The 72,089-nt window shown below is 39.7% G+C and overlaps 1 protein-coding gene across 3 annotated transcripts; it reads left to right on the forward strand.

Moving 5' to 3' along the window:
- The first annotated feature begins 16,438 nt into the window (after positions 1-16,438).
- Positions 16,439-41,005, forward strand: LOC307126411 (piggyBac transposable element-derived protein 4-like). 3 transcript variants are annotated; one of them, XM_079816909.1, is made up of 5 exons: positions 16,439-16,495; positions 17,016-17,285; positions 33,548-33,730; positions 35,730-36,826; positions 37,082-37,600. In XM_079816909.1, exons 2-5 carry the CDS (start codon positions 17,087-17,089, stop codon positions 37,394-37,396), a joined length of 1,794 nt encoding a protein of 597 aa, XP_079673035.1. In that variant the 5' UTR covers positions 16,439-16,495; positions 17,016-17,086; the 3' UTR covers positions 37,397-37,600. The 3 variants fall into 3 exon arrangements, with proteins under 3 accessions (XP_079673035.1, XP_079673034.1, XP_079673036.1); XM_079816908.1 differs by having other exon boundaries at positions 35,730-37,600; XM_079816910.1 differs by lacking the exons at positions 33,548-33,730; positions 35,730-36,826; positions 37,082-37,600 and adding an exon at positions 39,095-41,005.
- Positions 41,006-72,089: the final 31,084 nt, after the last annotated feature.

The raw sequence follows: 72,089 nt of genomic DNA on the forward strand, positions 1-72,089 counted from the left end.
ACGATCTCTTAAATATTTCCTAATTTCACTAAACCTTTTCATTTAGTGTCGTGATTTTTTTTTTTTTTATTAAGCATGGATCGTTATTTAAAAGGGCTTATTTCTGCTTTTGTAGACTCATTTTGTAAATATAAGCACCTAATTTGTAAGTGCAAACTGGGTGCCGGTGTGATGAGACGTCATGCTCGGCTAGATTCACCTTGAACTCGTTTATCTTCGGATGCGGAGTTGCGCGCGTGGTTACAAAAAAATGCGCTTCACACCGCCAGGCGAAATGGGGTCTTGCACCATATCTTGCGCACCCAACGCGCACAACCGCCCACTCCGCGTTGACGTCATTTTTGCCGCGTGCTCCCTCGCGCTCTTGCGGACACATCGAGTATAAACAAGGCTTTACACAAAACCATTCAGTAGCGCAGAAATGTAACAACACTGTTCTGTGATGTATCACTAAAATAGCTTTGAAACTGAAAGCTTATGACATATATTTCTTAGTAACTAAAACTCACAGCTTATTAGTAGAGAGACGCTGGCAAGTAGAATTAATTCACACGCAATCGCTCTCTCCACTACGCATTCATATAGCCTACATAATCTTTATTGTGCTACTTTATCTGTATCGGATTAAGAATGAGCAGAAATCTGTGAGAAATATAACGACCCAAAGACAAAAGAACTGATGCAAAAGCTGTTGTAGTAGGAGCAATAACCAGCGTTATGGGCAGCGTTGTGTCATATGCCATAGCTGTCCTGTGCACAAGAAAACTCATGTTCGCATCTCAGCTCAAAGTTCAGGGATATTTTTTTATTAATGACGTCATCAGCGACTAGTCGACGTCGACTCGACTTTCATCACATAAATGTTGACTTGAAAAAATGGGAAGTCGTTCAAAATTGTATATGCAACTGAGCAGAGTGAAACTTGTAGACTGGAAATTATTGTAAAGCAGAACGACTCTTGCAATCAAGCAAACCGTATTCAATGAAGCAGTACTGAGTAATGCAGGCAGTCACGCAGACTGAGTGTTATATAGATTCTGAACATTCTAATTCTTTAAAGGAACACGCCACTTTTTTTGAAGAGTTAAACAGTTGAGTTTTACTGTTTTTGAATCCATTCAGCGGATCTCCGGGTCTGGCGGTAGAACTTTTAGCATAGCTTAGCATAGATCATTGAATCTGATTAGACCGTTAGCATCTCGTTCAAAAAAATGACCACAAAAAAAAGTGCTACTGCCAGACCCAGAGATTGGGTGAATGGATTCAAAAACGGTAAAACTCAGCTGTTTAACTCTAGGGGAGCTGGAAAATGAGCCTATTTTCAAAAAAAGTGGCGTGTTCCTTTAAGCTGTGATGTCACAGTGATACCACTCTGGACATTCTATGAAGTTATGCTGCAGCCACTGATCTATATTGAGAACTGGATTGCTCATGACGTCATAAAACATGAAGTCGCCCCACCGCCATATTAGTATTCCCTAGTAAGCTCACGCACTCTATTGAATCAATAGGAAATTATGATTTTACTGAGAAAACATTGCCTAAGGAGACACCGTTTTTATATCTGAAGTCTCCCTGTACATTCTTACAACACAAATGTCCTAAGCATGTAAATGGTTATTCGTTTAAAGTCAGGAATTTCTCCTGCCTATTAAAAAGTTACGTTAATATTCATTATAAGTAGTGAACATCAGTTCGGCTGGCGGACGAGACACTTCAGTATTACATGTCAAAGCGTGCATTTTGAAATCGGAATAAAGATTTATGCCTTGTAAACTGAAATCGCATTGTACTGTTGTGTTTATGTATTTATGCTGTGCTGTAGTATTGTTTTTATTCATACAGTAGGCTAACTGCAAATGTTTCAACTATGATTTCGTTAACAGCATGCATTTTGAAGCAGTTCATGATTTAAACGATGATTAAATACATTTTTAATTCAACAACATGGCATACATAACACTTATTTGGAATACCTATACTCATATAACACTTATACTCATATGGAAACGGTAAACAGCATACATTTCATTGTCTTTAAAAGTCTGAAATAGATGTTGCTCAATCAGGAAATAAAATACACACATCAACTTATTCAGGCTGATAACGCTGACTGCTTTATTCCCGAGATGATGCATGGCAATCTTTGAATTATAATACAATGTAGTGCTATAGAGGCTTGTATTCATATTTATTGTATAAGCTATTTTAATAAATTCCTGCAGCTAAACACAGATATGCGTTAATGTTTAATATTTCCTCCATAATTACTTATATAAAGAAATATATATTTGTATTAGTTCAGTTACGTTACGTGCTGCTTCCTGCTTCGCTACTGTTCGGACGCTCTTGCTTACTGCTCCGCGCTTTGCTCTATCGCTTCTATATTTTACAACTTCAGCAAATCAGCACATTGCTCAAACGACAAAGCTTGACTCCAATGATAAAATTAGAAACTCTGGTGACTGAATTCCTAAACAAAAAGCGGAATATTTCAACCGACCAGCCTCCCACTGCCTTCAGCTTACATTACGGAGAAGGGAAAACACAGCTGCCTACATTCAAAAGGATAAGAAAATGCCTCTTCTAGAATCTACTTGCTGCACAAACTGCCACAGACTTTTACAAAGGATTGCAGTTCTTGAAACAAAGTTATTTGCGGAACCATCCAACCAGACGAATCACACAGCAGAGCTTCATCATGATCGCCCTTTGCACACTGCCGGTGAGTCCCATAAATGTAGTGCTACTCAACATGTAGAGAAACAAGTAACTGATCAACACACTAATCGATGGAACAAACAGGGAGCGAGACCCAAAGGCACTCGAGACATCAGATTGTCACGAGCATCACATATTGCCGCATTAGCATGCTCTACCCCAGACACAAGGATTGCAAACACTAGTTTTCTACCACCAAATATACATCTTGAAAACAGATTTGAAGTGCTAATGAATGTGGGTGAGGAATCCCCAAACGTGATAAATGGGACCGAACACGGATTGAATCAGCCCGCAGCTAACACTAATGCTAACAGGCGCTCAAGGTCGAGCAGACAGCGGCCCTCAGCTCAGAGCGCAGCCGAGCCCAGGACTCTTATAGTGGGCGACTCAACAATCAGAAACATTAGCAGCAGGGATACAACTACATGCTGCCTTCCACAAGCTACAGTTTCTGATGTCAACAGGGAACTTAAGAACATTCTGATGAAACACAAGACTGCAAATCGACTCATCATTCATGTGGGAAAGAACGATATTCAGAGAGAGGAGTCAGAACTCCTTAAGAGGGATTTTAATGAACTTTTTGAAACACTGAGAAATCTGAAAGTTAAGCCGTTCATCAGTGGACCACTTCCAGCAAAAGGAACAAATAGGTTTTCACGGCTACTTGGGCTTAATACATGGCTGCAAAAAACCTGCAACATGAAGGGAGTGAACTTTATCGACAATTTTAATCTCTTCTGGAGTCAGAGACAACTGTTTACATCAAATGGCCTCCACCCAAACAAACTCGGTGCAAGAGTGCTAAAGGACAATATTTATTTTTCCCTTCATCATCCTTCAGCTGTGTGTGCTAACCCACTCAACCTGGATGGCACACACACACCAGTAAAGTACGATCACAGGACTTCATTTCAGCATCTGAATGGACACGCGGTTGATACACCCCACAAGGACAATGATAACACCACGCAGCCACAACAACCACTTCTCATGGACATACTCCCAGCTGAGCCCCGCCCTCAGAGCTCACCACAGATAGACTGTGACGAATTAGAACTGCTCCAAGTGACACAGATCGAGGCACTAAACAGTAACATCTCAGCCCATACTGTGGAGTCTGTGGAGGCACTGCTAAAAATGGGGACCATCAGGAGTGACACTGGTGAAATTTTAAAACTTATATGTAATATAAGCAATAGGCTGGAAGAAATGTCACTCCTTGAACCGGACGATAACATATTGCAGTTTCCGGTAACACCAGAGAAACAGCCCCCCTCACCAGACATGTTATCCCACTCTACAGCATCCCCGCCTCTGAGCTTCACAGAGAAAATGGATTTTGTTTATACTGGAAACAGACAATCATACTCGACCGCTGCGAGCCCCCAGATATCAACCAAAAAGCGTCAAGGCCCACAACCACCAAAGACTGTAGGCCCAGCTCGCTCTGCCCCTCCTCCTGTGAGATTTCTTCGGTCACAACGTCAGGGCACACACCCTCCTCCATCTGCACCAAAAACAACTGATACCAGCTCTCAGTGACGTGTTCTGGGTCCTCGCAAAGTCACCAGCAATCTTATCAAATGTTTACAAAACAAGCGTGAGCCCAGTGTGTCTCTATCTTTCTCTATTTCTGTTCTGTTACGTGATAGAAAGTCCAAGGCTTTCTCAGGCCGTATGGCAAACCCATTTAATCTGCTGCCTGTTAATTGTCAAACTAAGATTACTATGGGGGAAAAAATTAAAATTAATACTGTTAAGTTAGCACTCTTAAACATCCGTTCACTTAAAAACAAATAATTTCTAGTCAACGACTTAATATCCACAAACAACCTAGATTTTTTGCTTCTAAATGAAACGTGGCTAGAAGACAGCTACAGTGCAACAGTCCTCAATGAAACAGCCCCTCCTAACTTTACTTTTATGAGTGTCTGCAGACCAGTCAGAAGGGGGGGGGGGGGGGTCGCAGCTCTATTTAAAGATGTTTATCAATGTAAGCAAGTATCATTTGGTGACTATTTGTCTCTAGAATATCTGGGCATTGTGCTAAAAGGTGCACCACGCATCCTGCTTATCATTATTTATAGGCCTCCGAAATATTCTCCGGCCTTTATTGATGACTTTACAGAGCTGTTATCAGCAATCTCATCTGAGTATGACTGTTTTGCTATTGCTGGGGATTTTAACATTCACATTGACAATGCTGAATCCAGTACAACAAAAGATCTCATGACTGTTCTTAACACTTTTGATTTGACACAACATTGACCCACACATGATCGTGGACACACTCTAGATTTACTTATCAGTAAGGGTCTAAATATTTCATCAATAGTTATTAAGGATGTGGCAATGTCTGATCATTTCTGTATTTTCTTTGATATATCAATCTCTCCTGCCATTGAAACTAGATCTGTCTCTGTCAAAAAGAGATGCTTAAATGAGAACACTAGTGTGCTGTTTATGAAGGCTATATCTCTAACACCAAGCATATCTGCAGACTCTGTTGATTTTCTCCTTGACTCTTTTAACTCAAAAGTTAAGGGTGTAATTGATGATATTGCTCCTGTAAAAGCCAGGAAAAAGAGTGGCAAACAAAAAGCACCCTGGAGAAACTCAACAGCAGTGCAATTAATGAAAAGACAATGCAGGAAATCGGAACGCATGTGGCGAAAGACAAAACTTGTAGTCCATTATAAGATCTATAAAGACAGTCTTCGTGCTTTCAATGTGGAACTAGGCAAAGCTAGACAGACCTTCTTTTCAAATATTATAAACAGAAACATAAACAACACACGCACTCTTTTTGCTACTGTAGAGAGACTAACAAACCCCCCGAGTCACATTCCCAGTGAAATGCTCTCAGACAGCAAATGTAGTGAGTTTGCTTCCTTCTTCTCCGAGAAAATCATTAATATCAGAAATGCGATCAGCACATCCTTGAGTTTCTCTGGGGTGAATCAGATCAGACCACAGCCTCAGAAAGTTACTATGACTGATTTCGAAGCAATTGATGGTAACATTTTAGAAGAAACAGTACAGCACCTTAAAACATCAACCTGCGCCCTTGACACACTCCCCACTTCTTTTTTCAAAAGTGTGTTTAACTGTTTAGAAGCAGATCTCCTAGAAGTTGTAAACTCCTCACTTCTTTCTGGGACTTTTCCAAACTCCCTAAAAACCGCAGTAGTAAAGCCTCTCCTGAAAAAGAGAAATCTGGATAACTCCATACTGAGCAACTACAGACCAATCTCAAATCTCCCCTTCATAGGCAAGATCATTGAAAAAGTTGTTTTCAGTCAGCTGAACAAATTCTTGAACTCAAACGGATACTTTGACAATTTTCAATCTGGTTTCCGACCGCATCACAGCACAGAGACAGCGCTCATAAAGATTATAAATGATATTCGCCTCAATACAGATACAGGCAAAACATCAATTCTGGTACTACTGGACCTCAGTGCTACATTCGACACTGTTGACCACAAAATACTTCTTGACAGGCTAGAAAATTGGGTTGGGCTTTCTGGAATGGTCCTCAAATGGTTCAGGTCATACTTAGAAAGGAGAGGTTATTATGTGAGTATAGGTGACCATAAGTCTGAGTGGACATCCATGACATGCGGAGTCCCACAAGGGTCAATTCTTGCACCACTCCTATTCAACCTGTATATGCTGCCACTCAGCCAAATAATGAAAAATAACTAAATGGCTTACCACAGCTATGCTGACGACACCCAGATCTACTTAGCCCTATCACCTAATGACTACAGCCCCATTGACTCTCTGTGTAAATGCATTGATGAAGTTAACAGTTGGATGTGCCAAAACTTTCTTCAGTTAAACAAAGACAAAACTGAAATTACTACATTTGGAAACAAAGATTAAATTCTCAAGGTGAATGCATATCTTGAGGCTAAAGGCCTGAAATCAAAAAATCAAGTCAGGAATCTTGGTGTGATTTTGGAGTCAGACCTGAGTTTCAATAGTCATGTCAAAGCAATAACTAAATCCGCTTACTATCATCTCAAAAACATATCAAGAATTAGATGCTTTGTTTCCAGGCTAGACTTAGAGAAACTCGTTCATGCTTTTATTACCAGTAGGGTGGATTATTGTAATGGTCTCCTCACCGGGCTTCCCAAAAAGACCATTAGACAGCTGCAGCTCATACAGAACGCTGCTGCCAGGATCCTGAGCAGAACCAGAAAATATGACCATATCACACCAGTCCTCAGATCTTTACACTGGCTTCCAGTTACATTTAGGATCGATTTTAAAGTGCTATTACTTGTATATAAATCACTCAATGACCTAGGACCTAAATACATTGCAGATATGCTGATTAAATACAAACCCAACAGATCACTCAGATCATCAGGATCAAGTCAATTAGAAATACCAAGGGTTCACTCAAAGCAAGGAGAGTCTGCTTTTAGCTATTATGCCAGCCGTAGCTGGAACCAGCTTCCTGACCAGATCAGATGTGCTCCAACAGTAGCCACTTTCAAATCCAGACTCAAAACACATTTGTTCAGCTGTGCATTTACTGAATGAGCACTGTGCCACTGTACGTGCTTTGTCCGAACTGCTTGCATTTTAATTTATATGCTTAAATTTAACCCTGTTTTTATTTTTATTTTTAATTATACTCTTTATTTTTATCTTTCAATGTTTTCTTTATTTTTTATTTCTTTTAATTCCTATTATAACTGTAATATTTTTATTTCATTTCTGTGTAAAGCACTTTGAATTGCCACTGTGTATGAAATGTGCTATACAAATAAACTTGCCTTGCCTTGCCTTGCCTTACCTGTGTCGGCAGTGTGCAGTAGACACCCCCACATTAACGATTTCAATATATGACTCATCCTCTCCGAAAAGACCATAAACATTACAGAAAACATCGGAAGTAACTATTAATTTTACATATAAACATACATATATCGTAAAACTAATCCTGTGAGACTGAGATGCTGCAAAATGCTCAATGTTTTGGCTGTAAGTAAATGAAGCCCTCTGTTGGTAGGGAATAGTAAGATCACTTTCGGTGGCTTCACTGCATGATGGCAGTTTAGAACGTCATGAGCAATCCAGTCATTTATGCAGATCAGTGGCTGCAGCAGACATTCTGTAGATTCAGAGTTAAAGAAAAGGTTTCTAGCCCATCTTGGCCTCTATATCTCTAATAATCACTCTGATCTGATCTCCTTTATAAACTGCCCTCTCTTATTGCCAGGCTGATCTGCTTTTAAAACAGTACAAACTAATACACCAGTCTATATATATATATATATATATAAATTGAGAATGAGGAGATATCGTCACGACACAGAGCCCCGCCCCTAGTAATCACGGCATCCATCTCTTCCGCCATTTTGGGAGGTTGGCCGCCAAAACATTCATTGAATTTGTTCATTCATTATTTGTATTGGTAGCAAGGGTTGTTGTTGCGCTATTTTAGAATGCCTGGGAAACACTGTTGTGTAATAGATTGCTCCAGTGCCTCACACGATTGGCGTGGGAACCATAAGAACAGCGTGTTACAGTTTTATCGTTTTCCTACATGGAAAAGGCGCGAAGGAGAGCATGTCTCCGATGTTACAAGGAGACGTCGGATGTCTTGGGTGGCTGCTATCAAACGAAAGGACATTACTTTCGACTGCATTTCTGATTCGACGAGGGTGTGTTCTCTGCATTTTCATTCGGGTAAGTTCTCTAAAATGCCTTAACATGTGTTTATGTTGTCGGCTCTTAAAGCCACGAAGTGCACCGACGTTGTTGCCTAGCCTACTAGCTAAATACAGTGCTAGGCAAAAGTGAATACACCCATGTTAAAGTTGACTAAAAAGAGGAATAAAAAATCTTTAGCATGGGTGGTAGCCCTGCACTTATTCTTAGCACTGTATCTGTCAATCTGTTGCTTCTTCGAAAATACTTGATGGCCAACCATTAATGTTGTTGTTTTTAACAAAACTAGTTGAAATTCTGTTCATGCCATTACGGTAAAAAATAAGGAAGTATACTTTTAGCCTACTTTTTATGTACTTCTCAAATATACTTAAAATTGCACTTAAGTATACCTGACTTTTATTGGCAGGAAAGTCTATTTAAATAAGTATAGATTATAAGAAAAGTATATTATACACTAGCTTTCCCCACTCTGGAGGACACCACAAAGATGCGTTGCCCCCTTGTGTCCTTAGCCTATGTTTAAATTGATGAGTTTTTATAATAAAATTATTCTGTTCTAGGTAAACCATCATACGAGATGTTGGAGAACCACCCTGACTGGAAACCATCTTTGCGGTTAGGCCACAGGGATGTTAAGAAAACGGATGAGGCAAGATTTCAGCGGCAGGTAAAGCGCAGGGAGCAGCACCAGGAGCAGCCGACGTCCCCGGCGCAGCACCAGGAGCAGCTGACGTCCCTGACACATCACCAGGAGCAGCTGATGTCCCCGGTGCAGGAATGTGCACTCTGCACATCTAGACGCAATGTTATTAACTCTCTTTTGGAGGAAAACTGAAAGCTGAAGGAGGAGCTTGAAGAGTACCGAATGAATGAGAACTTTCTGAGTGGTGATGATAACCGAGTGAAGTATTACACGGGACTTCCGAACTATGTAATGTTTCAGATACTTCTACTCAATGTCATATCTGCCTCAAGGTAGTTTGAAGAAGCTCTCACCCTTCCAGCTTGTCCTGTTGACTCTTATGCGCCTCAGACTAGACCTGCCAATACAGCACCTCGGCCGTCTGTTTTGGGTGCACAGGACAACAGTCAGTGATGCCTTTCTCCATACACTCAGTGTAATGTACTCACGGCTGTCTCCGTTGGTGTACTGGCCAAACAGAGAAAGTTTATTGGCCAGTATGCCACACCAGTTTGTGGAATCGTTTGGGAATTATTGTGATTACACCCCAGGGTGTAATTTCTTTTATATCAGAAGGGTGGGGTGGTTGCGCTAGTGACAAACATATAACAGAGCAGAGTGGTTTCCTCAACAAACTGTTGCCAGGTGACATTGTGCTGGCAGATAGGGGATTTAATATCAGGGAAAGTGTGGGTATGATGTGTGCTGAGGTTAAGGCACCTACTTTCACAAGGGGTCATGCACAGCTGGAGGCGAAAGATGTGGAGGAGACTAGGGACATAGCACATCTCAGGATTCATGTGGAGAGGGTGATTGGTGTTGTGCGGAACAAATTTAAATTCTTACACTCCACTGTACCTGTGAACATGCTTCTCAAATGTGAAGGGGAAAACATAAAGGCGTTGGACAAGATTGTCACTTTTTGCTGTGCCTTGACAAATATGTGCAAAAGTGTTGTCTGAGTGCGGACTTTGTTTTGTTTAAACTAATTTAATCTAATCTACTGTGAAATAAATTCTTGAAACACCTTTATATGACTTAACAGTATTTATTGATAACTCACAATGAACAGTGTATTCATTTAATATGTTCACCATTTGCTCTAAAGAAATCACAATATAAAAGTGCATTAAAGGATTAGTTCACTTCAAAATGAAAATTTCCTGATATTTTCCACTCCTCCATCTCATCCAAAATGTTCATGTCTTGAGGAAAACATTCCAGGATTTTTCCTCCACATCATAGACTTCAATGGCAACTAAAATGTTGAAGGTCCAAATCAATGCAGGTTTGAAGGGCTTCAGAGGCTCTGCATGATCCCAGACGAGGAATAGGGTCTTATCTAGCCAAATCATCGTTCATTTTCAAAAATTAAAAATTTAAATGAATATTTTTTTAACCTAAATTGCTCATCTTGCGCTGTTCTGCGACATGCCAAGGATTGCGCAATCAACGTGGCACGTCACAGAGCAGCACAAGATGATCAATTTAGGTTAAAAAGTATATAATATTTTTTATTTTTTGGGAAATAACCGATCGTTTCGCTAGATAAGACCCTATTCCTCATCTGGAATCATGCAGAGACTCTGAAGCCCTTCAAACCTGCATTGACCTTCAACATTTTAGTTGCCATTGAAGTCTATGATGTGGAGGAAAAATCCTGGAATGTTTTCCTCAAGACATGAACATCTTGGATGAGATGGGGTGAGGAATGTAATGTGCGTGGATGTACAATCATCAAACACTAATCAGCACAAGAAGGGCAAAACCAAGGAGTTTCAGCAGCAGGGGTGTCCACAAGTCTCACACAATGGAAGTGATATCACTGTACTGTACAGTTCTGGTTGTCACATGCCACCATTTGACCTTTATCTGGTCCAGCACAGAGACACCACACTGACTTATTTCTCTTGGGTGCTTTGTCATTTTTGGCAGGCTGCTTTCTTGGCTTCTTTACACGCACTTGCAGTGGCTGTTGTTGCTGTAGCACAATGGGGCCAAACGATGCTTGAGGGGTAGGTGGTATGGTGAAATATTGCACCAAGAGTTCAGGGAGAGCCACCTTCTGGAAGAACTCCTGTGCCTTCTGAAGCCGTGCCTTCCAAAAAAAAGTGTCTGGAGTTATGCGTTTAATCACAGTCCTTCAGTGTCCACACTACAAAGTCACAATACGCACTGTCTGTAACAAGTTGAGTCTGGACCTGGCTGTAGTACTGGTGGTTTTTCTTGAGGTGCACTTGACCATCAACCACATGCAGGCAGAAGTTGCGGTCATCTGATGAACATGCATCAAGGACTGTGCAGTCCTTGTACTTTGCAGGGCATTTAACTTCAATGCAGCCTTTCCCACAACAGGTGCAACTCACAATGGCATCTGGTGATGCTCCTACTTGTGGGAAGGCCGGGTTGACAAAAAACCCACAAGTTTGCACTTGTTGATTTCTGTGCTGTTCTTTTGTTTGGGTGATGTATGTCTGCCTTGCTGTCTCCTCTTGTTTGATACACCAACTGGTGGTTGCTGTTCCTGGCCCGCGCGTAGGGTAACAAATCCTCTTTATGGTGTAGAGAGCTGGTGAGCTGATATCTGTTGCATAGACACTATGCATTGACGAGGCCGTGAATCTGCCTGCCCGTGCTGCAAACCAAAGTGACGAGATGTGCTGTCCCCTCGTCCTTCTCTCAATCTGCACTGCTGACAGGTTACTCCTATCAAGGCTAGTGCCACGGACATTTGCCAGAGACTGTAAGCTTCTGATGGGCAGAACAGGGTCTTGAAATTCCTCACAGTATTCTGGTAGCACACTCAAAATGGCTGATCTTGTGCCTGTGTTATGGAGATCCCTGTAGAATGTTTCAAGCTCCTCCAATGTTGGTGTGGGTGTTTTTTTGTCGTTTTGGCCGCACGTGTTCTCAACGCAGGACTGGTGTGGGTCTCACCATCAATGCGTCTGTTTAGAGACCTGTGTGTGGCAGCAGCAGATGTGAAGTTGATGCTGTGGCCAACCTCTGGATGGACTTTGTTTATGCTGCTTGGCAGCATCCAGTAGGCCGGTTCATCAGCGACTGTGGCCTTTGCCTTCAACCGGACACAGGCATCAACCATAAAGAGCAGGGCTCCAACATGGTTGCATGACTCAGCTACACCAGCCATGCATGTGCAGTGGGCTGAACATACTTGTCCCGATGGTGTAAGGATGACCCATGGTATGAGAGGAGGCTCGCTGAGCCGCTGTGAATGCTTGACCTGTTAAATGAAAGGTAGCATTAATATGTATTTAAGACAAAGGTCACTTTTTTCAAGTTATACACTTCAAATTTCCATTTGTCTGCATCCTTGCCTGATCACATTTACTTTTTTTTTAGTATGCACGTCTAATCGTGCTCTAACAGTATGGGGGCTGGAAGTGGTCAAAATTGATTTAAAGACTCTGTAATAAAGGTGTTTGATCTATATTTTTTGCATTTAACACAAAAAAGGGCAAGACCATAAAGAGACATAAAAAACCATATATTGCTATTTTCCATCTTATTAGGTCACACATAATACAATTTAAGTTTTTTTTTTTTTTAAATAGACGTGACTTTTATTTTTGATTTTAATGTTTGTATATGCTATACATTAATTATTATACATCATTTATTTATTTTAATTGTATTACTTTTTGATTTTAATGTTTTTATTTTATATTAATTATTATACGGTATGTATTGCTATTAATTAATGTTAATATTCAAGTTAATTATCATACATCATTAATGTAACTTTTTTAAAATGTTTGTGTGTGTGTGTGTATATATATATATATATATATATATGTGTGTGTGTGTGTGTGTGTGTGTGTGTGTGTGTGTGTGTGTGTGCCCCCACATTAAAACCCATTAACATACAAAATAATATTCACCTAATTTTCAATAATAATTTTTGATCTGCCTGCATTGACACTATTTTATTCGAACTGAATTGAGCTGGACAGATTTGCTGTACAGCAGAAACATACTTTGTTATTTTCCTGTTAACACTGTTAAGCTGCTTTGAAACAATCTGGATTGTAAAAGGCGCTATATAAATAAAGGTGATTTTACTTGACAAAAAGTGAAGCAACTTACCTTTGCCAGTACAACGTTTTTTTCACACTTTGGGGGCTTGTAGATGACCAAGTCGTGCACCCAGCCGCAACAGAATGTCTCGTAGCTTTCCAGTGATTTCAGGCTTTTGAATTCTTGCATAGTGTAGTAACTGCCAAAAACCAAGTAATTAACAATTTCTATATAGGTGCAAGGTGGTAAAGAGTCTAGGTCTCTATTCCATTCTGCTGCAGGCAGCTCGTATGGGTCAATGTTTTTTTATATCAGCCAGCTTCTCTAAATACCTCTGCTTGGCACTGGTAACAATTTTATCCCTGTTAGGGCCCTTTTCTTTTGCTGCATTCTTCTCCATTTCTTAATTTGTTCTTAATTTAAATTTTCTCGTAATTTCTCGTCTTTCCTCCTCCGTCTCTGTATATCACTCTTACAATGTTGCCCCTGGCAACCATTGGGGCTCAGACTCCGCCCCAATTCGTCACGTGACAGCAAGCGACCATGACGTATCTCCTCATTCTCAATTAAAGCATCATGAAACTCTAAATAAGAGACTGCTTGAGAAGTATGTTTGCTCATGATGGGAGACAATGATGGTATGCATTCGTTTGTTTTATAAGTGACTAAAGGACACCAAGGTTTCACCTTGGACCAAGGAATTTTAGCCAACAATTTTATGTTGGTATTATTTTTTAAAAAACATTACTGATTGTCACAGGATTAGTTTGACATTATTTTCATTGATTCTCCTTATCAAACATATAAAATACTTATACACTATTCTCTTTCTCATCAAACTCCACCTACTATGACTTATACAGCTTAATAAAAAATAATTTAAAACGTTTAGGCTGCTGTCTTTTATAACAAATACCAGAGAATACACAAGGTTAACAATAGTAGTGAGGTGCTATATGTGGCTATGATCTACACATGTATGATACTATTGAAGACCAATGGTTAATTATTCACATATTTAATTAATATACGTGTATAACGTGAAGAATATTGTGCTGATATATGGAGTTCAGGAGAAGAAACTCTCATCCTTGATTAACCTGTGAAGGTAAATTTACAGCAGAGATTGACTGAAGATGCTCACGACAGATGTTTTCTTTAGTGCTCAATCTGTATGATTTGAACTGTTTGTGTCACTAACTAATATTTAAACAGTTTTAAGACATCTATTGTTAGTTTGTTATAAAATTACAAGCTGTTTTATTTGCTGACCAAACCTTGTTAATGAAGAACAAATGTAGACAACATTCAGTAACTCCATCAGCTGTGTCAGTTTAACAATTTAACATTTTAACGGGATGGGACATTTATACCAAATATCAGTGTATTAAAATGCATGACAGATGTGATCACTTGATTAAAGAGTGAGTTCATAAAACAGAATTCATATATTACACATCACTATTGAAAGAAGGCAGTATGTTATTTCCTAAATTCCTAAATGTTCATTTGAATCTAAAAATACCTGGAGATTTGTATAAAATTCGTAAAAAATTTTTTTTAAAGAATCAGTAGAAGATAAATACACACAGACACACACAGGGGCGCTGCTAGCAATTTTGGGCCCTATGAAAGAATATGATGTTGGGCCCTCTACCACACCAACCTAGCTATCCAAAATCTGTCTGCAATTTAATAATACTGACCGTTTAAGCTCTGCTTGCTCAACCCAGAATGCCCCAATTGGCTGATGAAACATTGATTAAAATTAAGATACAATTTCTACAAAACAAAACTTAATGAAGTGGTCACAATCATGTCTGACCCACTCAATGTCTCCTGGCATTGCGCATCTTATGTGTCCTATCTCAGGCTGTTCACTTTTCATAATCGAAACAGATTGACAACATGGACATAAAAAATAACATTATAATATTTCAACATAAATATAAAATAAATACCTTAATGGCTGCAACAATTAAAGTACAGAGAAACTTCAAGTCGGAGTGGGATTTGAGCAGTTCATGAGTGGAGCATTTTGCTGGATTTTGCCGGAAATGCAGAAATAAGCCATCTTTTTAATATTTGTAACTCTTTGGTAGATTATACATTTATAATACATTACTACTAGTACTGTTACTACTAATAAACCAATGTCTGGGGGCCCCAAAAGTGTGTGGGCCCTTAGAATCGTCCTAACTTTCCCCCCCTTAGCAGCGCCCCTGGACACACACACACACACACACACACACACACACACACACACACACACACACACACACGACTCTGGAGCACAAAACCAGTCATACGTCGCATGGGTATATTGGTGGCAATAGACAACAATACATTGTATGGGTCAAAATTATCGATTTTTCTTTTATCCCAAAAACCATTAGGATATTAAGTAAAGATCATGTTCCATTAAGATATTTTGTACATTTATTCATATTTTGTACATTTGTTCATATATATATTAGTAATATGCCTTGCTAAGGACTTCATTTGGACTACTTTAAAAGGTGATTTTCTCAATATTTAGATTTTTGTTTGCCCTCAGATTCCAGATTTGTTGAAGAACAAAAGTACAGATGGTTGTATCTCGGCCAACTATAGCCCTATCCTAACAAACCATACATCAATGGCAAGCTTATTTATTCAGCTTTTGGATGATACGTCTCAATTGGACCCTTATAACTTAAAAAAAATGTATTGCATAACTAGAACAAGAACAACATACACATACAGAGGATCACAGTGTATTATTGTCTATTACATTCATAATAGCATCAAAGGAAACAAAAATAAAAATACTATACAGGGGAAAACTTACAAACTATTTTAATTTTGTGAATTTAAATATCAAATATTCAACATCTTTTTTTTACAGTCTATGGTAAATACACATTCAAAGAATAATTGTTTTATGGATTCTTATTCTGTGCTACAAAAGATGCATGTTGCCTCCATGTCTCAAAAAAAAAAAAAAAATCTCGAGACTACTTGTTTCACTGGATAAATCAAATGAATAACCTTATATGTAATTTCTTGAATTTTATTGGTGAGACAGTATTTACTGGGCAAACTCCAGACCTCTTTCCTGTCAATCTGATTTTATACATTGAGTTCCAAAAAAGGTTTGCATTTCGGCAATAATGTAGTTCTACATAATTATTTAATATAAAAGTTATAAATGTATGTATAATTTTCACAGCATTACTTAACTGATTAGTAGTACGGGGATAAGACTCACAATACATTGCCTGAAAAAGTTGAATACGAACACTTTAATTTTGGTTTGGTGTGTGTGACGTCATAAGGCTGCGCCTGCGCTTGCATTGATTCGGCTGCTGAAAGGTTTGTGTTTTGGCTGAAGAAATGTTTGAGTTTTATAGCGTTTCAAGTGTTTAGGTCGATGTTTTATAGTTTTATGAAATCTATGAAATGATTTATATATCACTGAATGTTACGTTGTTATGCTTGACATTTAACGAACCGTTAGCATGTGAGTAAAGCGCAGTAGTGACACAAGCGGAGCTTTTGGAAACTCAAATCCATCCGCGAACACAAACGTGTAATGAAAACCATCAGCGCATGTTTTAATCTACATATCATAAATACCAAACATACTTTTAAAGCAATAGAATCATAGTAATGCTGTGTCTATCTGAACTTAAAAGCCACTAAAGTGAACAAAATTGCTACCAAAATATGTGCTCTTTTGTTATAACGACTAACTTTTGGATAATGTTTTAGTCCACGAACTCTAACTCTGACTGACTAACTTACTGAACTAGAGCTGATTGAGACGCACTCAGAGATTTAGTGTGGATTAATTTTTCTTCCTGTTAATTTATTCTCATCTTAAACATGACAGACGTGAACCAACGTGTCCAAACAAAGAAAAGAGAAACTCCTGGTGAAGCAACGAAATCCTAGTGTATAAAGATGGCGTTTATAAAAGAGGAGAGTGAAGACATGAAGATTGAAGAAAGTGTGAAGATGGAAGAAAGTGTGAAGATTGAAGAAAGTGTGACTGACGTGAAGATTGAAGAAAGTGTGATTAAAGTGAAGATTGAAGAAAGTCATGAAGAAACTGATGAAGATACTGATAAAGAAACTGACGAAGATACTGAGGAACAAACAGGTTGGTTTCATTCTTAAAGCTGAACTTGCAAAGCTGAGCATTTGATCTTTATTAAAATGTCCATCTCTACAGAAATCACTGCTATTTTTGAAGAATGTCATGTGTCCTATTTAAAGTGGTTTTATTTGACACAGAGCAGGTCCCTAATGCTGAGTTCACACTGACTGATTTAAGGCACAATTTTGACTCGCCGACAAATGCCCGAAATCATAGGCAAATCGGTGCTCGTGCACGTGAGTGACAATTACGCAGTGTGAATGATCAAAGACACTATCAGATAGAATCGCAGATGATTTGGCATGCTAAATATCTGGACCTGTCGGCGATTCAAAATCATGCTGTGTGAAAGTGTTCTGACTGGAAAAAACAACGGCAATGACCTACAGCCAATGAAAGAGCAAGATACAGGGCAGCTGGAGGTTCAGGGAGGAGTTATAGACCAGAATATCAGTATTTAGTGTTGGGGTAACAGCTTAGGACCCAGGACCAGTAGTGAAAAATGAAGACCAGGAGTCAGATTAATTAAAGAAAATTTACTGAAGAATAGTTTGCAGTTTCATCAGCAGAAGCCAGCTCAAGAGGAGTTCGTAGGCCGCACTCCCTCTAACAGTCTCCCCGCCTCCGTCTAACGTACATACAATTTTCTGAACAGTTATACGGTTTTCAAGGTCTAGACACGTCATTACTGCCATGTGGAATGATTCTGATTGGTTCTAACAACATGCAATGTAAGCAACTTTCCACACGTAGACAGATAGGAGCATATATCACTAAAAATGCGTAGACTCGATGTCGCCCAGGCCCAGATTAGTCCCTAGTGACCTCGGAGGTCATAGAAAAGACGCCTCCAAGTCTAGAATCGTCTGCCGAAAGGACCATCTCCAATACTGGATCTGCACAGAATCATGAGACACACACACAAAGTTCCCCAGAAAAACAGTTTCCATCAAGGTCGGGACATCTTAACTAACTATCAACACAGCTTCTCCAAAACATGCTGATACTAACTCTAGTTCAGAAGTGAATTTATTCTATTTAGTAAGAAAGAAAAGTATATCAAAGTCTGGATTCAAAAGCACAGAGCAACTAAAACACTACAATATCCTAAATCACTCCTTGAATATAGAGAACTGATTTATCAAATGTAGGACACTGTTATAACTTGATTATCATTAATTCTTATTTTAATATTGAACATAAAATCATTCTTGAAGGATATGTGTCTGATGAAGAGACAAGTGATGTTTGGCTTGACCCTTGACCCTTCATTCCCCCCTTTTAGACCATATGTGGGGGTCCCATACCGCCACATCTGGTCTACAAGTGAGGTCACTACGGAAGGTCAAGTGGTGACGCATGTTTCCCTTTAGGGTCACAGTTGTCTCTTCACCTCATCACGGACATGCTGGCCACTAAAAAGACCAGTCCCCGTTTTGAGGCTCTTTACCCCTTCCACTCACAAACAGGGCCCCAATGTTCTTCTTTTCTCAAAACTCCTGATCAACATACTGATAACATGCTTTCTCTCATTGAGAGGGGAACAGACAATATAGTACAATAGTATTCATACAATTCTTTAGGGTTTCAGTAAAAGGAAATATAAAATAAAATAAAATAAAATGAAAGACAAATCCATATTTAATCTCTGGAAGCCGGGCTAAATGAGCAATCTCTGTTGCTGCATTCCCATCAAGTTAGAGGTGTGTGATGCCTCTAAAATCTGAACACATGACTGAAATGTGCAAGGTTAAAGTGACCAGAATGATCTCAGCTGACCCTTGAATGCCAATCTTTAAGGTGTTTCCTGGCTCTCAATTATGCGGTATTTGGTGAGCGGTATAGAGGGGCCAATATTAGGGCAGGGGCTGCCGTGTCCAGTCTTGACCTTGGCCCCTACGAAACACAGCTTCCCCTCCCACAGTGATGCTGCTGGCCTCACAGACATCTGCCTCACCTCTCATACACACCTCACATAAAAACACCCCCCCTTTCTGGGAGGTGCCCCAATGGTGGTGACCCCCATTGGCTTAGGTTGTCCTCTGCTGGCCAACAGAAGAGCTTACCCGTCATCGGCGAATCACCTCATGCTCATTGGTCATCGCTTAAGATCGTTGACCCTCAACAGGATCCGATATTCTCTGGAACCTTTTGGAAAGTGCATTCAAGAGTCAGCAGAGCCCCAGGTCTGATTTCAAATTAGTAAAAACATGGAGACAGGTTAATAATAGTTCCTGATCACACAGTTTTCCTGATACAAGTGTTCTCGTGAGACATCACACACGCCTAGGACAGACCCTCAGTCACCACTCAGAGAGCAAATACAAACTTTAGAAAATATAAAGGAAGAAACAAAATCATACCTAGGGAGGATCATTCAATTCATGATAATAATATAGAAAGATAAGTATTGACTGAGTCTTTGATTATAAATTTAATTAAGATATATATATACAATTATATTGGAGAGGCAGTGGATTCTAGAACCCACCCTTTAAATTTCTCCTGAGGCCAAAGTGGGGGTATTAATGGTCTACCAATTTAGGCTGGTTCCTAATTTCCAATTAAAAATAGGATTGTAATTACTTTTTCAAAACAGACCTTTTCAGGTATAAAACTCAATAGTGGCCTGAAATAAAAAATAAAAAGTAAATAAATAAAAATAAACCACATAATAGTCCATCCAATTGCATTCAGTCTCATATAGCATGCCCCACCTCAAAAGAATAGAAAATAAAATAAAACATTCACATCATCCATCTCATTATTTCCACTTAAAACATAAACTTGTTCCTAATTTTTACTCAAGAACCCTTTTGCTAAATTTACTTTTCCCAACAGACCCATTTTCACTCATCATAGCCCACATAATCTTTAACCATAAATGAACATAACCAAAAACAAAATAAACAAATAAATAGTTAATGTTAAAACCTTTTCATCAAAATGACTTCAGCTTGTTTACTCATCTTTATCATATTGACATTATGCTTAAATATACCTAATACCAAATTATTAATCACCATGTGATTAGTAAAACATTTAAGATCATTCATCATGGTTTTCCTTAAAGTACCCTTTTTTAATTTTCTTTTATTCTCAATGTCTTGTTCATTAAAACTCTTCAGGTGTAAGCTCCAAATGACCAAAATCTTAAACCTCTTAATTCATGTCACTTGGCAGTGATACTTCATCAAATCCTCACTAGCCTTATCTTGCCACTTACACCCAAACGTGTCATAACTTTACAAAGAACTTACAGATTTCATAATTTCCCATATTACTTTAAATTTGGACTATAAGTCATCATCAATTTCTTTAAAGCTGTTTTTCCATTTAACTTTACGGGTGTTCCTAAATTCTATTTCACAACATTAATCTTTGGGCTATTTCTCATTATTGTTCTATCAATCTGCAGATGCCACACAATATGATCATTATTGTTTCTTATCTCTCCTGCTCTGCAGAAACCAAAATATTATTTTCCTCTTATCTCAATCACAGTCACACAGAAAGACTTAAAGTCACTTCTTCTTTAACATTAATTGTGGTTCTCTATATAAATCAAAATATCATAAAAAATTAAAATAAAGTAAAAATAAAACTTTTCATTTTTAGAAGTTATCTCTTTGGTCGCCCTCTGGCCTTTCAGAATTTTGAGGGAGTCTCTGGATAATTTAGATAGTGACTTCAGCCAATTTGTCACTTTGTCTCTGCCGTCAAGTCTATAACATTTACGCCTACCATTTTTAATCACTTGACATTATTAAATTTAAGCCCTCATTTGAATTTAGACAAGGGTTTTAACCCATGATGGACGGCAATCTTTAACTTTACAATTCCACTTTAACTAATCCAGAGAGTAATTCAAATCAACATCATAAATGACGAAAGTCGTCATAAGAGACAGAGCTGGATAACAATCCATTTAAAGCTCGTCCCGTGTTCTGGATCATCTTTTCACCAGAATCCTTCAAAATTATCAGTCTCTCTAAAGGTTGTCGTTTACCTTAACCCATCTGTAATGGTCAAATACTCATTCCAGAGGTTAATGACACCCAATTAGGACAGAACAGTTCTAGGAACACATACAAAACATAAAGAGCAGTCACACCCACACACACATTAAACATGAATTGCTCATTCGCAAATTCTACTTTTAGTGTTTACTCAAATTATTATTTAAACTGAGCTTTTACGTCTGCTTATTATTAATTTGTCTCTACAAAAGTCAGCTGGATTGTTTTGGTTCTGATTTCATTTCTTTGTTTTGTTTCAGCTTTAGCAGGGCGATAACAGATTGCACCATCCCTGTTCCCACAAGCCGTCTCTCTCTCTCTCTGATAACCTTTTCAAAAGTCGTCTAAGACTTTAACTTTAATGTTAAATTCATTCGCATTTAAGGTCTATGTGTAAAAACATCTCATACCTTTTTAAACACTGTTTTCCCTAAAACATGTCTTATTATTTTCAAGTGATGCCATGTGCTTTTACTCATCAATATCTTCTATCATCTGTGGCACAGGCTCAGATATCAGCCTTGAGCTGGTTTCGAAAGAGAGAGAGACTTCTATGCATTCTTTTAACTTGTCACTCTAGCACAGCATAAGACTTGGCTAGAGATCACATTTATCTTCCAATAAACATCAGACTGCACACTAGCTCAGCGTAAGACCTGGCTAGAAATTAAAATTGTTTTCAAATAAGCGACAGACATTTTCCTTTTAACTCTATCTTTTGCCAGAATTGACGGTTCCAAATAACCATAATTTTATATTTGTCTTTTGCCCAAACAATAAATTTAAACTTCAAACATCCAAATTGAGTCTTAGTTACTCTTCCAATTTTAGCCACAGCACCAGAAATGACATGGTGGGGCAGATTCAGATAAGCAAATTGTTTTATTACAGCTCTGCAGGAGCTTATCTTTTGAAAACAAAACATCAGCTTCTAGGGTTTTTAGCTTTTAACACTATTTACACATTTAACACAATTCTCCTACAGTGTTTTTACCAACATCCAGTCAAATAAACTTTATCAGAATTTTTCACGAATCATTTTAACATTTTTATCATTTAAACCCTCTATGTCTCTAATTATATAGTTACTGCCATTAATTTTTAACCTCATAATTTATTTTAAAATGATCATGGATCTTTCCTTTAAAAGGAATTCCTTAAGACGTCAATATATGAACTTATTACTTATTTCCTTATTTTCAATCTGTGCACTCTGTTTAAAATCCCTCCGTGACTATGACTATATCTGCTTTTTCCTTTTTTCTTTTCAAAAACAACTTCAAGTCCTTTTACTCAAGACCAAATCCTACATAATTTTCAGTGATTTCTGCCAATTTATCTCACAAACAGTTAGGAATTAAAATTTTTCCAGTCTTTTATAGCTTTTAGCCAGTCAAGTTTCTGATTAACTTTTCCAATTAGAATTAAAACCTTTTGCTGCCCATTTACTTAATAATTCTTTCAAATTTCTTTGATGTCAGGGCTTCAGAGCAGCGCTGCTTACAGCGTTTGCTGTCTTTCGTCTCAAAATCTTTTTTTCTGGACTGATCATATCACTCAAATTTTTAGCCATCATTTTAGTCAAAGTTCATACTCACCTGAAATTATACCAGCAGAGATGGAGGCGGCGATCTTTAACCAACACAGCTGTGGCTTCTGCGTGATGAAACTGCAAAGTACACTTATACGAAAAAGTCACTTACTGGTCCATTCCAATTTGGGTCATACCTTACATTTTACTCGGGATCGTTCCTGATGCATCCCTGGCAAACAACCCTGAATCTATTTTTATTTTGTTTAACTAATAACTTAATCCCTAACTGTCTATTGTCCTAAATTCGGGGATCCCCTATCTGAGTTGGAAGAGACGGAGAAGGTTTGCGGTGATGCACTGGCCCCCTTTGTCCAGTGCCGCATGCCCCTTTTTGGAGTGGTATCCTTACCATAGCCCTTAATCAGCTCTCTCCCCTTTAAGCATGCCTACGTTGCACCCCGTTTCCAAATTACTGGCCTACTGGAGTGACTTCTTATACCCCTTGTGTGTTTCTCAAAAAGCTCTCGACTTACTCAGAGTAGCCGAAACACAATCCTTAGTATAATTATTCCCTATTTCCCATTGAAATAAAGCTCTCCCGTTCCCCTAACCCAGTCTCTTCCAGTCAGACAAGTCTAATAATAAAAATATACTACCTTATCGACTTGTTTGCCAGAGGTGTACCAAGGAATGATTGCTCGCCAAATCTCCACCATAAACTGTTGGGGTAACAGCTTAGGACCCAGGACCAGTAGTGAAAAATGAAGACCAGGAGTCAGGAGTCAGATTAATTAAAGAAAATTTACTGAAGAATAGTTTGCAGTTTCATCAGCAGAAGCCAGCTTCAAGAGGAGTTCGTAGGCCGCGCTCCCTCTAACAGTCTCCCCGCCTCCGTCTAACGTACATACAATTTTCTGAACAGTTATACTGTTTTCAAGGTCTAGACACGTCATTACTGCCATGTGGAATGATTCTGATTGGTTCTAACAACATGCAATGTAAGCAACTTTCCACACGTAGACAGATAGGAGCATATATCACTAAAAATGCGTAGACTCGATGTCGCCCAGGCCCAGATTAGTCCCTAGTGACCTCGGAGGTCATAGAAAAGACGCCTCCAAGTCTAGAATCGTCTGCCGAAAGGACCATCTCCAATACTGGATCTGCACAGAATCATGAGACACACACACAAAGTTCCCCAGAAAAACAGTTTCCATCAAGGTCGGGACATCTTAACTAACTATCAACACAGCTTCTCCAAAACATGCTGATACTAACTCTAGTTCAGAAGTGAATTTATTCTATTTAGTAAGAAAGAAAAGTATATTAAAGTCTGGATTCAAAAGCACAGAGCAACTAAAACACTACAATATCCTAAATCACTCCTTGAATATAGAGAACTGATTTATCAAATGTAGGACACTGTTATAACTTGATTATCATTAATTCTTATTTTAATATTGAACATAAAATCATTCTTGAAGGATATGTGTCTGATGAAGAGACAAGTGATGTTTGGCTTGACCCTTGACCCTTCATTAGATATATTTACAATTCTATCAAACAGAAACAAAGCACAAACATTTCCTTAACCAGCCGCAATAGCAGCACATTGCAAAATTATTTATTTACCTCCAACTCTCTTTGCAGAGCACAATCCTTGCTCCCCGCGTCTCCTCAACCATTTCCTCATCCATAGTTTTTTTTCGTTCTCCTTTTCGCTTCAAATCAGCGCACAAAAAAAATTGGACCGCAAACTTTCTGCAGTTTATAATTTTTATTAACAACTCCGGTCTGATGCGCGTGTGATCTCACGTTGTTTACTTGTCACATCTCACGTGTGTTTTTTTTTGTGAAGCATAGTTTGTTTGCGCACCGAAGAGAGTTGTTGGTAATTCTTCCTGCTGTAAAGTCATGCAGTGTGAAACCTCCTGTCGCCGATGCAGTGTGAACACAGCAGCAACTGAATTCTTGCCCAGATAGTCATGCAGTGTGAAAAGAGCAGTGATCCGACGAGTTTGCAAATCCTGCAGTCTGAACTCAGCATTAGCGGACAGACATGTGGAGATCACATGACCAGACAAACACTAATGCTGCCTTCAAACCAGATTATATGAGTGGAGTGGAGCGGCAACAATTTTCCCTCCCTGCTCTAAGCATTCAATAATCACTCCGCTCCAGTTTTACCATTTCTCGCTCCTTGCTCACTTATAACAGAAACACTGCTCCCTGATGGAATTTGCGGTGAAAGTATTTAAGTATGCTTTGAAATATCACAAAAGTTCTGTTCAGAATATATGTTAAATGAAAAAATACATAAACAATGCTAGGAGAATAGTTTCAACCTGGTTTATTGGAACACCAGTGTGCATTAAAAAAAATTCCTGCAACATGCAATAGACTACGGCAAGCTTGGTTATCAGCATTAAAGGGATGGTTCACCCAAAAATGAAATTCATTTTGTCACGCTCAAGTTGTGCCAAACCTGTATGAATTTATTGGTTCTGATGAACACAAAGAAAGATATTTGAAAGAATTTTTGTAACCAAGCAGATCTCGGCAGCCATTGACTATTATAGTGGGGGGAAAAATACTATGAAAGTGAATGGCTGCCGAGATCTGCTTGGTTACAAACATGGGAAGATGAATGTGTATTTAAACTGGGTCATTTATGTAGTAGAAATGTGAAATTATTCTAGACAGAGAAAAGACAGAAAATGTATTTTGTCTCGTGGATAAAAGACAACAACTCCCAGAATGCACTTGCTTCGCTGCCCTACGAGGCCACTCCCAAAGCAACGGCCACTGGTTATCACTTGCCCACCATTACACCGCCCCAACGTCGTTTTGATATTCATAGTAATAAAATAATTTTGTTCAGTTAGAGAACAGACACTACAATTAAAAACTGAACGTGTCTTTTCAATAAAGTGAGTCGAACTAAAGTCATGACACAAATGCAGCAAGAGTCAGATTTCATTCATTACGAGAGCGAAGAGCAGAGCTGAGGTAAGCGCGGCAGTCATTCACGAGGAGTGTCCAGTCTGGCGCGTTATTAGATCATGCCTATGCAAGCTTAACTTTCATAGGAATTCATTGAAAAGTTGAAACACATACTTTGCTCCGCACTGCTCCGTTATTAATGCCCGAGCCAAGCGGCAGCGGCCGTACATATTTACATTCTGTGAGTGAGATCCCTCCCCTATGGGCAGGTTGATAACATGCGGAACAGCTCCCTCTACTGGCTGTAGTCTTTGCCTCTGGCCAAAAAATCCTCAGATAACGCAAAATGACGATATTTGCGTCATCGGAGGATTTTTTTCCAGAAATAAAATGCATAATTCTCTCGTCTCAGGGGGATATGAGGGGGGAAAGTACTAGGGATGCCACAATTCTCAATATAATATTGAACCGTTTGGTACGGCATTCACGGTATTCAATACGCGCTTGTGAATTGCGGTTTTTCCAGTTTTGCATTTAATTAATTATTTTTCTACAAATTCTATAATTTGCCTCCATCCCAATATACTGAACAACGTGACATACATTCTCATCACACGTTAGTGGTAGAGTTATACTCACGGAACACTATAGTTATTCACAATCACGAAAGTTCATTATTTGCGTTTTAAAGCCTTCATTCGCGTGCATATGCACTGTTTTAACATGCGCTTCTCCGAGCGTGCGCACTAAACGCCTGTCGAACACGTGATTACTGGACTAAGTAGTCGTCTTACTGCGCTAATACTGTCAAATATACATAAGGTTAACAGAAACACAGTCGGTTATCTCTAAAGTGAAAGTAAAATCGGCCTGTCTGTATATTAGATGCACGCATGTCTTAAATTGACAGCAGCAAAGTAGTGAACAACCTGCCGCTTTTCCTTATAGGGACAGTTCACCTCTAAAATGATGTCATTATTTACTCACTCTAATGTTGTTCCAAACTGTATTCATTTCTCAATGACAGAATTTTCATTTTTGAGTGAACTATCCCTTTAATGTTAATACAACAACAAAAGACAAAGAGAAAATCCCTCACTGCTCTTGACTGAAGAACTTTAAAGGTCCTGTTCTTCGTGATCCCATTTTTCAAACTTTAGTTAGTGTGTAATGTTGCTGTTAGAGCATAAATAATACCTGTAAAATTCTAAAGCTCAAAGTTCAATGCTAAGCGAGATATTTTATTTAACAGAAGTTCCCTTTCAAAGCCTACAGCGAACGGCCGGTTTGGACTACATCCCTGTACTTCCTGCTTTAATGACGTCAATAGAACAGTTTGTTGACTAACCTCCGCCCACAAGAACATGCGAAAAAGGGGGCGTGGTCTTGTTTCTCTCCCACGTGGAGAAGAGGAAGTGTTTCGTTCGGTTGCGTTTGTAGAGTGTGTTTGTCCCCATGTCGTCGAGACTCTGTTATTTTCATCCCGGTGTCAAATCACCTTTGTTTGGCCTTCAGGGACGCTGTACTTAGAGCGCATGCATCTCCCCGTTATGGTAAGAGGCGTGACCTTTCCGGGCAACGTGCGCTAAGCTGCTGTCGAATCACAACACGGGAACCGCTGGCACAATCAGAACTCGTTACGTATTTCTGAAGGAGGGACTTCATAGAATAAGAAAATCTTCGAGCCGTTTTTAGGACTGTGAAAAGAGCGGTATACAGATAAGTACATTGTGTGAAAAATACTGTGTTTTTTACACGTGAAACATTAACACATGTTATATTGCACACTGTAAACACAATCAAAGCTTAAAAAAAACAGGAAAAACGGGACCTTTAATACAGTAGCTTTAATAAGAATCAATGTATATTTTGTAGTGAAGTCTATGTAGTTTTATTTTAACATTTATTTTTTAAATTTCATACTTAAATACTGCTGTACAGCTCTCAGCTGCCAGTGTAAATCTTTATATACATTTATTTTATATTATACAATACACTAGGAATGTGTACAAGGTTTTTTTTTTTTAAAGTTTTAAGTTTAAGTAAGGTTTTTCAATTCTTTTAAGTAAAATAAAGAAAGAGTATTGCAATAAAAAAATACCTTTTTTCTCCTTAACCTCTTACTGTTCCTGTAGCCTAAGAATAGAATAGCAAAAAACTGATGTGACAAGCCATCAGAACCGAACCGAACTGAAAACCGTGGCTAAAAACCGAGGTATGTATTGAACCGTGGACTAACTGTATTGTTGCATCCCTAGAAAGTACCATAATTTGAAAATACTACTGGGTTTCTACTGATACAAAGCTTAATGCTAAATCGCTGAAGTAACCCTTTAAAGGGGAGGGTAAATGACAGAATTGTAATTTTTGGGTGAACTATACCTTTAAAAAGTTAATTATCATTGCTGCATTTTGCAGTACAAATTTTGGTATTGCAGGGCTGTACCTAATTTTTTTTTGCACATAGTACTGGTGCTACAGAGGTTGAAAGTTTTGTAGCACAGCCCACACAATTGTAGCACATGTATAAAACGTCTGTTACATCTCTGAAAAATGCTATAAAATACAAAACAGCATTTAAGAATAAATAGGCCTATAATAACTTATTATTTGTATTATATTTTACAGATAACGATAAATCATTAGAAAATGTAATATTTTATAATAAAACATTAGACCTATGATATAAAATTATCTGTGACGGTAATGTCTTAATTTTTGTCAGAAAATCGTATGCATCCACTGAGAGAGTACATGCTGTACACTTCTTTACACCGCAAATCTATCACTGTACAGAATATTATAAAATAGCATAATTTCTGCCTCATTCTATGATGTGAGATGCATCAGACAGTCCTTCCAGAAAAATGCGGCTTTTTTTTGTGATTGTTGCGGGCAAAAATCCTTGATTATGCGGTACGTTTTCTTAAAAAATGCGGGATATTTATGCAATTTTATGCGATAAAATTGCGGGAACTTGCAAAAACTGCGGTTTGATGAGAAAGAGAAAAAAAGCACTACATCACAGAAAGTGCTGGAATATTTAAGTTCTCATCTTGTTTTATTGAAGACCTTAATAATGGCTCAAATTTACAAAACATTTAGTCAATCAAGTTCTGTAGCTTTACAAAAGGAATATGCTACAACTTCTGAAAAAATTAATAAATAACTTCCTGTTTTACAGATGTCGCTATACAAAACAGACAGTTGAGTGCTTCCAATGCACAAAGTGCAATCTCTTAAAGGGTTAGTGTGTGTGTGCAAAAAAAACTAAATAACGACTTATATAGTGATGACTGATTTCAAAACACAGCATCATGATGCTATGAATCATCGAGTCGATTCATGACTCGGATCGCGTGTCAAACTGCTGAAAATACGTGACTTTGGCGATCCAACCCGCTGAATCGACTCATTGATTCATAACGCTTCAAACCGCTGAATCAACTCATTGATTCATAACGCTTCAAACCGCTGAATCGACTCATTGATTCATAACGCTTCAAAGCTTCATATGCTGTGTTTTGAAATCAGTCAGCACACAGGGAAACTGCTTTGCTCTTTTGCTGTTATTTTTGTTGGCCAATGGGAGTTTGTGCTTCATCATGGTTTCACCGGTATCTATGGTTTCTCCACGGGGTTTGAAGCTTTTCGATGACGTTCGCGTCGGGTAATCACGTCACTTCAAAACGTTCCCATGGCAATAGGCGGAAATGGCGGCTCTTGTGTGAAGTAAACGAAAATTTTTCAACTTTCTGCTAATATATATGACTTTTTTTGCAACGAAAATGCGGGGATTATAAAATCATGATAGCCCCGCATATTTTGGACGCGGAAATAGTTAATTTATGCGGCGAAAGTGCGGCGTATTTGAAAAAATGCGGCCCCCGCATGAATATGCGGACTTTGTCTGATTATGCGTTAAATCACGCGATCGCATAATCACGTTTTTCTGGAGGGACTGATCAGATCACAAAAGCAAGTTATTTCAAACACTCAATTAAATGTTCTCTTTTGTTGGACAACAGGTTTGTAAACTCTTCTCATAAAAAGTTTGGAAAGATGGTTGGCACATGTTGCTTTTCAAATGCACACTAACACTAGAAGTGCCATGGGGTAATTTACCCATGGCTGATTTTCAAATGTACAAATGTCAAATTTTTCAATAAAATATCCAAGTGTCCCATTGACACTTAATAAAATAGTGTTATTTACAATCCCCTGTTTTTAGAAAATTGTTGAGAGAACCAGATTTAAAAAAAAAAAAAGGCTTTTTTTTTAATGAGTATTCCAAGTTTATTGGTGTTCTTATTCAAATTATAACAACGACTAGACAACTACTAGTGTCGCAGAGCGAGCGTGTTACGGATTTGTGGTGTTGTCATAGATGCGGCGAGCAGTAGGCGGTTGTTTGTATCGTGTATTTCTAGAGTGAGCCGAAATGACAAGAGTGCACATAAATTTGGTAAATTAATATAAGCAACATTTACAAATCACACAACTATTTACAACAGAACGCTTGCTTTTTAAGAAGAAAAAAAAAAGAATTTTTGCCTCTTTAGGATTGTCACCTTCTCGGTTCCTCTTTGACATTTTTACCGCTAAAGTTACTACATGGAGCTTGTACGTCTGGGTTTTTTTTTTGTTGTTGAATATATATATCAGGCTCAATGCTAAGGATTTTTTTCCTGTGCTTCAAATTTTTACTTGCCCTGCCAAAATTTTCATTGGCCCCACCATAAAAAAAGTTATAAATAAAACAAAATAGGCTTTTGTTGTTTTTGATCCATGTAACCTTAATAAGTAAGGTTATGACTCTAAAAACTATTAGCCTAACTCATATAAATTTTAAATATTGTTAAAGACAGTAATAAGAAGAACAAATAATCAAATTACGAGCAATAGCACAAATAAATACAGCAGAACAAACATACAAAGGTCTAAACTATATTGTCAGGTATAAAAATAGTAATAAAATGTAAAATATCACTGCATAGTCTGCATGAAATTATATTGAACCTCTATTAAAAGTTATTCATTCAAGAGCAGTGAGTGAAATTTTTTTTTTCTTCTGTCTTTTGTGATCTGATATTTTCCAGCTTTCCGTGTTTTCACTGTTAAGGCCTGTGCACACTGGGACGATTTTTGCGCGCGCTTATTGCCAGCATTTTTCGAGACGTTTTTCGGCACATCTTTGTGTTCACACCCAAGCGATTTTTCACTGGAGATTTGCCAAGTGAACATGCAAATTCAGTAGATGACGCTCCCGGTACACAAGGTGGTGCTACGCCCCTTACGCTTTTGACACTCGCTTGTCAAACAGAAGTAGAGAGACAGTATTTACGTGCTTGCCAAAACCATTCACACACTTTTTGCTAACTGGCAAGCAGCATTAGCAGCTCATCTTCTTCTTTGTCTACTTACTTCCTCTTCGTCATATCAATGTGTTCTCGGCAAGACCGTTTTGTGCTTGAGCGCCACCAAGTAGTGTTTTAATGTAACTTGAACAGCTCCAGGCACGTGAACTAAAGCGGCGATCTCATTGGTCGGCCAGTTTTTAACATGCCACATTAAAACAAAACAAAAAAAACAAACCCAAGGCGTTTTTTTTTTTTTTTTAAATGAAGCTTTTACGCCTGGTGTTTTGCGCCTCGGTGTGCACCCTCACATTGGCGCCCTTTGTTAAAGGGTTAGTTCACCCAAAAATGAAAATTCTGTCATTAATTACTCACCCTTATGTCGTTCGAGACCCGTAAGACCTCCGTTCATATTCGGAACACAAATGAAGATATTTTTGTTGAAAGCTGATGGCTGAGAAAGGCTTCATATAGGCCTCCATTGGCATTCAGTACACTTACACTCCCAAGACGGATAAAAGGCACTCAGAACATCGTTACAAAGTCCATCTCACCACAGTGACTCTACAATAATCTTACGATGCGACGACAATAGTTTTTGTGCGCAAAACAAAATCAAAATAACACCTTTATCCAGCTTGTTATTGCCTTCCGTGTGTGCCTCCACGACGCATGCGCGAGAATATGACGTAGCGCCGGGGTTCGAGAATCCATGAAATGCGCAATCTAACCCCATTTTGAGCACTACGCCGAGACCTAAAGCACGATCAATGTAGAATTCAACAGCTGAGATACGCGCGTCTTCCTCTGATTGTAAACAAATCACTTCTGGGTCATCTGTCCGAACGCCGGATCTGCGTCATATTCTCGCGCATGCGCCGTGGAGGCACACACGGAAGGCAGTAACAAGTTGGAAAAAGGTGTTATTTTGATTTTTTTTGCGCACAAAAACTATTGTCGTCGCATTGTAAGATTATTGTAGAGACACTGTGGTGAGATGGACTTTGTAACGATGTTCTGAGTGCCTTTTATCCGTCTTGGGAGTATAAGTGTACTGAATGCCAATAGAAGCCTATATGAAGCCTTTCTCAGCCATCAGCTTTCAACAAAAATATCTTCATTTGTGTTCTGAATATGAACGGAGGTCTTACGGGTCTCGAACGACGTGAGGGTGAGTAATTAATGACAGAATTTTTATTTTTGGGTGAACTAACCCTTTAAGTCATGAGGCGTTAAACGCGTGCGAAAATCGTCCCGGTGTGAACAGGCCCTTATACGGTATGGGACGCAATTACGTGTCTCCTGAACGAGTACAGAATCTCCAGATCAAAACACAGGCGAAGAAGCAGAAACGAGCGATCTCAAATGTAAGAAGATGCATATGTAAAATAATGCAATCATCAACATTAAATAGCATACAAATTGCGCCTAATGTTACTGAATTAAATGTGGATCCAGGACGAGCTATAGGACTGTGAAGCTACTCGATCTACTCCATCTGTGTTTTGATCATCGTTCTGAATCTAATCTGGATGTAGTCTTTTACAAAAACTTGATTTTCTCATCTTTATGCTCAAAATGTTGCTTTTTCATGAAACTTACAACATTCAGGTGTTGATTAAAAAAATAATGCATGAAGCTAGAATAAAGTAGAGGGTCTGTTCTTTTGATATATTGCATGTTCCGATATTCATGCAAGATTTTTTGTGGACCATGAAACTTGTGAAAATAACCAAAAGCACTGGCGGTGATGGGCAAGTTTCATGTTTACCCATTAAGACATAACAGACTATGTTTACGATGATACTCGACAAGATGGGCAATTTAACATAGTTTTGTGTGAACATTCGCGCGCTCTGAGACGCGTGGGCGCATAGGATGTGTGTTGCTGCGCATCGCGAGTACCAAACTGAGAGACACTTTCTCGTCTATGTGCGCTTGAATATTTAAATTGGCAAGGCTTAAAAATGTGCAAATTATCAACTTACGTGAAGATGCAGCACAAGCCCGAGTGTCTTTCACGCTGGGCCATCGGGCATTCCTTATTGTCGACCTTAACTCTTTCCCCGCCAAACACGGAATTTTCTGCGTTTTATGAAAAAACGTTTCCTCGCCAAACTGAATTTTCCGGGTATCCGTGTTTTAGGTGGTACACGGTAAGGAAGACCCGTGCGCATGTTCTGAAAGGGTGTGGGACTTTATGATCAAAGAAACAGACTGCGATCGGCTCTCAAACGTAAAGGAGTGCAGTAGCGAGAATGTAGGTCAAAATATCAGACAGAAAAATACAGAGGTATACGGCTGATCAAATACTGGAGGTGTTGGAATCTGAGTCCGATCACTCATTATTTTATCATTCTGAATCTGATTGGGATGAAGTAGAAAGTGAGAGAGATGCACATGTTGTCACAGAAAATTCCAGTCATGGACGTGCCGCAGATAGATCGTTCACCCGTCGATCTGGACGAAGACAAAGTTCACCTGTGTGTCTAAGAGTGGACAGTGACAATTCAGACTGTGATACTTCGGACAGTGAGTGGACACATTCAACGCCAAGATCTAATTCGTCGTTCCCAAGTGGCAGAACACGTAGAGGTAAGACAAGATAAGAAAATGCCTGAGAAAGTGTTCTATCTTAATGCAAATGTAATGGACAATGTTGGATAAGGTCATACACACACACATGTATAAATACTAGGGTTGTAACGATTCACTCGTTTTCTCAATGTATCGTTTACAAATCCTGACGATGCATATGCGTTGATCTTGACACATGTATTTTTGAATCGTGTATCGTTGATTTCGGTCGATACTCGATTTAAAATGCTAAGAATCGAATGAATCTCGATTCAATAGCGATTCAGTGCTTTAAAATAAACATTAGATTATAGCTACTATGTTACATGTGTGAATTAATAGAGACGTTGTGCTGCGTCATCCGCGCCCTCACAGCTCACCTTCACATACGCACTCTCTTTACCGCCTTCACTGGATTGCTCTCGCGCTCCGTCCATAGCTCATTTATATTATAAAATAAAATGCATAAGTTTTACGGAAATGGGTCATACCTGAGCAGTTGAAGTAAAACCCTGCTTATTCAAGGATGCACATTTATTGCAAACACATTTGTAAGTGTCTAATTTGTAAGTGTCTAAAATGCACAGTTCTGATGAATGATACATTGAATTGATCTTAATGTCGTTTAACTGAATATACGAAGGAAGCTGCTAAAGTAACTACAACATCACCAACATTGAAATAAGAGCGTACGGTTTATCTATCAATCAGACGAGCATTAAAGTTGCGTCCAATACTATAGCAACAGAAGACACCGGTGCGTTTTCTTTCAGAATCGTCATAAAGAAAATTATCTGTATAAAGAGAACAAAGAAGGCTTTTCTTTCTATTCCGTGGAGAAAAGTTAGTTTAGGATTAGTTGTAGCCATTAACATTATCCATGTGTACTATTATATTATTATGTGAAGAATAACATTATCCTACACAATAGTTAGCATTAACTAACAATACTTTTAAAGCCTTTTTAAATTTTGGCTTCTGTAAATTTCTACAAATGCCATTTTATATAGGCTATTAAAGTAAAGTGTGTAATAATAAAACAAAAAAGTAATAATATGAACTAACATTAACAATGAACAAAAGCTTTTTTTTTGGTAACACTTTACAATAAGGATGTATTAGTTAACATTAGTTAATGCATTAGTTAACATGAACTAACCATGAACAACACCTCTGTTCAGCAATAGTTAATCTTTGTTAACGTTAGTTCATATAAATCCAGCTGCTCATGGTTTGTTCATGTTATTTCACAGTGCATTAACTAATGTTAACAAGATTTTAATAATGCATTAGTAAATATTGAAATTAACATTAACAAAGATAAATAAATGCTTTAAGTTCATTATTAGTTCATGTTAACTAATGAACCTTAATGTAAAGTGTTAACTTTTTTTTTGCCCACTCTCTGACCTCTGAAGGCCGCTGTGTAATTCACACTCTGACTAAGACACATTAGGGGAAGCGTTTTAATAATCCTATGAATGCATATAAAAAATTGCATAATTGAATCGCATCAAATTTTAATGTAAATCGTCACGAATCGAATCGTTCTGAATTGGCAAAAATCGTTCTTGAATTTAAACGACAACCTATGAATCGTGAATCTAATCGATTCGCTGCCTACCCAAAGATTCACAGCCCTAATAAATGCATATTACAATGTGGTAAATATTCAGAAAGAGAGAAACAATTTGGCCATTACATGCTCATATTTACGCACACAGCCACACAAATGCATGCACACTCACACGCAAATATTATAGTGTTATACATAATATACTATAATATTTGTGTGTGTGCATGCATTTATGTGTGGCTGTGTGAGTAAATATGAGCACATTTACAACATTGTAATATGCATTTATATATATATATGTGTAATATGCATTTCATATATAAATGTATATATATATATATATATAAAATGTATGTATGTATATGTGTGTGTGTGTGTGTGTGTGTGTATCTATGTCTGTTTATTGAAAGTAATTCTAATTATTCATTTAATTATTTACAGGTAGAGCACAGCGAGGCATTGGCCGGATGCATCAAGTACATCAACATGGTGCTGCTGGCGACCAAACAACGGCCACTGTGAACCACCCAGCTGAAGATGCTGAACCTGAAGATCCTGAGTGGCATGAAATGAACTGGCAGCCAAAAAACATTCCCTTCACTGAGAATCCTGGACCTGTCGGTGATGCTGCTGCTCTTGAGTCAGAGCAACCTGTAGACTTTACTGAGTTGTTCATTTCTGATGTACTGATTCAGAACATTGTTGATCAGACCAACCTGTATGCAGATCAGTGTATTCAGGCTATGGATGACACTTCACAACATGCTAGATGCCATGCATGGAAGCCTGTCACAGTTCCAGAAATGAAAACTTTCATGGGGCTCCTTTTTCTCACTGGTATCATTCATAAGCCTGAACTTTATATGTACTGGTGTACAGATGACATGTTAGCTACCCCCTACTTCAACAAGGTCATGCCTCGCAACAGGTTTGAAATCATATGGAGATTTCTTCACTTCAATGATAATACAACAAGGCCAGCTAATTGTACTGACAGGCTGTACAAAATCCGCCCTGTCTTGGATCACCTTGTGTCCAAATTCCGCGAATTGTATCAGCCCAAGTCAAACATTTGCATTGATGAGGGGATGTTTCTGTGGCGTGGGCGCCTAGCTTTCAGTGTGTACAATCCCCACAAACCCATCAAATATGGAGTAAAATCCTACATCTTGTGCGATTCTGATACAGGGTACTGTTTTAACATGAAGCCCTATTGTGGGGAAAGCGCTGCCCTGGGCGACACGGTTGTCTCTCTTCTTGATCGATTAGTAGGTCATGGCTACAGATTGTTTATGGACAACTTATACAACTCTGTACGTCTGTGTGAGCACCTACTTGAAATGAAAACCCATGTCTGTGGTACAATTAGCAAAAACAGAGGCGAACCGCCGGTCATACGAGATGTCAGAAATGCTGACCTTAGGATTGGGGAAACAATCATGCGTCACAACGAAAATGTGATGGTCTTGGCATGGAGAGACAAACAAGTAGTGAAAATGGTTACAACATTTCATCAGAACAACATGGAACATGTTGAGGTATGGCAGAGAGGCCACCAAGAAAAAAAAGTTGCGAAGGAAAAACCAGCATGCATTGTGGAATACAATAATGGAATGAATGGCGTTGACAAACTAGACCAAAACATTGTGTACTACCCTTTTGTCAGGAAGTCACACAAGTGGACAAAGAAATTTGTCATTTATCTGTTTCAGATTAGTTTGTTCAATGCTTTTGTCATTTACAAAGCGAAAAACACACAGGGTAATTGTAACACTCTTCTCTCATTCATCCAGAGTGTTATAAAATCCTGGACCAGTCAAGAGTATGCTGGTGGTGGGGAGGAAAGGGTTGACCTTCCAACTGAAAACACCCCAAGAGCACCATACAACACTGACCCAACAAACAGGCTGAATGTCATATTTGCTGTTCATGAACTTGTTCCAATCCTGCCCACTGCCAGAAAGAAACGCCCAACCAGAGGATGCAGAGTTTGCGTACGTAAGGGGTTGCGGAAGGAGACCTCGTTCTACTGCAAGAGTTGTGGCGTCCCCTTACATCCTGGGAAATGTTACTCTGTGTACCACTCAAAAGCAAATTACAGTGCCTAAATTTGATATATTATACATTTATTTATAATTTTAATTTCTTTTGGAGTTTTATTCATGAGGGAAACAACATCTGACTGTATTCTGCTTGGAAATGCCTTTTTCTCAGCTTTTTGTCCAAAATGTAGTGTTTTTGACAAAACCTACCTATGTTCAAGTGGCAATAAAAAAAAGAACAAATGAAGATAAAATAAAAGTTTTTTGTTGAAAACCAGAGGCTCAGATCTTTATTTTGATATATAGCATGTTCATATATTCATAGAAGAAAATATTCTGCATCAAAGTTTAGCGAAAATAGTTAAAAACCCTAGCAGTGGCTGGCAACTTAAAAAAAAAAAAAAAAAGGTATTTCAGGGTGGGGCGTTGTCTAGCTATCACCAGACCATGCTCAATTTAAGATTGAACATTGGTCTGGGGAGTCTGCCCTGTATTTTCTACTTCACAAGAGGCGTGATAAACGAGTATAAATCAAATCACTTTGTACGCAATTGGATAGTCCTTCAACCAATCAGACCACAAGAGGCGTGATCAATGGGTTATGACCCATCACTTCTCGATCCGTCATCGTGTTAAACCCGCCAATAGCGCGCCAGGTGGATAAGCCAGTCTATGATTGGTTCCCGCAAGTGTAACAGAAGCAGTAGAAAAGAATATACAAGTTTCCAGACTGAGTTGCAGGGCAAAATCAAATTGCCGGCAGATCAGGCTGGGTTTACCCAGTCTAGGTGGGGCGGGGGGTTCCAAAACAATGGTTGGGGAAACACTGCAGGTTACTTTTCTTCCTGAACAAGTGTGCACCCAAGTCTGTAGAGCTTTCACATTCACGCAAATCGTGGGAAAATTTCGAGTGCAACCGAACTCCTCCTTCGGATAGTCTTGGGTTCTGTACCTCGGTCCGCACAGAGCTCCGCATGACAGCTTTCATATTACCAATTTTTCATGTGAACTGTGAGTCATTGGCAGTTTAGTTCGAAACGGGGCAATCTCACAGCGCTTTCAGAGATAGAGCAGCATTTACTGTGAACCGATCTATCTGCTCTGAACAGTGCTGTGCTTTCCCTTCCCATGATGAAAATTGAAGCCTTTGCCATTTTATAATCTCGCTAAGCCAAATCGCGATTTTTGGTTTAATTTCAGTCAATCATGCAGCCCTAGATAACCTCACACAAGCACAAAACAAATTCTCACTTCACACAAACAAGCTCTGTCTCACATGCTAAACTGTATAACGTGCATGAAAATAATCAGTCTGTGAGATTAATACATTTACCTCAGTAGAATGCGTGCGTGACATATTAGTTGCACAGTACAGTCCGAGTTGCGAGTCATCCAATTTGGGACTCGAGTCCAAGTCAAGTCCAACTCATGCGACTCGAGTCCACAACCCTGGTTTTAGTTATTTCAAAAACAAAGATATGCCAGAACTTTCAGTGTTTAAGCTATTTTATTGATGAATCGCATTACAGCGTTGTTAAGTTTGTACACTACTGAATGTTTCTGTGTGTGCGAGATCTGCACGTGATACTGTCGTGTTACTTACTAGTACAATGAACTGTTTAAAACGTGCATTCACCCAATCAATGTGTATCCAGATGGTATAAACACTCTGAGAGTGCTCCAACAAGATATGTTTATGAATTTCTTTGTCATTTTGTGCCATAAAACTGGGCTTAAACTTGTATTTATCTGTTTTCACCTTAGACCTGATGCCGCTAAAAGAAGAGATTCAAGAACCGAATGATGTAAAGGAAGAGGACCTTGATTTCATAACTGGTGAAAGTGATCCTAGCTGCTCGCAGACTGAAAACACTTCCTCGCAAAAAAGAGCTCAAAAGACGGGGGGTAGATGTGATTTCACCTGTTTTCAGTGTGGAAAGAGTTTCAAACAAAGTGAAAACCTTAAAGCTCACATGAGAATTCACAATGGAGAGAGTCCTTACACCTGCGAACAGTGTGGAGCAGGTTTCAAAGGAAAAGGAAACCTTAAAGTCCACATGAGGATTCACACTGGAGAGAAGCCTTACATCTGCTCTCATTGTGAAAAGAGTTTTACACATCAAGCAACGTTTAATGACCACAAAATAATTCACACTGGAGAAACGCCTTTCATATGTGAATGTTGTGGAAAGAGTTTCAAACGTAAAATAAACCTTAATACTCACATGAGGCTTCACTCGAAAGACTTTAAATGTCATCAGTGTGGAATGAGTTTCACAGACAGCGATCAACTTAAGGATCATGTATTAACTCACACTGGAGAGAAGCGTTTCATGTGCCCTCACTGTGGAAGGACTTGCTCAAGCAAATCAAACCTTGAGATTCATGTGAGACTTCACACTGGAGAGAAGCCATTCACCTGCCAACAGTGTGGAAAAGGTTTCAATGAAAAAGGAACCCTTAAAATCCACATGAGGCTTCACACTGGAGAGAAACCTTTCATGTGTCTTCAGTGTGATATGAGTTTCACATATCGAAAAGACCTGAAGCGTCATTTGCAAGCTCATTCTGGAAATAGCAGTGTTAAGATTGGTCTTCCGTTTCCAGAGCGTGTCAGAAACAAAAGGCCCTTTCTGAATCTCAGCTCTGGAGGCGTCCTAAATCTTCAGCGAACATACACACTTAAAGACAGTGACGATGGCGATTCGCAAATCCCCCATTGACCTCGCAGAGATTTGAGAAGCAACCCAGCTAATATACGACCAGTGGGCCGCGATAGACCACCGGGGGCAAAGTTGACGGACACTGCCCGCGGTTGACCAGCTTTTTTCTCATAGTTTTTCTAGTGGACCATCAGCGATAGCCGCCACTGTTACGACAGTTCTGAAACGCTGGTTTATTCTAAATTCTTACTGGTGACATTTAATTTGATTTAGTCTATTTTTTTCTGTAAGAAATACAATATGATTATCGTTGATAGAGATCTGGCAGCAGCACATTTTTCCTTTGGGGCGAACGATCCGTGGACTGCTTTCCCAGCGAATGAAATCCTCCATATGCCAGCAAACCATTTAGAATGCGGGACAATGATGACGATGCATAACAATATACGTATGCGCTGAAGCTGCTGTGGATCCTCTTACCTGAAACATCCGTAACTGGCAGATTTGAAAAAAATAATAAAAAAAATCAATAATTGATAGTCCTCATCCTCATATCTTGATTGTTTTAGGAAACTTGTAGGGTCATTTAAAAAACATCACTTTTGGCTAATACTGTATGTTTGGTGTGGTCAGTGCCGCAATAGACCCTTTTCACATCAATATCGTAAATCCTTCAAAGTTTTTTATATTTTCCTTTATTTATTTTATAACACTTATACATTGTATAATATTACTTTTGCATCAAATTACAAAAAACAAGTTACCGCTGCTGTGAGGGTGTTTCTAATACAGCGTCTATCGGAGTGATGGGAAAAATGATCATATTTCTCTATTTTCACTGCTGTTATCAATCTCACTCTATTTTCCCCCTCTTTTTGAAAGTTGTGAAATCACTAATTCCCTAGTTCTCAAGGTCGTGAATCAGTATAGATTGTGTTCACTGCCTGTCTAGCAATGTGTGTTTATACTTGTTAAAATATGGTTAACTAAATGTTTGTCTTTTCAAAACTTCTATTGCATGCCATAATATTTATTGAATTTGCTTGAGCGAATAATGTTTCATGCATCAGAAAATGTGTGCAAATTAGTGACCATCAATGCTCCCCGATTTTTACATTGCATTGTGGGATTTTTTTAGGGAGCAAACTTTCCAGTGTACTGGAAGAATTTTGGGAGTGAGACTCTGACATTTATCCTGACTACTGAACTAGGAAGTTGAGATCATTGCGAATAAATGAAATGTATCTCACAACATAATTCATATCAATTAAAGCTTGTTATTTTGATTATGTGGTTTTTACAATCAGTTAACACTGCTTTGAGATTTTTTTACAAGTTGGAAAAAAAAAGTTCACTAAAAAGTAATTCGTTTTAATCATGAATATTTCAAATAATTAATTAGCAGTTAATTATTCATGATCAAACCTGATTTGTTATTTTATATTTCTGCCATGTTACACACTATATACTATTATCACTGGTTTCATAAATGTAATCATTTTATTGGACTCCATACCCTCCAACATATTAAAGTAAAACATTGCACAAGGAAATGAGAGGGGAAATGCAGGGGAAAAAAGCCTAATCTGCTTTATATTTGTATTATTGTAGTTCCTTTTAGTTTTTAAAAACAATAAAGTTAAATATTTAAATATTTACTTTATCAGTTTTAATTATCAAGGCTGGTTATACCGAATGACTATGGAATTATGATTATTTAAGACAATACACGGACACAAATAGCAACAAAAACACATTTCATTGTTAATATAATGTATAAACAAAACAAAAAAAAGTACTTTAAAACATTAAAACATCTATTTGTTATTGGAATGAACTCGTATTGTTAATGATATTAAAACATTGAATCATTCAATTGGAACAAATGTTTAAATTATTAAACAATGAGCTGCTATATATTCATGAAAGCCATTCACTCTCTGCAAAAGCACATTTTATTGTTAATATAATTTTAAAAGTAGGGTATGTCAAACATTACAACTTAAAAAAAAATACATTTATTTGTGTATACTCTAATCTGATACTGATGTAACTTAGTGATTACTTGTCCAACAAACATGATACATGTCTAAAGAGGCATGAAATGTCAGGTTTTAAATCATTTAAATCTAATCGAAAACAAATATTCTCTGTTTATGTAATCTGTTTGAAAAGCGAGATGTCAGCTGTTCGCAAGCTGCCTCTTCATTAGTGTTAATGCGGCCACGCCCACAGAGAGTGCTTTTGAAAGTGAATTACTAACGCGATCCATCCAACAGTCAACGCCCACATCAACTTGAATAAACACATTAAGTTTAGACCATGTACTTTACATCATTTTGAGACACGGTCAAATAATCCTGAGATAATTTATCTTAATAGAAAAGCTGTTTAATTTCACAACAACGGATCCAGCTGAGGATTGTGAGGTATGTTTACGTCTTGTTATTGTCTGTGAATATTAAAACCGCAAAAAGACGATGTTTAAATATGAATCCTGCTGCAACATAAAATGTCATAGACGCGAGACTGTTTAGAAAAGATTTATTTGGCCTGTTTTGGACACATTATGAAGTGTTTACTGTAAAAAAGCCTAGTTTCACATCAATAAAGCCTTTGTATGCAAATTATACTTATTGTAGCCCTTAAAACATATTTTGTTTCATATTTATGTTTAAATATTATAGACTAATGTTCTTTTCTAATTTATGTTGATTATGAAAAGCGAGCAGTATGAGTAAGAAAAGGACACATCATGCGCAATATGTCCGAAGACATGGAGTGGGTCAGACATGATTTTGACCACTTCATTAAGTTTTGTTTTGTAGAAAGCCTTTCTTTAAAGCAATGTCAGTTTTAGTTGACTAAATCTAAAGAGTTTAGTTAAATTGTAATGCATTAATTGAGCGTTTAAGCATTACTTAACTGACTGTTACTTGAATACATGTCAAAACTGACATTTTGACATAATTGAGCTCTTGAGCGGTCAAAAACACAATTTATAGTTTTTATATTGTATTTCTGTTTTAGTTAGTATATCAGGTTAAGCTAAAGCTTTTTTTAAATTTCAGTTAACATTTCTTTCATTTCAATAATGAATATTTTTTTGTGGTTTTAGTTAACTACTTTAACCCTGATACTTTATTGAATAATATGTGCCAAATACTGTTCTTGGTATTTCCTCCTGTCCTATTTCCTCCTGTCTATGAATTAAATGGGAGTAAAATTAAATACAGATTGTTGTGTAACCAAAAACGAATATATAATGCATGTTTTTTATTTATAAACAAGTCTCTTGTTTTGAAATGTCTGCGCCTTACAATTGCAGTTGCAGGCTGTTCATTCAACTTCAGATGAGGAAAATCAAATATGCATTGTTACAACCGTCTATTACCATATAAACATTGTAAAGTAAAAATTGTCATTATTCATCAGCATTAGTTCATAAACAATTACCTGGCATAAATGTGCGCTATTCATTGTTTTGCGAACCGCTCTGAATTCGCTGTTGAGTGAGCCTGTAGAATGTAAAATAGCCCAAAAATTTCCAAGACATCAATACCGACTGGATCTCTTCCCTAATCGTCCCTCCCTAACATTTGTCTTGTTTTTTTTTTCATTGACAAAAATGACAGTAGGTTTTTGTCATCCATAACTGTTTTTTTATTTAGTTATCGTCTCATTTTAATCAGTGAAGAAAGGTAATTGATGTAAATTATGACACAAATTATTTGTCAACGAAATTATCACTGCTTTAAAGTGAATTTCGTATTGTATATATTGTATCTTAATTTTAATCAATGTTTCATCAGCCAATTGTCTGGATTTAATAAATAAGAAGCAACTATAGCAGACAATAGCCTTTAATCATGACAAGGTGCCAGCGAACATGCATTGCACGTAGGCATGTGCCGGTATCAAATTTTCATGTTGCGATTAATTGCTGAAGCTTTTATCACGGTATACGGTATTATCACGATATTTAAAAAAAGTTGCAAAAAAAGTGTTGTCATACTATGACAGGTTTAAAAACTTTATTATAACAAAAGAACCAAACATTTAAATACAATAAAGCAATACACAAAAATGTATAAAGTAAACAAATATTTGAAACCGATTAAAGTGCTAAAGAATTATAAAGAACAATAGGTAACACTTTACAATAATGTCTCGCCAGTTAAAGCATTAACATTAACAAAGAGCGAATAGCTACATTTTTACAGAAGTTATTCTTCTTTGATAATGTTAGTTTAAAAAAGCAACTGTTAGTGTAAGCTCAGGTCCATTAAATAATAGTTACAACTTTTGATTTTAATAATGTGTTATTAAATGCTGAAATGTACATTTAACTAAGATTAATACATGCTTTAGAAGTATTTTTCATTGTCAGTTTGTTAATGAATGAACTAATGTTAAATAATGGAGCCATATTGTAAAGTGTGTGATTGAACAACAGTCAGAACATATTCAAACAATATCTAGGGCATGTAATTTAAAACTTAAAAAAAAAAAAAAGTTTGAAAATGACTTTAAGTCTTTAAGTATTAGGTTATGTGATGACGAGCACCGGATTGTGATTACTGGGGAAACGGCTGCATTTCTGCTGTTCCATCAGCGCCCTCTGCTGTCTGAAAGTGAATGTGCACTTCAGTGCGTCTTCACGCCTTCCGCCATGTGCTCGGCTCATGAACGGTCTGTTTACATCAGTGCGCGTTCCTCTTTGACGCGTTGTTCATATTAAACGGTTGACGGGTAAAGTATTCTTAAAATACATTCTAAAAATCTGAATAATTCGTAATAAATAATTATTCACGGTATTTTGAAGTGCCCACGATAACAATATTGTGCATGTTCATTATTGCGGTATATCGTATTACCGTTTACCGGCACATGTCTAATTGCACGGTGTGTCTCATAAATGACCCGAAACTCAAAATGATATTAGAGTATTGTGTATATTGGATAGTTACAAAATCTAATGATTCAGACATTTCTTTGCCATTGAAATGACCGGGGAAAAGTGTCCCTCTATATTCTATTCTGAAAGTAAATTATACTTTTCTGCAGTTGATCCCAGCTGGTGTCAGTCTTCTTCTACCCTCATCTGATGTGTTGTATTTCTTGAGGTCCAGCTCATCCAGTACCTTTTCTGACATCTGAAGCATGTAGGCGATTGTTGAACAGTTGTCACAGGCCGGGGGTGTGCTGGCGCAGAGCCAGACAACTACCACACCACCCTGAGGAGCTACCCCGCGGGACAGAAGAGGCCAGACAACAGGATATACAATTTAAACTTTTATTTATTAAAGGAATGTCTCTTTTAAAAGCAAGCAGTCTCTTCCTGTGTCTCTCCAACACACATTGGCTCTGTATTTCCTATCCACAGGACTGGATTACAGCAGAAGATTCCAACAGGAGATGAACTCCGTTCAGCGGCTCTGATGTGCTTCGGCACAGACGGAGGACAGACGAGGATGTCAACATTAACTCTGTATTTTGTACTCACAAGACTGGGTTTCCTGAGCCGGCGCAGTTACATCAAGGGTGTTTATCCACTCGGTCGCCCGAACGATCTGCGGAGGTCCCACACTCGTGTGTACACTGCAAAACACTCAGCTCCACACGTGAAAATATCAACTCGGCAATGCAAATCATTCCAAACTTTGCAATGAATAAGGCAATATTCGGGCTCAGATGGACACCTTGATAAATGGAATCTTAATGCGCTGGCATAAAACAGGAATCTATTGCACCATCATCTCCACGTCACTTATCTTCCCCAGCAAAACACCCCCACCTCGGGGTTCAATACGGCTTGATAACCACCTCCCGGGTGACAGACAGAGTACAAGAATCCTTAGGTAATATGGAGATATCGTTCCTCATGTAACATTCATGCCAAAGAAAGTTAGCTACTTAGCTGGAAGAATCCTGCTTTCTCAGTCCTCAGTCCTTCCCTTGCGTCTTTACTGCGTCTCCCGCTGTTCCTTCCTCCTTCCCTCCCTTCTCCTCTCTCCAATGTTACTGTCTTTTATGCTTCTCGCGCCCCGATCACCATTTGGGATTGTCCCCTCACACGTGGCGGTGATTTCGCTCGATCAGCTCTCGCTTCACTTCCGCCCTGTTCGTGAGCCCGGAACCGGCCCGGTGTTGCACCGGAAGTGTTCCTCCTTAGCAACAACTCCCGTGCCAAAAAAAAGGTTCCGGCCCTGGTCACCCCATGACACAGTGAGCAAGAGAGCGTTTCTTCTCTGAGTGTTTGTCAGATTTCACAAACTCCTGAATCTTTCTGGGCTGAGTCTGATCTTTCACTAGCAGCAGGCAGAGGAACAGATTGATGGATCTTTCAGTGGAGAGTCCATGTCCATCTTTGATCTTCTCTTTAATGTACTGTGTTGTTCTCCTGATGCTCTCTGAGCTGTTCTCTGCTTGTGTCAGTAGATCCTGTAAGAGTCTCTGATGGGACTCCAGTGAGACGCCCAGCAGTAACCGCTGAAAACAGATCAAGATGTCCATTCTCACTTTCATGAGCTTTATCTACTGCACCTTTATGCAGATTATGCATTAAATCAAAAACCTTAATGGTCTCCATGGTGCTGCTTAAACAATAAAACACATGGAAAGCAGCAAGAAACTCCTGGACACTCAAATGAATAAAGCTTTAGACTTTTCTCTTATTTATCCTCCTTAAAGATCTCAGTACAAATCCCAGAATATACCGATGCGTCAGTGAAGTCTATGCCGCTCTCTCTCAGGTCCTCCTCATAGAACATCCCATTGCGCTTCACCAGCTGTTCAGCAAGTTTCACAATCATTTCTCTGTTGGATTGTTAGAGTTTCTCTGGATCTCTCTCTTCATACTTATGATTCCTCATGTTGATCTGAATCAGCGGAAAGTGGATGTACATTTCAGTCAGAGTTTGAGGGATTTCTGTACTGTCATCTTGTTTCAGGATATTTTGAAGCACAGTGGATAAGATCCAGCAGAAGACGGGTATGTGGCACATGCTGTGCTCTTCTTGCTCTTGTTCTTCTGATGTGTGAAATGATTTTGCTGGCTTGGTGCTCATCACTGATTCTCTTCCTGAAATATTGCTCCCTCTGAGGCTGAAAATGACACCCTTGCATTTTCGTGTGTACAGCCAATCCGTATATTTTGTGAAACGGTGATGTCATCACACCACGTCCCGCGCGGGAAAGACTAGTGCTGCGTTCCAGTTCGTTTTGTATTATGCCTTTCACTTGCTAACTTCCCTCCGTCTCGTTCACTTGGATGTGCATCATTGCTTACGTTGAATGAGTGCCACTACTGGCGGAACCTTTGCAATGGGCTGAACTGGAACGTCCTAAGCCCTTGATCACTTGGAATCCACCATGGAGTTGATTTATTATGTTTTTCCCTTACTAAATTGTTTGATGCAGCATTCTATATGCATATAGGTGTGTTTTGGTTGTTTAAGATGTTTTTAAAATAAAATATCAAAATATTAAAATATAGAGTTGTTTGTGGTGGGGTAAATTAACTCTTTAATGCATGACTGTTTCGGCAAACATTTGTACATATTCGGGTCTTTAGCGACCCGTATCTATATCTAACATGGATATATCTATACCGGTCGCGATAATTTACAAAACTCCTGATATTAGAGCAACAATTACAGAAGAATAAAATAAAACATATTTTGTTACATTTTGGAGCTTGGAAAGGTTCCGTTTGAGCAGATGTTTCATACCATCATCACTGTCCTCGTCAGAGCTCATTTCCCAGTACATTCTGCATTTGGATTATATTCTCAAAACTCATTTTCAACGTCTTCAAAATCAATATTTTGATCACTGACAGTTTCTTGACCAGATCCATCATCAAGTGACAGTGACAGTAATATTTGATTGTGTTCAGTACTTAGTAACTGATATTGTTTCGTTTTCTGTCTGAGGTAAGTATGAGTGAAACGTCACTTCATCATTGTGAATCAGACATCACAAGGTGAATTGCACTTATTTCGTCAATATAGATTAATTTATTATTGTGCAGAAAAAATATACGTACAATCTTACACACCTCGGGTTGTTAGCGACCCTATTCAATTTTGACAAAAAACTAGTGGGAAAACAGGCATTCAATTATAATTGTATTTTTTTTTTTGTTATATTGTTTAAAATGGATTGATTGAGGAATACTAAGAAGGTTGATGTCTAACTTTGAAAAATGAATGAGGAGGAGGGTAGTTAATGACATCCCGGGTCGCTAAAGACCCGAGGTATGCATTTAAAGGGTTAGTTAACCCAAAAATGAAAATTCTGTCATTAATTACTTACCCTCATGTCGTTCGACACCCGTCAGACCTCCGTTCATCTTCGGAACAGAAATGAAGATATTTTAGTTGAAATCTGATGCCTCTGAAAGGCCTCCATTGACACAATGGCACGGTTCACTCTCAAGACCCTTAAAAGGTACTAAAGACGTCGTTACAAAGTCCATCTCACTACAGTGGTTCTAAAATAACTTTATGAATCGGCGACAATAGTTTTTGTGCTCAAAAAACCCCTAAATAACGACTTACATAGTGATGACGATTTCAAAACACGGAATCATGAAGCTTCGAAGCGTTATGAATCAATGATCCGAATGATGATTCGGATCGCGTGTCAAACCGCCAAACTGCTGAAATTTGGCGATTCAAACCGCTGAATCGACTCGCTGATTCATAACGCTTCGAAGCTTCATGAGGCCGTGTTTTGAAATCGTCATCACTATGTAAGTCGTTATTTAGGGTTTTTTTGCGCACAAAAACTATTGTTGCCGATTTCAACTAAAATATCTTCATTTCTGTTCCGAAGATGAACGGTGGTCTGACGGGTGTCAAACGACATGAGGGTAAGTAATTAATGACAGAATTTTCATTTTTGGGTGAACTAACCCTTTAAGGGTTAAACGCGATATGCGGTGATGTCACATTCGTGTTGCATTGTGGGATATGAAGCTGCCTGAAGTGTACATATGAAGTAGACTCACTCCCTTGGTCAAAATCGAGGGAACGAGGGTCTGTCCATATAAACTTCCCTTGTCCACTTCACAAAGTGTGCACTTCAAAATGGCAGCAGGGATTCCCCCGAGGGGAAGTGCTTAGGAAAGTTTGCAAGTGTGAGTCTAAAACTGGAGTGGAACGCAGCATAGAAGGGATACAACTACGGGCACTCACTTCCTACTTTGGGCGGGACTCAGATGCCACAGACGGAATCCCAGGCGACTTGGGGGATGTAGAAGATGAGGGATTTGGGGATAGGGCAGAGGACCAACACCATCTCCCTTCTTTCTTTAGTATCCACCAAGGAAGCTATACACTTGTCTCGGGATTCACCATCACCCTCTTTGTCCTCCCAGGACCTGCCACCTGAGCCCCAAGATGTATGTAAGCGTGCATGCAAGCATCCCTCGCCATGCCATCACTTGGAGGACTTTTTCATCCATACTAACTGATCTTCTTTCTTCTTGTTAGGTGTGCAGAGGACCAGGCGGGACTCCAGGTTTTGATAGAGTGGTGGACCTGGCCAGATACCTTGTAGAGCTCAGGGAAAAGCTTTGCATCTCGGGAAGCCGCTGACATTGTTCAGCTGTGGGACAGACTGCCGGACAGTGACAAACAGGGGGTTTCCCTATCCACCGAGACACAAGGAGAGACTTCTGCAAGGCAGGTTCAAGGCCACCCACTCCAAAACCTCCACCTGCCATGGAAAGGAGAGCCTAAATATTTGCACACATATAGGTAATAATAATAATAAACTTTATTTTCTATAGTGCTTAATTTCTATATTTCTTAATTTTGTTTGAGATTCCAGTGGCTACTCCACTCACTCGTGGAAGGTTCTATCACTCCTAGCTCTTTCTAGCCTGATGACGTCATACTCAATTCTAGTCAGAATATGAGTCTGATACTGCTCCGTTGGGCTGTGATTATGGGGCGTGTTTCAACCGAACCAGGAAAGACCTCAATTGGATAGACCTACAACCAATCAGAGCAACGGAGCGACGCATAACGTTAGTTATCAAATGTCAACAGAACTGAACTGCACTGTGTTGCCATGTCCGCGGGTTGAAGCGACCCCGATTATGTGACATATACAGACCCAGGAATGCGATTTTTAGCTGCCAGCCCTGCCAAAATAACACATATTTTACCCCCCAAATGCCTTTTTTCCCGGAGAACCCCCCCTGGAAAGCTATTGGGCTTGTTTTTGGCTAGTTTTGAGGAACGTTAGCAATTGGGCAGGTTTTGTTGTAAAAACTTGGCAACCCTGTACCTGCACTAGGGCTGTCAAAATTGCTCAAAAATGACGTTCGAATATTCCCTCTAAAAAAAGCACGAATATTCGAACTATTCGAACATCTGGTTGCGCATTTTGTCAATGACGCGCATTACGTCAATAACAGGACAAATGAATACAAAGAGACATAACTTCTTATATAGGGAGTCTATTTAAGTTTAAACATATTTGACAACGTATTACCTACACAAAAACAAGTAAATCAACTAATGGCTAAGACCGCAGCCCTCACTCTCTCTCTCTCTGCGCATAACGGTTTAAATGAACACACACACATTGAGAGCTGATCAAGAGTTTTGTGCAAGCAATTTAAGGTTGCGATTCTTGTCCCAAAAACAGCAGGCTTCATTAATTGATTGAAACAATATTAATTGAAGTTTTACAGCATATTATTGAACGCTCCGAGCGAGCTGTGCTGTGGTAAACATGGAACTTTTCCTTGACATGAAACGGTAAATAATCAAACCAGTGGAAGTGCATTTATCCTTTATTCATGTAATATCTATTCAGTCAGTACCTCAGTTCCATTGCTTGACAGAACTCCAGCCTGCCCCATCCACGACACTGATCGCTCTCATGTCCTTACAAATGAACAAAATTAATTTCTCCGTTATGTCCTATTGTCGTGTTGCAGACAGAGAGCTTGTGGCGGGCGATGCAAAGTAAGGGTGGTCCAGTTTGCACATACAAATTAGTTGCTTATATTTACAAAACGAGCCTACAAAAGCATAAAAAAGCCCGTTTAATAAAGAAAAGTCCACGAAACTAAGTTAAAACTCACTAAAGTGTTTAGTGAAATTAGGAAACATTTAGAGATCATAAATTGAGTTGTATAAGTTAACGTTACATTTCTACATACATTTTGTTCTCATGTCACAAGTGATATCAAGGTTTATTTTGATCTGTTTTACATGATTCTTCTGTAGTGTGGTTCTCGGTGAAGTGTACCAAAGTAAATATCGTCACCTGTGTACATTAGCCCACTTCTTCTCGATGCTTTTTCCTGATGGTTTATAGAACAATTAATCCGAGTCGCCCTCTGTCGTTTCAAAGAATAGCACAACGGTGAGCGCGTCAAGTATAAATGCCTCGTCCGTTTGGGGAGGAGCGCGCGCAGTCAGCGGGGGCTCGCGCTGCAGAGCCAGGCCAAGGCTTCAGGCACGCTAGCGCCCACTCCCAAAGCAGTCGGCCACGCCTCTACTACCGCGGGCGTTTTTTTCCAAATTTTTTTATTTATTCGAATATTAATTTTCACCTTCGAAATTCGTTTTTCAAAAACTATTCGAATATATATTCGAATTTAGAATATTCGTTGACAGCCCTAACCTGCACGCACGCTGAAATAAGTAGCCTAACGTTAGAAGAAAAATATGAGTGTAAACGATCTTTGCCGGTGTTGTAAAAAAAAGGATACACAGAGTTTACTTACCAACACGATCATCATTTCTGAGAGAAATAGTAAAGGTGAATGCATATACGAACAAGTTCTCCGTTTAGGATTAGAACAAACTCAACCCAAGCGGCTTTGATGACGTACATGATTACGTTACTGTTGATCATCTGTCCATCATCGTCTAAAGCCCACCCTGACAATTTCATTGGTCCGAACAGTTTCTGTTCGGGCATAATTACTTCTCTACCGATCAATTCCAGACCGAACTGCCCGAGTAAAAATGTTGTGGGCGGGGCTAAGTTCTTTCATCACCTTGATTTCTTCCTTCAAGGGTTCCACCAGCCTCTCAGGCACCCGATAAGGACGTTGGCGTGATGATGTTGGATCGGAAAGGTGGATGGTATGTTGGGTCATGTGATAAAGTGACATTAGCTGCCACCGCTGGGGAAGCAGCACTGGCACACACATACGCACATACATACTGATTTCATTCATTCCCCGTCTCGTTCCTCCCTGCCGTTGCCACTATCAGAAGCGCGGGTGCACACGCAATACTGATAGCACATGGACATTCACCCATTTCTCCATTCTCTCATCCATATCTATGTCCCGGTCATTTCATACACTTAGATTGCACTGTCTTATCGTTTCGTCCCGTATTGTTTGTCTGTGTGGGTGTAGTCAGTCTTCTGCGCTGGCCAAACCGAACGAGCGAGCGGCGGCCACGTACGACGTCACGGCCTCAGTTGCGCTAGTGCAGTGCAACCGGAAGCTGACGAAACCATTGTTAAGTATGAATAGGTGTTTGTGTCAGTATTCAATGGTCAAGATTATGTGTTAAGTGTATTATGTATGAAGGGATTATGTTGTTTATTATTATAATTATAAATGGGGAATGGGTTATTAGTGATTGGTTATAACTGATGGCAAGTAGATGAGGTACTTGTGTAGGCATTAAATGTTATATGTACCTGTAAATGGTGTGGCCCAAAAGGGGTGGGTTTGGCCTATATAAACCCAGGCCAAACCTAAAGACAGGACTTGTTTTACCAAGTCGATGAGTGCTACTGTGGTTCCTCAGGAAAACCTAAATCTGTCGTATACTGTGGATACCTGTTTGGATTGTAAACATATTTATTTATTTATTTATTTCAGTTTGTTTTGGCATTTTTTTTGGACACTTGTACATATTCTTCACTGTGGACGAACCTCTCTGACACTGTAAATAAATTCCACCTTGCACGAAGTGCTTTTGCGAGTGCGCCATCATTTTTACATCCCTTTATGGACTCACATTTTTCCCCGAAGGCGAGCTGGTGGGCTCGTCTTCATCACAAGATGCATCAACACTTAACCCTTATGTGCTGTTGGGGACGTTTTCATCCACTATGGGGTGTTTTTGAGTCTTAATTTGGCCAAAACTTTCTCTGTGTTTCAGCAAATGGAATGATTTTTGTTGACACGTCTATTTTGAAAAATGCTTTGAAAATTTTAAACTCAACAGTACTCTGGGCAAATTCACTACCCTTTTGTTATGTTCGTGGATGAAAACAGCCACTAAAATAAACTGCTTTAAAAATGTATCAGATAAATATTTTTTTCAATTTTATTTTGCTTAAATCTATTAATCAACCTCAGTCCTGATCACAACTACTACATGTTTTTTTTTTTTTTTAAGCAGGATTTTAATGCTTTAATTGCCAAGTTCATAAATTATGTCACTGATTTGGGGGAAAAAAACACACAAAATGACTTTTCAATATAAGATGTGATTGTGGACTGGATTTTTTTACATTTTATCAGTCTTTGACATGTCAAATATTAGAAACAACATTGGTTTTGATGCATTGTTAGTTTTTGTGCAGCATCAGATTTAAATTTGTTCTCCCTCATTTACTGTTCGTGGCTGTTTTTATAAAATTTTTGAAAGCAAAGCCATGACACCATATAATCACCCAAACCGTTTGGGAAGATGTAAAATTTGTATTTTTTTCTGTTGATAACCAGGTGGCACCATTAACCCTTTAGATAGGCCTATGCAAAAAAAAGTTTAGTTTCTGGCTTTTACATGGAGTTATATGGAGTACAATAGCATATTAAAGTGTGTGTGTGTGTGTGTGTGTGTGTGTGTGTGTGTGTGTGTGTGTGTGTGTGTGTGTGTGTGTGTGTGTGTGTGTGTGTGTGTGTGTGTGTGTGTGTGAGACCTTTGAACACTTACCAGCGTCTGAGAAAATCAAAATAAGCACCTCAGCTCTCAGAACTACATGGAGTAATGCTGCCTTTTGATGGTGAGAAGTGCAGACTAAACAAAAACAAGGTAGATTTACACACTTGCATGCCAGCCTGCTGGTCATTTGATTGTGAGAAGAGCAGCAAGCAACATGAGAAAGGGCTTGACTTGTAGTGAAGTTTTAGAAATGATTATGGGTGGACTCCACAGATCTCCGTGCCTACATGGGGCTACTGATTTTGGCCGTCGTCTACAGGTCCAGAGGGGAGTCCACACGTTGCCTGTGGGATGATCGCAGTGGTCGTGCGATTTTTAGAGCCACCATGTCCCTCTCAAGATTCCATGAAATCAACAGAGCTCTGCGTTTTGACGACAAGCTGCAGAGACCGTAGAGAGGACAAGCTTGACCCGATCAGATCCCTGTGGGAAATGTGGACGCATCGCCTTCCCCTCCTATTCAACCCTGGCAAAGATGTCACAGTGGATGAGCAGCTTGTTTCATTCAAAAGGGAGATGCAGCTTTTGGCAGTACATGCCAAAAAAACCAGCCAAATATGGACAAAAAATGTGGGTGACTGCTGATGTTGCCACATCCTATGCCTGGAGGTGTGACATTTACCTGGGTAAGACAGGTAATGCTGCAGAGCTGGGTCAGGGAAAGCGTGTCATCATGGAGATGACAGAAGGACTCCAGGGCGTCACTGTCACTTGTGACAACTTTTTTACCTCCTACTCACTTGCTCAGGAGCTTCTGCGGATAAAAATAGCTTTGGTCGGGACGATCAGGAAAAATAAACCAGAGCTGCCACCCAACCTGGTGCAGGCTAAATGACGACCTGACCTCTCCACCGTCTTCACCTTCACGAAAAACACCATGGCTGTGAGTTACATTCCGAAACGGGGGAGGAATGTGATCCTCATCAGTACAAGGCACCGCGAAGCAGTGGTGACAGAGGGACCAAAAAAGAAGAAGACTTTTCCTAGAAGAGCTGGGAAATTCTCTGGTCTCTGCAGCAATATTGAGGAGAGAGCACCTCCCTCGCGCACCAGTTGCTGCTGCACTGGTGAGAGAGATTCAGTCTCCTGCAGCTGTCCCTCCAGACACAAATCCACAGACACTAGCAGCTCAGAAGGGAAGAGGGGAACATGCAAGTGGTGTACAAGACAAAAAAAAAAACTACAGTCAGCACTTGCATCCGTTGTGGTGGACACACTTGCAAAGAGCACCAAGTGATATGCTGCAAGTCCTGCTGGAAAGACTGAAAACACACACGCACGCACAAGACGTGTGTTTAATTGTTTAAACCTCAACTCTTGAAACATTGTTCAGTTTATTTCGAAGTTGTTGTTGCATTTTGGTTCATAATAAATTGTTCATAAATAAATAAGTAAAACAACTATGAATCGACACGTTACAATAAAAAAAATAAAAAAGATGCTGAGTAGATTATTTTTTTTTTACAGAAAAAGGATTTTTTAATTTTTAAACTGGCTTTATCATCAAGAAAAGACAAGCATTTCACACATAGGCCGTCTGTACTTCTCATCATCAAAAGGCAGCAGGTGCATAAATACACTTTGTTTTAGTTTCCTCCATGTAGTTCTGAGAGCGGAGGTGCATATTTTGATTTTTTTCAGATACATCAAGGTGAGTTGATATAAGGTCTCTCTCACACTCTTCATATAACTACATATAAAAGCCAGAAACTACGCTTTTTTTGTTGCACAGGCCTATCTAAAGGGTTAATGGTGCCACCTGGTTATCAACAGTAAAAATTACAAATTTTACCTCTTCCCAACAGGGAAAACCATCAACAATCAAGAATGCATGATTATGGTGTCATGGCTTTGCTTTCAAAAAATGTGGTTATAATGGAAGTCAATGGGGCAAAAACAGCCACGAACAGTAAATGAGGGAGAAAATTTTTTAAATATGATGCTGCACAAAAACTAACAATGCATCAAAACCAATGTTGTTTCTAATTTTTGACATGTCCAAGACTGTGATAAAAGGTAAAAAATAACATTTTTTATTGAAAATAAGTATGTGTGTAAGTAGTAGTTTTGATCAGGATTAATGATTAATAGAGATATCAATTAATTGATTAATTGATTGATTAATCAATTAATTGATTGATTGATTGATTGATCCTCAATTAATTGATTAATAGATTAATGCAAAAAAAAATGTATCTGATACATTTTTACAGCAGTTTAATGTAGTGGCTGTTTTCATCCACGAACATAACGAAAGAGTAGTGAATTTGAACAATGCACAAAGGTTAAAGTTAAAGACCCAGCCTTACATGTCTGGTAGGGTGAACCAATGAGCATTACCTCCGTCTTGTCACTAGACACAAGAAATTTCCAGACATCCATTGTTTTATTTATCTCAGAAATACATTGAGAGAGAAAAGACAGCCACATAAACATCAGGTTTTGAATGTACATATACCTGAGTGTCATCTGCATAAAAGTGAAAGTTGAGACCAAGTGATCTTAAAAGTTGAGGTTAAGGACCAAAAAATGGACCTTGAGGAACACCAGATTTCACAACACCAATATCAGACCTGCAACCACCCATAGCAATGAACTGCTTTCGATCAGAGAGATGAGACTCAAACCAGCTTAGTGCTGTCCCAGAAACACCAAAGACAGACTCTAACCGAGTAAGTAAAATTGAATGATCAACAGTGTTGAATAAGGCACTGAGATCAAGAAGAATCAAGATAGAAAGACAGCCAGAATCAGAAGCTATTAGCAAATCATTAGTGACCTTAACTAAAGCTGTTTAAGTGCTGTGGAGTTTACGGAATCCCGATTGAAGGGGCTCAAAAAGATTGTTTGTAGTAAGATGATAATTCAATTGATTAGCAACAATTCACTCTAAAATTTTGGCGAAAAACGGAAGATTGGATATGGGACAGAAATTATTGAGATTATCAAAATTGATGTTTTTTTGTTGTTTTTTTTCGTACAGGGGTCACAGCAGCAATTTTAAATGCTGCTGGCACTACACCAATACACAGAGAATCATTGATTATGCTTAATACACCCGGACATACAGTAAAGTAGTAAAACACGATTGAAACAGCCTTGTGGGTACAGGATCAACAATGGAAGTGGGAGCTTTCCTTTTTGAAACCTCATTGCAAAAAGAAATTAAAATCCATTGTGGAGAAGTTTGAGAGATGAATACCAGAAAATTCGGAGGCAGATAAAGGATAAACAGACAAAGGAAGAGGAGAAATAATACATTTACGAGTGTGATCAATCTTAGAACTAAAGAAATCAAGAAACTTATTACACAGGTGAGTTGAGGCAGAACCAGTCAAAGAATTGTTACATTTAAGTAGTTTGTTGATTGAATGAAACAATTGTCTCAGGTTATTCTGATTGTTATTAACAATCTGCGCAGTATAAGCAGACCTTGCTGCAGCAATTTTAGTCTTATATTCAAGTAAGTGGTCTTTAAAGGCTTGTTGATGGACAGTCAGACCAGACATACGCCACCTACGCTCCATTGTACGACATGATGTCTTCATTGCACGCAGATTATCAATATACCAGGGAGAGGAACATCCAAAGGAAACGGATTGTGATTTCAAAGGGGCAAATAAGTCCAGGCCAGATGAAAGAACAGAGTTTACCATGAAGACTTTGTCTTCCAATGCATCAAATGGGGAAAAACAACTTAAAGAAGAATCAACGAATTCAGCAAAATCAGAGGGGTCAATAGATCTTCATTTGCAATAATTTTTTAATGTGCGAAGAGGTAGTGTTCATGTCAGGCAGCTCCATATTAAAATAGACAGCTAGATGATCAGATAGCCCTAAGTCAGAGGTGGACAACTGGGACACAAATGAACCATTTAGGATCACTAAATTAAGAGTGTGGCCTTTATTATGAGTAGGACAGTCCACCAGCTGGTTCAAATCGAAGCACTCCAATAAAGATGAAAAGTCTTTTGTTGTTGTAGAATCTTTTATGTCCATGTGGATGTTAAAGTCACCCAAATTTGAGGCACAACAGGGACAACATATCTGCAAATTCAGACAAAAAGTCTTTATTTATCTTAGGAGGCCTGTAGACTGTGGCTATGGCAGTGGAGAGGGAGGCAGATACACTCAGTACAAGGCATTCGAACGAGTTAAAGGTCCTATGGCATTGTGCTGGGCGGTATACCGGTTCATACCGAATACCAGTATTATTTTTGTTATGATATGAATTTTGATGATACCGCAATACCGGTATTTGTCGCTCGGAACAAGGCGCAGCGTGTCATTGTTTGAGAGGGGACCCATTTCACTGTTGCACTGTACTGGTGAGAGCAGTCAGAGCACAGCTGAGATTGCCTATGGCTGAATTCGAAATACCTATACCCCTATACCCTCATTCACTATTCCCTACCTACGTTATCACTTTATTTGAAGGAGTGAATGAAAACGAGTGCGTGAAGTCGGACAACCGTTGTGTGTACATCGGCTGTACACTCGTTATTGCGGTGCAATGGGATAGAATGAGTGCACTCAATAACGTCCACTATGGTTTCGGACACCACTATAAAGCGCTGTCCCCTCCAAATAATGCTATATTTGAGGTTATAGGGGGCTATCTCAGATTCAGCCCTTGATTATAGCAGAGAATTCAAACTACACGCGGCGCGTGAGAGAGAGCGGTTTCTGCGCAGAGCACCGTGATGATATTAACAGCGTTCCCCTCATGGATCATATTATAGCACATATATAGACCGGAGCGAGCGTGTTTTAAGTTTTTAATGGCATATTTCATATACTCTAGTGCTCTGAACAAGTACCAGAAGCGTGTATGCACATATATTTCATCAAGGCTTCTTCAAATGAAATGTGCACTGATTTGGCTACACTGAACCATACGTCTGATCACGAGCGCGCTGACACGATGGATTATTCTGCTTATCAAAAGACAATTAATGATGTAAGTTAATAAATAAACTGACAATTCAAAGAAGAAAGGTAACTGCTTTATTGTTTCTGTGTTAAAGGGTTAGTTCACCCAAAAATGAAAATTCTGTCATTAATTACTCACCCTCATGTCGTTGGACACCCGTAAGACCTCCGTTCATATTCGGAACACAAATGAAGATATTTTAGTTGAAAGCTGATGGCTGAGAAAGGCTTCAGATAGGCCTCCATTGGCATTCTGTACATTGACACTTCCAAGATCCATGAAAGGCACTTAAAACGTCGTTACAAAGTCTATCTCACCACAGTGACTCTACAATAATCTTACAATGCGACGACAATAGTTTTTGTGCGCCAAAAAAAAAAAAAAAATAACACCTTTTTCCAACTTGTTCTCGACTTCCGTGTGTGCCTCCACGACGCATGCGCGAGAATATGACGTAGCGCCGGTGTTCGGGAATCCATGAAATACACACTTAAGCCCCATTTTGAGAACTACGCCGAGACCTAAAGCACGATCAATGTAGAATCCAACAGCTTAGACACGCGCGTCTTCCTCTGCTCGTAAACAAATCGCTTCTGGGTCATCTGTCCGAACGCCGGATCTGCGTCATATTCTCGCGCATGTGTCGTGGAGGCACACACGGAAGTCGAGAACAAGTTGGATAAAGGTGTTATTTTGATTTTTTTTTGCGCACAAAAACTATTGTCGTCGCATCGTAAGATTATTGTAGAGCCACTGTGGTGAGATAGACTTTGTAACGACGTTTTAAGTGCCTTTCATGGATCTTGGAAGTGTCAATGTACTGAATGCCAATGGAGGCCTGTCTGAAGCCTTTCTCAGCCATCAGCTTTCAACTAAAATATCTTAATTTGTGTTCCGAATATGAACGGAGGACTTACGGGTGTCCAACGACATGAGGGTGAGTAATTAATGACAGAATTTTCATTTTTGGGTGAACTAACCCTTTAAACTGATGTGTGTCATTTGTTCAGAGAGTGCTCTTAAATTTATTGCAAATATCCGCGTTTCTCCCTCGTTTTGTCAGGTAGATTTTTAAAACGCTTAAGGTGCCCTCAACTCATATTTTAATATTCATGTGCCTGTAATGAGTGTGTTGCAGGTCTGTGTTTTATCGGTTGTCTCTCCATAGCATCATTTTGTGGGGCTTTGCAAACCTGTATTAACGCTAGTCTGGAGTTTTTCTTCAATATTCACTCGTCATGACAGTAAAACAGGGCATTCCAGTCAATCTACTGCAGTATTTCCTCTCTCAATCAGTAGAAAATGTGGTAAACACCCGGTCATGCATAGGGGAAAAAAATACTGTCATATACCGTGAAAACAATATAATTTAGAAAAATACAGTGATATACATTTTTGGTCATACCGCCCAACACTACCATGGCATGAAAGTTTTTAAACATTATAATGAGTTCCCCTAGCCTGTATATGGTCTCCAAGTGGCTAGAATTTTTGATGGGTGTAAACCGAGTTCTTGCTGTCTTTCTCTGCCTTTGAGAAAATGACAGCTCAGACGAGCTGATCTTGAATTTTCCTGTTATGACGTCATAACAGGAAAGGTTACCTCCCCTTCCTCTGCTTTGCCCGCCCAGAGCATTCAGAGAAAATGGATTCAGTTTATGTCAGCACAGACTTTACAAACAGACTTTACGATATGGATTCGACAGCACCGCCACAAACAGTGAGTAACAGTGAGTAACAGATCAATGGCTGATCTGTGATCAGGGATTTCTGATGTGTAGCTAATCATTCAAGTTCACACAGATTTTCTTTCTAGATTGTTTAATTGGGCTATTTCAAACAGGTACAACAGCTACGGGAAGAAGATGGAAGCAGATGTGCTGGCTCTGAGTGTGCCCTTACCTCAAGTCAGAATTGTGTCTCACATCCCGCTTCTTGTAGCCAAACAGAAGATGCACCTGGGTCAGCACTTCCACCTTTCCCCTTTGTTGGAATCCCTGACCTGTCAAACGATGTGGGCAGCAACATCCTCCCTCTGCATCAGCACCAGCCCTTTCTGCTGCGGCCGACCTCTCTGCTCCACCGCCGGCCGTGCTCTCTGCTCCCCTGCCAGCATCCTTCTCTGCTGCACCTCCGGCGCGCTCTCTGCTCCACCAACAGGAACATTCTTGAGCAGAACTACTTTGTGGAGGAAGAGGAAGGCAGCAGAGTTTATAGAGAAGAATCAATCGAAAAGATTACACATGCAGTCGATATCTGCCTTCATGAAGGCCATGCTAATAGTCTTAACCATTTCTTTTATCTGTGTAGCATTTTTTAAAATTATAATAAGTATTTTAATTTTAAAGGTATGAACTTAATAGCAGTTCTACCCCTAAATACTCACAGTCAAAATCAGTCTTTTTTTGTTTTGTTTATTTATTAAATAGTTCCAAAAAATATAACAGGACAAAAAGTACAACAAAATTAACCAAGATATAATAAAAGATTTATTAAACAGTTCACATTAGAAAAAAATAAATAATATATAAATGTGAACAAAATCCCCAATGCAAATATTAAAACAAACACAAAAAAATACAGTAGAAACAGTACAACAAAATTAACACAGATAATAAAATATGTATTAAATAGTTCACATTAGATAAAATGATAAAAATATATTAATGTAAAGAAAATACTAAATACAAATATTAAAATAAAAAAATAAAAATAAAAAAGTTAACAGTAGAAGCATCATATCAAAATTAACAAACAAAACAAAAGATAAAACCATAAAGGACATACTTTCATATTGATTTATTGTTTAAAGATCTTTCCTGATACTTTCAGAGTTTTAAGTGTAGGAGGCCACTGCTGTCTTGTCGATGGGGCGGTGTCACTACTCGATCCGTACCGGAAACACGATTTGTTCTGCGCATATGCGAAAGCTCAATTTCTACCGCCACTCCCTGTCATCGCCAACGTTTTTGCGACAACAGCGTCATTGTCACGATTTTTACTGCACATGTGTTTTATTTATAGCAAAGTGGTGGAGAGTGACAGATGATAGAAATATTGATTATTTTATGTACAAATTCAGGAATGGGAGATAGAGCTTCCATATGCTTGTTCAGGTGCAAAGTGGGAGAAGGACTTGGGCCCTATTCAGGATGAACTGGTAAGCATTCTGTCTATTTAGTGACACTTTGCGTATTTAAATGATAACTATTACTTAATCATGTCAAATGTTTATTTTTAGTTAAAGTATGTATTGGACACAAATAGGCCATCACGAGAACTGATCATAAAGCAAGGCCAATTGGGCCTCACACGAGAAGACTTCTGGAGCCTGGGTTTAAGCCAGTGCATGGATCTAATGTGCGTATGTTTAGTGTCGTGGTTTACTGCACAAAAAATGAATTCCCAGATAATGCATAATGTTCCAGCGTTCACAGAGATGTAATCGTTCTACATTCAATTTTTTAGATTGGAAATGCTTGCCTCAAGATTGTGGAAGAAGCTGCACAAGGACATGTACTTTATACTATTATATCTTCTTTTAAAAGTATTTATTTTGATGCATGCATGTTTAATAACTTTTAATGTTCTTTCCATAAGGAAAAAAAAAATCACATTGTGGACCTCTATGTTCCCACCTGGAAAGACAAAAATGTGGACCTAGTGCATTGTTTGCCTGTAAGTTTGTTTTTTTGGCTATCATATACTAATCAACTGAAAAAGAACAGGCCCACAAGTATATGATTTTTGTGCATGCATATGATTTTGTCCCAATACTATTAGGAAAACGCGGTGTCCAAGGATGTCATATTATTTCCTGCTTGGAGCAGGCAGCAGGGTGAAGCTGACCACTATCTGCTCTGTGTTGAGTTTCTTTTTATAATCTTTCTAGCTGTAATATTTTCAAATTCAACTGGAAGGGTTAGTAAGTTCACTTTTCATGGATATTAACAAAATACCAATTGCAGGTTATGTTGGTAGCGAAGAGGGAGATGCTTTTTCTTGATTCTCTTCGCCTTGATGGTTTTGGAGATGAGCCTTACAGAACCATATTTAGGTTGAGACTAAAGATATTTCATTTACTGGCCTTGTTCCAGGCATGTTATTTGGTTACGATTTCAAAAAGGAGCTTCGTTCTCAGGCTTCAAGTTCCTATAAGAACCTCGTTCTCAGGCTTCAGAACCGATCATTTAATTACACATTATGTATTTTGTGTTTTGTTTGGCATGCCAGAGACATTGCAACCTTCATTGACCCGGGATCCTGGACTGAAAAAAACAGGAAGAGACCTTGGGCTAAGTTTTTATTAAACAAATAAATTGTATACAGGTGTGGAACAACATGAGGGTGGGTAAATGAGACCCTTTAAAGGTCCCGTGGCGTGAAATTTTCATTTTTTGAGGTTTTTTAACATTAATATGAGTTCCCCTAGCCTGTATATGGTCCCCATGTGGCTAGAAATTTCGTGTAGGTGTAAAACGAGTTCTGGGTGTCCTGCTCTGCCTTTGAGAACATGAAAGCTCAGACGAGCCGATCTGGAATCTTTCCTGTTATGTCGTCATATGGGGAACGGTTATCTCCCCTTCCTCTGCTTTGCCCGCCCAGAGAATGTGGAGAAAATGGATTCAGTTTATGTCAGCACAGGCTTTACCAACAGACTTTACCATATGGATTCGACAGCACTGCCACAAACAGTGAGTAACAGTGTTCATTAATGACTGATCTGTGATCAGTGATTTCTGATCTTCACACAGACGTTCTAAATCGTTTAATACTGTCAGTCCTGCTGCTGGCCGTCTTGATGCCCTAAGCATAATGCATCAGTGAATCAAGCCAGTGACTAAAACCATCAACTTAACATCGTTTCTGTTAGTAGCATGAAACAAATCTGTTATTTCAATTTTGATTACACGCTAGATTAGCGATCAAAGAACTCTCTCTTTATAATGCTCGGAGCTGTCAATCACACGTCGTGAGTGTATCTGCACACTTGCCCAAACTGCCATTATAATGAATGACGCTGTTATGTTGCACAAAGCTCTTACTGTATTCATGTCGATGTCGTGTTTGCTGTTAGTTGTGGTCATACAGACTGTCTGTTTACTCAATGCTCATCACTGCAGCTTTTCATGTGATGGGAAAAAATCTCAAAATAATGCTGGACAGCTATAATGGTAAAAAAAAACATAGTAAAAGTATTTGAGAGGGTTCCACATGTTACAAAGTTTGTAGAATAAGGAGGAAGACGACAGGGTCGCATGACTGGGACTCGTGTTTATTCAGAACTCAGATACAAACAAAATAAACTCACACTCGCAATAAAACTTTCTCAGCTATCTTCCTCAAGCTCTCGTCTCTCTTGTCCACATGCAGTCCGTCTCTCTCTCTCTGGTAGGCTTGCAGACCTCGCTAAACCACGCCCCCTCCGTCACATAATCTAATACTCATTTTTACACGTTAGGGATGTGACGGTGAAAACATGTTCCCTCACCGTTTCCCTTATTGCTGTGCTTGTGCACTGAGCGGCTGAATGCATGCAGCCGTGTGCCGTTTACTTTCGGTTTGCCAATTCAGGGGCGGGTTGCTTGAATTGTGGGTTCATTAGCTATTATTTTTTAATGAAAAACATAGAAACAAAACAGTACAATGACAAACTCCCTTAAATAGGCGCTTTTATATCGCTTTAAAACCAAATATTCCGCGTTCATCTTGTTATTTAGCTCCTCGCTCTCGTGAAGAATATGATCTGACTGCTGCTGCTGATGTGCTGAGACGCCCGTTAGTTTGGCTCAAGTGGCACGTTCAGTTTTTTAATTGTAGTTAGTCTTAGAGCCCTGCACGGGCCTCAAATCTAGGCCCTAGCCCGGCCGTGTCTGACAGCTTACCAAAACTAATCGGCCCGAGTCCCGTGATTTTTTTAAATTTTTATTATAATTTTTTTTTGAGTAAAAAAAAATTAACAAGTAACAATTTTAACAATTGTAACAAGTGACCTAAGCACTGTAAGAGTTTTAGTCTCATTCGTTTTAATGAAGATGATTGTGGTTTTGAGCATCTAAGACGTTCGGCAGTTTGCGTGTTGGCTTGCTTTACTCATTTGCGGCGATACTCTAAACACTGTGCGAGCTGTCTTGAAAGTCGTGGTGTCATGGTCTCATGTTGTTTCCACCAGCGCAGCACATCTCATTGTTTCTTTTAATTAATGAATGTCTAAAATATAAAATGAAGGAAAAGCCAGCGTTTGAGGTATGACATGAAAATTGGGGCAGAAATGCAGGACACTAGTTAATCTGTTCTATAACTGAACAGAATTATTTTTACTAGCTACTATAATATATCAAAACTGGGACGTAAGACCTGTTTATTCTGTATCACTAGTTCATTGCCCGTTCGCGGAGCATAGCCTATAGGCCTAAGCCCTGCCCGCGTGAGGCGCGCCACTTCTCCAGATTCCAGCCTTTATTAGAGAGAAGGATAAGTTCAGCTCCTTCCCTCCGAAGCTTCTAATATTCGATGTTGATTACTACCAAAGCTTCGAAGCTCAAAAAATGGTATTCGGACCAGCCCTACTGGACAGAAGAAGCATCGCTACTCCTTCAGGGAACCCTTGAACCTGTCTTTAGGGTGGCCAAATCCACCACGAAACTGTCGCCCAGCAGAAGAGTTGTTGTTGAAGAGGAAATTAAGTGGTCATATATCAAGCAGTTGCATGCATGCTGGATAAATAGTTCAATTAGTTTATGTGCCATTATTGTGTTCACTAGGTTCAACAACCAACCATTGTGAGAGACCTTCATACAGCGTGGTACTGGGTACATAATCACAGAGATTTATTCTGGTGGGAGGTGACAGAGCCTGCTTTTCTGAGGATGCACAGTGATGACCAACAAAATGCCCTCAGGAAGGTCCTGGGTGGGGAATCCTCTGAAGAAAAGGATGACTTTTTGTTTATATTTCAGTGGCAAGAGGACATGGAAAATGTTTGTCTCACTGTGACAATTAATTAATTAATTAATATATATATATATATATATATATATATATATATATATATATATATATATATATATATATATATATATATATATATATATATATATATATATATATATAGGTGATAACTGGCAAAACTTCAGACGACACGCGCAGACGTCACAGAGCTTCTCAGGCGAGTTATATGGTGACGTTAGTGTAACGCTTTTTATCATACGTGATTGGTCACGGCTTCTGCTCACGGCTATGTACACGACGATCGACACGACTGATTGCTTAGTTAGCAAAGTAAATGCATAAACCCCACCCCATAGAGTTGTGCTTTTTGTGCATTCACGCGTTTCAAGCGAATTTGCGTCTGATGCCTGAGTTGCAATGCCTGAGTTTTTGCGTCTGATGCCTGAGTTGAAAAATCTGAACTTTGGTGTCAATTAGCCAAATAACCAATCAGGAGCCTGCTTGCTGCTGTCACGTGGTAAAGTGACAAATAAACCCTGCATAAATTAAAAATACTGTTATTTGCTGCCTCAGATGTCTCTGTAGTGGTTAAACATGACATATGATTCGTCTTTTGTACATCTAATGGGCAATCTTTGGTCTAATGAATCTGTTGTTTAGATTAATCCATTTTGAATCCATTTTAGAAAACTAATTGTCAGGGTTGCTGAATGACACAAACAGGTAAGTTGTAAGGATATTTATTTAACACAAACATATAATGGTCACGGCAGACAGGAAGAAGTGATGAGATAACTGGAGCGGTAACTGATGAAGTGTTCTGAATGAGTCTCTTATCTGATACAGGATGGAAGTCGGGATGGTGAAAGTTCAAGGCTGGTGATCTGAAGAAGGCAGGCTGGTTGAGGAAGGATCGTCGGATGAAGGAACACAGGTAAGTCTTCTGAAGGTAAGGATCGAGTGAGTGAGTCAGTATGGCGATGTAGAATCGACGAGACCTGACAATGACTGAAGGAACTGAAGGTGCTTATAACAGGAAGTGCAGTGATGGGGAATTAGGGACAGGTGATGAACACAGGTGCGATGAATCAGAACTCGGGTGAAGCGAAGCGGATGGGCGGAGTGTAGAGGTCTGACGCTGATGTATCTGTGACAGTACCCCCTCCTCCACGGCCAGCTCCTGAGGGCCGAAAGACCCGACGACGGGGCCGACCTCGACCTCTCGGCGCCGGACGATTGGGATGAGATGAGTGAAAGTCCTGTAGGAGCATAGGGTCTAGTATGTCATCACGATGAACCCAGCATCTCTCCTCAGGTCCAAAACCCTCCCAGTCCACGAGGTACTCCAGTTGATTGCCCCGTCGTCGGGAATCGAGAATGCCCTGGACCTGGTAGATGTTCTCGTCAGCGGGGTCCACGGGAGGAGGAGGTACCTCATCAGCGCCAGACTTTGAGGAGTGAGGAAACAAAGGATCAGTATAGGGTTTGAGCAGGGAGACATGAAATGAAGGTGAGATGCGGTAGTGTGCAGGGAGTGATAACCGGTAGGTGACGTCGTTGATCTGCCTCTGTATTGCGAATGGACCTATATATCGGGGACTCAGCTTACGACAGGGCTGACGGAGACGGATGTCCCGGGTGGAGAGCCAGACCTTTTGCCCTGGTTGATACCTCGGAGTCGCAGATCTTCTAGCGTCGGCCTGACTCTTGTGTCTCCGAACAGCCCTCTGGAGATGAACATGAGCTGAGTCCCAGACCCTCTCGCTCTCCTGGAACCAATGATGGACTGCTGGAACATCTGAAGGCTCACCTGACCAGGGAAACAGGGGCGGCTGGAAGCCGAGTATGCACTGAAACGGCGTGAGACCAGTAGTAGACTGTTGAAGGGAATTCTGTGCATACTCGGCCCAGGGTAGATATCTGCTCCAGCAGTCTTGATGGTCATGGCAGTAGGATCGAAGATACCGTCCGACCTCTTGTATCTTCCGCTCAGTCTGGCCATTGGACTGGGGATGGTATCCTGACGTCAAGCTGACTGTGACTCCCAGAAGGTTGAAGAAGGCTCTCCATACCCTGGATATAAACTGAGGTCCGCGATCGGAGACGATATCTTCTGGTAACCCAAAGTGACGAAAGACTTGGTTAAATAATGCTTCTGCCGTTTCGAAGGCAGTGGGTAGACCTGGCAGAGGGATGAGTTTACAGGCCTTCGAGAAACGGTCAACAACCACCAGTATACATGTTTGAGATTGAGAAGAAGGGAGATCGGTAACAAAGTCTATCCCCAGATGGGACCACGGCCTGGTTGGAATAGGCAAGGGTACTAATTTACCTTCTGGGAGCCGACGAGGGACCTTGGCCATGGCACAGACTGAGCAGCCCTTAACGTACTGGGACACATCCTGGCTCATACTGGGCCACCAGTACCGACGTTGAAGGAGCGAGAGGGTCTGTTGACTGCCTGGGTGTCCAGAGCCCAGCGAAGTATGGACCGAGTCCATGAGGGACGGACGTAGACGCGTGGGAACATAAGTCCGTCCCACTGGCCCTCCCGGCGGAGCAGGGTCGGTTCGGGTGGCGTCGGCTATATGGTCATCTATACCCCACTGGATGGGACTAACAATCAAGGCTGGAGGGAGGACAGGTTCAGGTTCTGGAGTGAAGGTATCGGGTTGATGTATACGAGATAATGAATCAGCCTTGACATTTTTGTCCCCTGGACGGTATGTTACCTTGAAGTTGAATCTACGGTAGAAGTTTGCGAAGCCCAGGAATCGTTGCAGCTCTTTGATGGTGATGGGTAATGGCCAGTTGGCAACGGCATCCACCTTCCTCTGGTCCATGGTGACTCCCTGAGGAGTGATCACATACCCTAGGAAGTGGAGGGTTTCTTGATGGAACTCACACTTCTCAAGTTTTAGATACAGCTGATGATCCCGAAGACGTTGGAGAACTGACTTGACATGATGGTGGTGCTCAGACAGGCTGGTAGAATATATAAGGACATCATCGATGTAGATTATAACGAACTGGTTCAGATAATCTTTAAATATCTCATTCATAAACCCCTGGAAGACCGCTGGAGCATTGGACAGCCCGAAGGGCATGACGCGGTACTCATAGTGGCCTGCAGGAGTGATGAATCCGGTCTTCCACTCATCTCCCTTTCTAATTCTAATTAAATTATAAGCACTACGGAGATCAAGTTTAGTGAATACCTTTGCACCACGAAGCTGTTCCAAGGCGGCTGGGACCAGAGGAAGAGGATACCTATACTTGACGGTGGAATTATTGAGGGTCCGGTAATCTATACAGGGGCGCAAGCCTCCGTCCTTCTTACCGACGAAAAAGAAGCTTGAAGCAGCAGGGGAAGTAGAAGGTCGGATGTATCCTTGGTGAAGTGCCTCCTCGATGTACTCCTCCATGGCCTTCTGTTCTGGGATGGACAGTGGGTAGATTTTACCACGCGGTAGGACCGCCCCAGGCAGTAGGTCAATCGCACAGTCCCATGGCCGATGTGGTGGAAGTTTCGTGGCCAGCTGCTTATCGAAGACATCCTGGAACGCCCGGTAACTGTGAGGAATCTCATGATGTTCGTTAATAGCTGGGCTTTCAATGGAGGTGGTACACATGGAAATCTTTTGGACGGGTAATGAATGATGGTGAGACACCTTTTTAACCTGAGATAAACAGCGTGAAAAGCAGTTACTTCCCCATTGACGAACCTCTCCCGTAGACCAGTTGATATCTGGAGAATGAAGTTCCAACCACGGGCGTCCCAGGATGATATCTGCCGTAGAACCCTCCAACACCAGAAAAGACAATTCCTCTTGATGAAGACAACCAACTTTCATTGTTACAGAGGGGCTGCGGTGACATATCCTCCCACGACCGAGCGGTCTGCCGAGGATGGAATGCACTTGAAGAGACTGCGGAATGGATTCATGGTGGACTTGTAGCTTTTGAAGAGTCTAACGGGAGAGAAAGTTACCAGCGGACCCAAAGTCGATTAGCGCTTGTGCTGGAAGAGAGTGCTGACGATGTGAGATCTGAACAGTAGTGTATTTCAGTTGAGAAATGGGTGATGGAAGATGTACTGTACTCACCGCCGGTCGTGGGGGACGAACTGGACAAGAGACTTGCAGGTGGCCAGCGGATCCACAGTATAGACACAGGTTGTTAGAGATACGTCTCTGGCGTTCAACTGCTGATAAATGTGCAGAACTGAGGTCCATGGGTTCTGGTGTTAGAGGGTTGACTGTGGTGGAAGGACGAGGAGGAGGCAGTGCAGGTTGAGCGAGCAGACAGGCAGTGCGGCGTTGGTCCACTCTGATGGAACGCTGAATGAGACTTTCCAAACCAATGGCATCATCATGAATGGTGAGTTGTAACCGGATCTCATGATCTAACCCTTGCCGGTAGGCGGTGATTAAAGCCGGCTCATTCCATCCACTAGAGGCTGCTAGGGTTCGAAACTGAAGGGCATATGAAGAAACAGATGACTTGCCTTGTCGTAGATGAAATAATTGATCATGAACTGATAAAGCATTAGCGACTGGAGAAAATACAACCCGGAAGTGACTAATAAAGTTGTTCAGGGTCTCAGTCACAGCTCCTTTCGCTTCCCAAAGCGATTGTGCCCAAAGCAATGCTCTTCCAGTGAGAAGGGAAATGAAGAAAGCTACCTTAGATCTCTCGGAGGCGAATTGTGATGCGTTCATTTCCATGAACAGCTCGCACTGCAGGAGAAATCCGCTGCACTCCCCCTCCTCGCCAGAGAAGGGCGCTGGCCGGGCCATGGGACTGACAGAGGCAGACGAAGAAGAATTGATGGCGGGTGATGAAGTGACAGGTGAGGATCCAATGGTGAAGATCGGCGTGGAAGCTTCTCCGTCGCCGTGACCAGATGGTTCGTGCATGTTTGGTCAGGTCTTCTGTCAGGGTTGCTGAATGACACAAACAGGTAAGTTGTAAGGATATTTATTTAACACAAACATATAATGGTCACGGCAGACAGGAAGAAGTGATGAGATAACTGGAGCGACTGGAGTAACTGATGAAGTGTTCTGAATGAGTCTCTTATCTGATACAGGATGGAAGTCGGGATGGTGAAAGTTCAAGGCTGGTGATCTGAAGAAGGCAGGCTGGTTGAGGAAGGATCGTCGGATGAAGGAACACAGGTAAGTCTTCTGAAGGTAAGGATCGAGTGAGTGAGTCAGTATGGCGATGTAGAATCGACGAGACCTGACAATGACTGAAGGAACTGAAGGTGCTTATAACAGGAAGTGCAGTGATGGGGAATTAGGGACAGGTGATGAACACAGGTGCGATGAATCAGAACTCGGGTGAAGCGGAGCGGATGGGCGGAGTGTAGAGGTCTGACGCTGATGTATCTGTGACACTGATAAGGGTATCAATATTTTTAAATGTAATTATATGAATACAGTTAGGCTATTTTGGTCATGCCCCCTCTGTTTCTTCTGTCATCACAGCACCACTGTGATGTACCAACTACCAACCATTTAAAACAAATCTACACGTGATGCACTGTTTAAAGTTGTCCTACCTTTTCTGGAAGAACCAGAATCTAGAATGTGGATATAAGCAGTTGATCTGACCCTGGCTAAGCTCCTCTCCTCCTCTGCCTGCTCTGGCATAAAACAGTTTTAAAAAGACTGAAGAAAAACTTGTTGATTTTTAACATTAGCCATACTGCACTGTGTAGCAACTTACATGTTAGCTGAAAATCATTCTTAAACTCTTTTTCTTCATTGTGACAGTTTTCATCCCAGACTTCACTAATGTTTGTCCCACTAAATGCGTTCATACTTATTTTTTCAGTCAATGTTAAACGGTAGCTTAATAGTTTTTCCTCGCACAGATCTTCATGCTCCTTCACTGACACTGAGCACATGCGAGAGGGGAGGGGGGAGCGGGGGGAGGGGGGAGAGGGGGAGGGGAGAGCAGATCTGCATGCATGCTCTTTCACTGACACTGAGCATCTTAGGCTGTGTTCACACTGCAGGGCTTAATGCTCAATTCCGATTTTTTGAAAAAATGCGATTTTTTTGCAAGGCCGTTCACATTTCCAATTAAATGCGACCTTTTGTGATCTCCTGTGTGAACGTGAAATGACCCAGAAGTGACCCACATGCGCAGAAGAGTACTCAACGGTCAACGACGTCACTTGTTGTTTACGGAAGTAGCCAAATATGGGTGTCAGCATTGGAGTTCGTTTAGCTTTATTAAAGTTATTTTCGCAACGG

This window comes from Gobio gobio (genome assembly GCF_949357685.1).
Source record: "Gobio gobio genome assembly, chromosome: 5".
Classification (NCBI taxonomy): domain Eukaryota; kingdom Metazoa; phylum Chordata; class Actinopteri; order Cypriniformes; family Gobionidae; genus Gobio; species Gobio gobio.

Excerpts from the sequence above, each read along its gene's own strand:
- LOC307126411 (XM_079816908.1), top strand. The coding sequence starts at position 17,087 with ATGGCGTTTATAAAAGAGGAGAGTGAAGACATGAAGATTGAAGAAAGT. Across the intron at positions 17,286-33,547 it reads AGATACTGAGGAACAAACAG|AAAATTCCAGTCATGGACGT; the intron begins GTTGGTTTCATT and ends ATGTTGTCACAG. Across the intron at positions 33,731-35,729 it reads AAGTGGCAGAACACGTAGAG|GTAGAGCACAGCGAGGCATT; the intron begins GTAAGACAAGAT and ends AATTATTTACAG.